This window comes from Eptesicus fuscus, chromosome 9, assembly GCF_027574615.1.
Source record: "Eptesicus fuscus isolate TK198812 chromosome 9, DD_ASM_mEF_20220401, whole genome shotgun sequence".
Taxonomy (NCBI): domain Eukaryota; kingdom Metazoa; phylum Chordata; class Mammalia; order Chiroptera; family Vespertilionidae; genus Eptesicus; species Eptesicus fuscus.
The window spans coordinates 30,142,926-30,214,087 of NC_072481.1; the positions used below are offsets into that span (position 1 = coordinate 30,142,926).

The following is a 71,162-nucleotide window of genomic DNA, read 5'->3' on the forward strand; positions in this document are numbered from 1 at the left end:
ATGGGAGCTGAGTGGCAGATCAGACAAAGGAGCAGTCGTCAATGGCTTTCTAAAGAGCCGAAGGCTTTCTAGCCACTCACAAGTTGTGCAGCGTTGGGGAAATTAGATTTCACGTCTCCCAGCCTCAGTTTGCTCAGATTTAAAACGGTGAATGTGTAAAAAAATGTACACATGAGAGTGCCTCTCTCACGCAAAGTCAAGTGAGGAGTAGATGAGATAATGCGTGTCAAATAGCTGCTACCGAGCCTGGCACAGAGTTAGGTCCTGTTCTCACAGCTCCCTTCCATCTCTCTGATCAGGAATTCAGCTGACACTCATACTGCACAAGAGGCATGGGGTGCATTATCTGCTCAGTAATGTTACCCACTATTTTCATTACTACTACAGAGATGAGTAGGTCAAAGGGAGTCCCTCTAACTTTTGAGTGCCTTTAAGAGTCTCGGGTTTTATTTGTGGTCACTGCCGCCATCCTAAGCAATAGCGATAGAAGCTCTACTTTCCGATCACCTCTATGTGTCTGCCAGGCACTCTGCTAGGTACTTTACTTGCATTATCTCATTTCCCCACAAAGCAATGATTTGAGATAGTGTATCAGTTAGCTTCTGCTGTGTAATAAATCACCCCCAACATTTATGACTTAAAACAACAACCACTCATTAAGCTCATGATTCTGTGGTTCGGGCTGTCCTTCTGGTCTTGGCTGAGCTCACTCATGCAGCTGCAGTCAGCTGCTAGTCAGTTAAGTGGCTCCACTTCTGGGAGTTGCCTGGCTGTCATCTAGGTGATGAGGGTGACTGAGCCATGTGTCTCTCTTCATCCAGCAGGATAGCCCAAGCTTTTTCACACAGCAGCTGGGCAGGGTTCCAAGAGAACAAAAGAAAGCATGTAAGGCCCCTGGAGGCTTAGAACTGGCACTGGCACTGCTACCACATTCTGTTGGCCAGCGTTAGTCACAAGGCCATCCCAGATTCAAGGGGATGGGAGAAGCTGCAAAGTGATATCCCCAAGGGGCATGCTCAGAGAGGATGGAGCAGTGTGGCCAGGTTTGCAACCTACCACAGACAGGTATGAGTATCACTGCCGCTTTACATACGATAAAACGGAGACTCAAAGAGGTAAAAATGCCTTGCCCAAATTATGCAGCTTGTAAGTGGAAGAGCCAGGATTTGAACTCAGGGGTCTCCATGCTTGACTGCATTATGACATTCAAACCCATGGTCTTGGGGTAACTGGCAGGGTCATTGTCAACAACAGTTCCAAACAGCCCAGTCTAAGGGGCATCAGAGAGCTTGGCTGAGATGAAGGCCAGGCAGGAGCAGATAAAAAGCTGAGGCTGAGGCAGGTCGGAACCAGGGGATTCAGACGGAGCCTGTGGCCGTGGCAAGGATGCCGGTTTTGTGCTGTGACTTCAGCCTGCCTCACAAAGTCACAGAACTCAGCTGGACAGGCCAGAGCTGACCCCTTCCAGACAGAAACCTTTCGGGGGCCCTCATATTGGCAGGGGCCCATTGTGAGCCAGCTCTCGCGCCCCCGCCCCCCCCCCTGCCGTGAGGGAGCTCCAGGCCATGGGTGGTGACAGTGCAGGCCAAGAGATCAAAGAGGCGTCACAGGGTGAAAGAGATCTGTCCTCTCAAAAGCACTCTGAGATATCTCTGCCTGAGATATCACCAAGGGTGAGCAGAGGGCACTGGGCTGGAGATGAGACTGCCCCACCTCCTCACCTCCGCTGTGACCAGCCCCTCCCCCACAGAGACACCAGAGCCAGGAGCACAGCTGTGCCCAGCCAAGCTGCCGGGTGCCAAGACGGGCCTGGCGGGCTCCCTCTCATCTGTCTCTCTTTAGCAGGAACAAATGGGAATGAGGGAATCAATTAACAAGGCTCCTTAGCCAAATGACTGCTGCTCCCTCCTTCCCCAGCCTGTTAACCCTTTGCTTCCGGGGCTGGGAAGGGCTGCCCTGGCTTGCCAACCATGCTCACCCCTGGAGCCCACAGCTGGATTCTGTGCTTCTGCCTTGTCTGTGCCAAATGCCAGTGGCAGCTGCCAAACTGAAGAACCAGAGCCAGAAACACAGACACCTCCATTCTACCAGGGCAGAATTTGGGGTCAGTCTCAAAGGATACTCAGGAACTCTGGCCCACAGAGAAGGGCCCGGCTCTGTCTTATCTCTCCAGAGACCTGGGCCCTCTCCTGGATCAAAAAGCCCAGAACAGAAGCAACAGGTCTAACAGCAGCCTTCACACTGGGAGGGTGGGTCCTGGCTGACCTCTCCCTGGGGCCCACACTGGGTCTGGGGAAGGTAGGGGCCCAGGGACTCAGTAAACCCTGACAACTCTGACTGAAGAAGCAAATGGGCAGTGCTAAGAATTCTCTCTGAGGAATTCCGAAGTCCAGAGTTGTTAAGAGTCCTGGGTTTGAGTCCCAGCTCAACAGCTGACATTTTGAATAATTAGTCAATAGGCCACTCTTTCTCCCACCCACTCTCACCAAATGCCTTTACTTGTTGCCAGGGGTCTTCCCCTCGAGATTAGGCTGCTGGGCTTCAGCCTTAAGCTGTTCAAACACAACTCAGGGGGTGACATCATAGCCTGTCCGGGCCTGAGACATATGTCAGCTCAACCATCCATTCATTCCTTTCATAGATGGATGTGAGTGCCTTCCACATATCAGACACTGTTCTGGGCACAGTGAGCAAGCAGACATGGGCCCTGGCCTTGGGCAGGGTGAGGGTGAGGACCACTCAGTGACAGCACTCAGCCATTCACTCGTGGATTGTCCAGCAGGAATGAGGCTGTCTGTGCCCCGAGTCCTGCCTCAGCACCTCCTGGGTTATCCAATGGGCACAGCCCCTCCTGCCTGGCTTCAGCCCCCTGACACTGGTTGTGAGCCTCCTGAGTGATGAAGGGGCGTAGACAAGCAGAAGGGTGATGAGCAGTGGAGGAGAGGCTTGGGCAAGGTGGGGCTGGGTGGAACCAGCTGGAGACTGCCCAGTAAGCCAAAGAAGCTCCGGGGCTGTGCCCTGACAGGCGGGTTACAGGCCTCCTCCCCTCCCTTCAGTGCATTGGCCAGTGTCTCTTCTCCCACTGCAGAAGGGGATCTGGGCTGCTGGAAATCCAGAGCCTTGCCTTAGTCCCCAGTTCAAAATGCTCAAGCCAGGACTCGGATTGGCCCATTTGAATCATTTGTCCATCACTGAGCAATCAACACTCTTTGGAGGGTGGGATCTGTAAAAGATGGCAGCTCCATCCCAAAAGTGGGGTTAGCATGGGTTGGGAGGAAAGGTTCCCTGAAGACAAGGCCACAGATGCCCACCACGCTGGCCTCGGGAATTGGAGATACACTGAGCTAATAAGAGCACCGATCTCTCTGGAGGGTTAAAGTCGATCACTCAGATGTGAGTGCTCAGCTCACAGCAGGTACTGAAGAAATGGGAATCAGGTTTGACCTGGGACCTCTCTGGCTTTAGTCATCTCCGCCCCCCCCCTCCCAATGTGGGCGTATCCTGACTAATTTCCCAGCCCTGATGTCCCAGGATCCCATGGCCCAGAGCCTCCATGACATGTGTGAGTGGTCAAAGACCCTCCCCTCAGAGGTCAAGAACGCTCTTCTTTCCTCAGTACTGAGGAACGCCACTTGCTGCTTTTCCCCTCCCCCACACCCGACCCCCTCACCCCTGTGACTGCCCCTTCCCTCTGCCTTTCTGCCTGGTGTCCTGGAGAAGAGCACATGCAGGGCGGCCCAGAGCTCAGATACCAGTAGTTCTGTCTGTCACTTATAGGCTGAGTGATCTTGACCAGGCTCCCAATCTGTCTGAGCCTCAGTTTCCTCACCTGTGACCATGGAGTTGATAGCAATAGAAACTCCCTCATGGGGTCGTTGTGTGTATGGCCATTAGCTGTTCGTGTTATTATGGCTGTTGTCTCCTGCTCCACCCTATTGCGGAAACAGCACGGATGGGTAGGAGCTGAGCACTGGGGACGGAGCGGGGCACCAGACTGACTGCCGCCTCCCCGGCCTCCTTGAGCTCCCCGCCTGGCGGAGGCAGACACATCAACAGGCAGCTTCAGTGCAGTGGGCCAGGGCCACCCTCTAGGGAAGCCTGGGGGGCCCTGTGGCCACAGAAGGGGCCCAACGCTACAGAGGGAGGCCAGGGCAAGCTGCCCGCACAGGGGGTGGCTGGAAGGCAGGACAAGTGGGCTGGGTGAAGGAGGTTCAGGGTGGGGGTTCCAAGCAGAGGTGCCAACAGTACAAGAAACTCACCGTCAGGGCTGGTGGGAGACACGGGCGGGTCCTGGGTAATTCTGGTAGAGGGGTCCCGACGGGACTCAGTGCCTGCCTCTCACTGGACTGTGTGCCTGGGTGCGACTTCGTGTGACTGCCTGGGGCTGTGTATGTACATGTGTGGCTGAGTGAGGGAGCGTTTTTGTGGGTTAATCTCTGAGCAGGACTGTGTAAAATATTGTGAATTTGAGGGGGGTGCTGGGTATGCCTTTTTGAGACAGTTTAGGGTGTGGTCACTGCGGGTAAAGTTGTGTGGCTGTGATTGTGGGTCCGTGGGTGTCCCTAAGCGGTAGCTATGTGGCTGGCGGGCTGTGACCAGGAGGGTCTGTTGGTCTGGTGTGCATATGTTTATGTGTGTGTGTATGTATGCATCTGTGTGTATGTGTATCATGTATGCGTGTCTTTGTGTAGGTGTGTGTGTGGATGTGCGTGAGACACATGTGTACTGCTGTCTGTGAAGTCCGCTATGAGAGCTGCTCCCCCTCTTCAGACCCTGCTGTAGACAATTCCCTCTCTCTCTCTCTCTCTCTCTCTCTCTCTCTCTCTCTCTCTCTCTCCCTCTCTCTCTCTCACTGGGCTGGGAGGGGTGGCTGCCACAGCCAGTCAGAACTTGCTAATTTGCATGTTAATGAAGCTTGGGGAGCTCTCCAGCTCGAGACTGACAGGAGCCCCGGTGCCCCCCCACATCCTCCCCTGACAAGCCTGGGAGGGGGAAGAGGGGAGGGCTGAGAACCAGCAGAGGGAAGAGGAGGCGGAGGCTCTGGGCTGAAGCTCCCCTTTCTCTCTCTTTCTCTCTCCCACCCTGTGCAGGCCCCAGGCCCCACCACGTGGCTGCCTGCCCCTCAGCCCCCTGCACCCACCCTCCTAGACTGAGCTGAGGGAGAGAGGGCGGGGGCAGAGCCCTGGGGTGAGGGAGGAGCCCTGGGGTGAGGGCAGAACAGGCTGCACAGGGTTCCCCGTGAGGTGAGGCTGGGCTGCCCATCCCCTGCCCTACATGGAGCACCCAGAAAGTCACCTGGGGCACCCACCGTGGGGCAGGTGCCCTGGAATGGACATCTGAGAGCAGGTTGGTGTCACACAGACAGTCAGCATCTCTCTCCTGCCCCCTGCACTGGACTTCAGCACAGGGCCCTTCACCCCGCCCCCAAGAAAGAGGGCTCAACCCATGTGTGACCAGGGCTCCTGCCCAGGAAGGGAGAGAGGGGGACAGGGTGGGGACAGGGATGGAAATGAAGACTGGAGACCAAGATGTGTGGGGAGACTGGGGTAGAAATGGAGAGTGCCTGCCCCCAGAGGGCTGTGCCTCCAAGAACAGGGGGGGGGGGGGCAGGTGGGAGCGTGGAGCCCCTCCCACTTCGATCAACAGGTCAGCCCTGGTTGTGTGCTGTCTCCTGCTCAGTCCCCTGTCCCCATCCACATTCATATCTGGTCCCAGATCCTTCACCTTTCCTGTCCCCCACACCCCTCCTGCCCCATCCTTCCTCCCCTCCTTCACTTCTTAATCAGCCACATCCCACTGGAGACTGGGCTCTCTGGGGAGCCCTCAGCAGCTGGCTCCTCAAAACACTGTCTGGTTTTGTCTCAGAGGTATGTCCCCTGCCTTTGCAGAGAGCGTCTGGGCTGGGGGCCCTGTCTCCTGCTGCTTCAGCTTGAACCCCAGTTGGCATTTTCCCCCCTCCTTTGCCTTTCCTTCTCCTTCATGTATGCCCTGGTCTGGCTGCTGCCTCCCTGACTCTTTCCGGGCCTGGGCCTCCCTCCCTCATTCCTTTCTCAAATGCTCAAATGCTCAAATATTCTCATTCATTTCTCTCTCTCTCTCTCTCTCTCTCTCTTCTCTCTCTCTCTCTCTTCCTTGCCCTGTAAATCTCTGGGCACCTGCCCCTGCCCCATTCACCCACCCCTTGTGGCCAGGCCTAGTCCCCAGATGTGCCCTGGCCAGAGCTGAGAGGCAGAAAGGTGAGGCCCCCCAGGCCCTGGGCCTCTGCAGGTGAGAGGAGAGGCAGGCAGTTGCTGGTGTTAATTGCAGGAGGATGTCTGGCAGAAATAAGGTGGTTTTTCTGCTTCAGTGACGACTGTTACAATCAAATTGTCCACAGACAATTAGCAGAGTGGGAGAAATAAGAATTAGATTTCTAATTATTTTCCCAGTAAAAGCCTCCCTGGACCCCGTGGGTGAGGGGGAAGGGCTTCTCGGTGGAGCCAACAGGCACTTTCTGGGATCTGGCTTCCATGGGCGGGGAGGACCCCGGAGGAGGAGTTCCCAAGGGGAATAGGAAGGGGCAAACCTGGCTGAGGCTCGGGTGCTGGAAAGAGCTGGAAATCTGGATCCCAGAACTAGCCTTGATGCTAACTTGCTGTCACCTCCCATTTTGAGCCTCAGTTTGCTCATTCTGAAATGGGGGAATACTCTATCCCAGGCAGTAGACGCATAGGGAGTTGAGGAGGTGAAGTGGCAAAGTGCCAGGGTCGGGTCCTGCTGGGCCCCAAGCTCACCCACACCTGCGTGGATGTGCAAGCTCACACACACACACTCTCCTTCCACACCCCTCTGCCTCCTGGACTTGCAGGTCTGTGTCAGAGGATGGGGACTCTTGGGGAAAAGGAGCTGAACCCACAAAGAGGCTAACTCTGAGCAAACGCCTCTCCCTGACCTGCATGAGCCTCTGTTTCCCCATTCTGTCAAATGTGGGTAAGGGTGGTGCCCCCTGCCTGGGGTTGTAGTGAGCGTGCAATGACACATATGTGAAGGGCATACCTCGTGCCTGGCACACGGCGTGGGCTCAGTAAACACTGTTAATGGTGAAAGTACTCTCCAAGGTGTCCAGCTCCGGTCTGTGAGGCTGAAGAGGGAAGATGGGGCCGTTCAGGAGGAAACCAGGATAGGAAGCCGAAGGAAGGAGGAAGAAATACTTATCAACCCGACTAAGCACAGGGCTCCGGGCAGAGTGCTCTGGGCTCACCAGACCCAGCCTTTGTCAGGGGCCACGGACACACCGGAGAGACACACAGAAGACCACGCACTGGAAGGCCCTTTCTAGCTGGTCCACTTCCCCTCTGTGAACCCCCGTGTTCTTCTCTGTGAAGTGGGGGGAATGTCAGCGGCTGCCTCCCTGAGTTGTCCTGAGGCTGTGACAAGGCCTCCAGCAGGGGCCGGAGGGCTGCTGGCACAATCACTCCGGCTTGAACACCGGCACCCACAGGTCCTGCACACAGACGCGGGGCCCATGGGTGGGAGTCCCTGGGCCCCCCGGGCCTTTAGGCCTGACTCCACATCGAGAGGAGGGAAAACCTGGCTCACTAATGTCCTCCCAGTGCCCACACCTGGCGACGGCAACACCTGCACACAGAAGATCCCATGCAGGTGTGGCGCCTGCTCCCACTCTGCCCTCACCGTCACGTTCACACACACACACACACACACACACACACACACACACACACACACCCTTGCTGGGGCAGTCAGAATGTCCCCGAGTGAACTGAGGGGGAGCTCAGGGCCGCACCCGCCAGGGCTATGCTGAAGGAGGCAGCTGCAGCCCAGCTGTGGGGTCTGGGCCGGGTGAGGGGCGCTGCTGGAGACTCAGCTGGGAGTCAGGCAGGAGGGGCGCTCCGCTGCATCTTGGGCTTTGGGCCACCCCCTTCCCTCTTTGCTCCGAAGGGCACAGTCACTTGCCTGGAGGTGGCAAGGGCCCCTAGTCCTCCCTGCCCTGCCCACCTTCCCCCACCCTCTACGCTGTTGCTTTCTTCCCCATCCCCCACCCCATCTCCCTGTCTCTGTCTCTCTGACTCCCTCTGTGTCTCGGAGTCCCTGGATCTGCCTCTCCAGGTCAGGTCTCCAGCCCGGGCGCTGGGCTATGTAAATGTGGTATTTCCTGCCTCCTCATCAGCCTGCCTGCTTGGCTCACATTTAATTTGATCCATGGCAGCACCTCTCTGGAGCCACTCATCAAAGCTGGAAGACAATTAGGTGAATGTCAGGGTGGCCTAGGCTCCAGGGGCGACAAGGCCTGGGGCTGGGGCCATGAGGAGCGGGGGGGCAGGGACTTGGCTGCAACTTTCATCTCCCTCGAGGCCTGTCCATACTCAGGGCCCATGCCCATTGGATGACCAGAAGCCTGGACTGTCCCAGGCACCCGTCTGCCCAGCACCAGCTGTTTTGAGGGGCTTGTCTGCCACTTCTGCAATGGAGGCAGAGCTTGGCAGGTCCACCTCCCAGCCCCCAGGCCCCATAAAGCAAGGGGCCAGGGCATCTGTGTGGCTGCAGTTAGGTGGATTCCTGCGCTGGATTTAGGAGAGGGTCCGAGCTCTGGGCTGGCTCAGGATCCCCTGAGAACAGCACACATTCTTTCCACAGGCGCTCCCAGCCCCGCCCACATCCGCCCAGGAGGGGGCCCTCCCCTGAGCCTAAGCCCAGCCTTTCATCCTCCCTCTCGGTCTCTCTTCTGCTCCGTGTCTTTATTTCTGATTGTCTTGATGTGTCTCTAACCTCTCTCTGCCTCTTTTTCTAACCTCATCGCTTTACTCCTCAATCTCTCCCTTTTGCTGTCTTACACTTGCGCGCCCACCCCCACAATGTCCCTGAGATCTTCTAGCTTCAACTACTGTAGGTCCCCATCTCCCCCTCCAGGGCTTCCCCACAGCCCTGCCCCAATGGCTCACCTAGGGGTGCCTTCTAGGTAAATCCCAACTGCCACTCCCAGTCCCCGATTCCTCCCACTGCCCCCCACTCCTCAGGGACCCCCTGACTCTCCTTCCCTAATGGTTCCTTCCTGTCAGCTATCAACATATTCAAGTTTGCTCCCTCTTTTAAGAAAAGAACAATAAAAATAATAATATTTAAAGACACATTCTCCTTTGACAGCCCGACCTCTCACCAGAGCCATCTCTCTCCTTCCATCCAGGAAAGCCTCTGGGAGAGCTGTCTACATTTGCTCCTTAACCCACTGCAAGCTGCCTTCTATACCCCTCATACCCTAGAAACAAGGTCTCCAGCAGGCTTCTTGCCACTAAATCCTATGGTCACACCTCCTCTGGATGCCGGGACAGGGTCGGGCACAACTGACCTGTCCTGTCTTGGCTCTCCTGTGCTCCCATGACACCTCCTGGATTTGCCCCACACCTCTGACTGATACCTTCTTGGACTTGGCCTCTGCCCTTGCTCACAAGGCTGCCCTCCAGAGCTCTGTCCCGGATCCCCTTCCCCATTCGCCTTTCACATGACCCCTGAGTCATGCAATCCATGCCTGAGGCCTCAGTCACCATCTGTATGCCTACATTTCTGATCTGCTCCAGCCCCAGTTCCTTCTGAGCTTAGGACCCCACTATCCACTGGCTCCTGGCCCCTCCCCGTGTGTTCCATGGTATCTCAAACCCAATGTGACCCAAACCAACCTTTCCCTTTGACCCCACATGGCTCCTCCTCTTGGGTTCTCCAACTTGATGTCTGGTACCTCCTCTCCCAGTTTCCCAAGCCAGAAACCTGGAAGTCAGACCAGGGCCCTCTTCTCCCACCACAACCACACAGGGGGTGCTGATGGACTGTGGATTTGTCAATTCTGCCCCCAAAACACAACCTCTCTAGGCCTTGAAAGTCCACCCTCACCTTCCCCATCCTCCCCAGACCGATCCATGTAAGCCAGGATGTTCTCATTGTTCCTTGGAGGCATTGTATGCGTTTCTACCTCCAGGTGTGTTTACTCATTCTTGTTCCCCCATGGAACACCATCCTTCTCTTCTTTGCCTGCCAAGTCCATCTTGCCCTCCTTCATAGCCTACATCCAGCCCCCTCCAACTGGCAGGACCTCCTCTCACCCTAAACTCCTGGACCTTTCTTGTCTGGTTCATGCCTGGACATACAGCATCACCTCCAACCTTTCTCCTTCATACATGGATTCCTACATTTCCCAGGCTCCTTGCTGGCAGGTGGGCCATGTGACTGCTCCTGACCAGCACGTTGTGGGCAGAGGCGAAAGGGTCACTGCCTGGCCAAAGCATACAAGAGTTGGTACATAATCTTCCAGCTGCTACAGCAACCAAAAAAGCCTCTTTTGAGATGGTGGGTCTTCAAGATCAAAGCAGCACGGAAAAGCTGAGTCAGCCCTGAGAGCTGCCTGGACCTGCAGCAGAATTTACATAAGTAAACAATGAACTTTTGTTGTGTTCATCCATTGAGATTTAGGGGTTGTTTGTTTGTAAGGCATAGCCTCTCTTATCCTAACACAGCCCTCTCTGAGTGCTATATCCCCATTTCTCGTCAGAGGATAACCATCTGCTCCTCACAGGGTGGTGGTGAGGATTAATTATTAAAAGGTCCACACAGAGTCCCTGAGTGCCTACTGCATACCAGGCTCGTGAGGAAGTGCCTGGCTATGCGATGTCCTGGTTGGGTGGGTGTTATAAACTGAATGTCTGTGTCAGGCCAAAATTCATGGTCAAGCCATAATCCCCAATGTGATGGTGCTTGGAGGTGGGGGCCCTTGGGAGGTAGTTAGGTTTGGATGAGATCACAAGGTGGAGCCTCCATGATTATATTAGTGTCCTTATGAAAAAAGGAAGAGACCAGAGCACTTTCTCTGACATAGGAAAGAAAATGGAACCAGAAAGTGTTCTCACGAGAAACCTTGATCTCAGACTTCCCAGCCTCCAGATAGGTGAGAAATAAGTGTTTGTTGTTTAAGCCACCCGGTCCATTTGTTATAGCAGCCCAAGCAGACAGACAGCGAGTTCCATGTATCAGAGAGAACAGGAGAGAGCTGTGTTCAGATGCTCAGGTTGGGCACTGAATAATTGGGGGTGAACACTGACAATGATTATAAAGTGGAAGTTGCCCCCTGGAATTATGAACTGTCGGACTCCCCCTTCTGTTTTGAACCCACTGGTAAGTATGGAGACTGGTTTTGCAGCTAGAAGAATTGAGAGGGGGGCTCTGAGAAAGGGCACAGGAAGAAATAGGAACAATGGCTATAATATCATAATAATCCTATATTATAAAAGGCCTGTGGGCGTAACGTCCTAATGGCGTCACGACCAAACAACCGGTCAGAGCTGCGAGGCGGAGGCGGGTCCCGCGCGATTTTGCATGCTGGGCCTCTAGTCCTATATAATAAAAGGCTAATATGCAAATAGACTGAAAGGCGGAACAACCGGTTGCTATGACATGCACTGACCACCAGGGGCAGATGCTCAATGCAGGAGCTGCCCCCTGGTGGTCAGTGTGCTCCCATAGGGGCAGTGCTGCTCAGCCAGAAGTCCTGAGCCAGGCTCATGGCTGGTGAGCGCAGCCGTGGTGGCGGGAGCCTCTCCCGCCTCCATGGCAGCACTAAGGATGTCCGACTGCCGGCTTAGGTCTGCGGGGAGTGGGCCTAAGCTGTCAGTCGGACATCCCCCGAGGGCTCCCAGACTGCGAGAGGGCGCAGGCCGGGCTAAGGGACCTCCTCCCTCCCTAGTGCATGAATTTAGTGCACGGGGCCTATAGTAATATCAGGAAATACTCACATCCTGTGGCTATGTGCCTGGTACTGCTCCAAGCACTTTACTTATATTTGTTCATTTATTTCTCACAACTTCAGCCCTATGAGGTAGATACCATCATCCCCATTTTACAGATTAGAAAATTGAGGCAAAGGTAAAGTAAGTAAGCTACCTAACATCATGTGGCTTATAAATAGCTAAGGCAGGAGACAGTCTGGCTTCAGAATCGCTCTTCAACCTTCCATTGTGTGGGTTCCTGAAAGGGGGGCAGTGGGGGCCCCTCCCCAGCACAGCACCTGGCCTGGATTTGAGCTTCCAGAGTGAGAGCAGGGGCAGGAGCTGAAGAAACTGATTTCATGAGAGTGTTTGAGAGACGATAATATGCACTAACACAGCTCTTTGAGGCCCAGATGACAAGACACAGAGTTGAGTAGGAACACAGTTTCCTCCACCCTTTACCCCTTCCATCCCTCTACCCCCATCCTGCCACCTTGACCTTGATGCATAGCCCAGAACTGCTCTGGTATCCAAAGGGCAGGGGACTTGGAGAGCATCCAGAGGCCACCCCTTTGGCCTGGACTGGTAGTTCATGAGGGGAGGGATGGTGAGGAGGATTTTCCAAACATGTTCAGGGGTGGCAGACGTTCATGAGCACGAGTTTGAGCAGAACCAGGATGGAAGAATGGATGGGCTCCTGTCGTGGAAGACAGTTTGTGGGCCCCTGTGAGACCCTACCCCTGCAGCCTGCCAGAAATGGCTGGCAGTGAGCATGTAGGGACTCAGACAGAGCCAGAGCCATTTAAATGCAAATGTCATCTCATTTGTGCTCAGAGGGTCCTTCAGCCCTGTGACACATCATGTCACAGGCAGTAACTCATCTAATTCTTACATCAACCCATTTTATAGATGAAAAAACCAAGGGTCAGAGAAGCTGACTGCCCAAAGTCATTCAGCCATTAGGCAACAGAGTCTGGCAAACCACAGAGCTCCTGCACTGTCCCCATCTCCAGCTGCCCCTCCAAATGCCAGCCCTCCTGAGAGAATGGCCCCCGTCTTCAGGGAAGCCTCCTCCTGGGGACCAGGTTCTTCAGGTCTCCAGCAGCCTGGCAGAGGTCTGTCTACCAGGGCAAGCCTCTGCCTCACCCGCCCACCCGTGTGCTAGGGACAGAAGGGGGACTTTATGTGCAATCTGCCCGACTCTCCAGAAAGCACTTAGGTTTATGATGTGCATGAAATTGATCACCAGTTGGCGCAGCCCCCGCTCACTCATTGCCAGCCCAACGCTGGCAGGAGACTGTCCCCCAATCCCCCCCCCTCCCCTTCAAGGAGCATCAAAGCCGCCTGCCAAGGCCCCTTGTGAGGGTCTTTCCTCACTAACAAGTGCAGAGTGGAGTGGGGAGCTCTGCCCAAAGGCCTTTCCGCAGCGTACATACCCCCGCCCCATGGTAGTTAAATAGCTCTGTGCTTTATGCCAATTCCAGCCTCTCCTGCTTCCCCTCTAACGAGCTGATGCTTTCAAAGGCCCCACTAATTGGTGTTTGTGCCTCGCACACCACGACACTTTGATAGTCACTTAGGACATGGGTCCACCCGTTACACCCGTACATGAGGTTGCTCACCTCGCTGCACCAGGATGCCCTGTCCTGCGTGCCTGTGTCTGTGTGCACATGCGCAAGTGCCTGTGTGCCTTATTTCATATGTGGAGGACATGTGTCTGTACAGACACACAATGTGCACGTGTGTGTATAGATGCTCTTTTGAGGTGATTGCTTACATACTATTTTGTCAGTGCCCAGGCATGGGTGAATGCTACCATACATACAAGGGTATGTATTTGTGTGTGTACTATGTTCCTGGGTGTGTGTGTTTGTGTGCATGTGATAGAGCCTGTGTATTTAAGCATGCACTCATGTGCTTTGCATGTTTGTACGTGGACATCTCCTAGCAGGCACATGCACGTGAATTTTTGCAAGTCTGCTTAAATAAGGTGCGTATTCACATCCAAGTGCATCTGTGGAGTGTGAGTGTGTATACCTAAGCACAGGGCAGGGCAGGAATGTGCATCTGTATGCATGTAGGCGAGATATGGAAGAAAAAGAATCTCTGGTTGGGGGATATATGTGTATGTGGCATGCATGTACTTGGGTATTTGTACACGATGTGTGAGCCAAAGGTGTAACGTAGCAGTCAAAGGCCCATGGGCTTTAGGTGTGATCCTGGCTCTGTCATTTTCTAGCTGTGTGACTTTGGGATAATCACTTAACCTCTCTAATCTTCAGTTTTCATCTGTGAAATGGAGGTGATAAAAGCATCTACCTCATGCTGTGGTTGCATGGGCCCAATGGATACACGCAGAGGGCTGGCAGGAATGTGCAAGACGCGGGGAGTGTGCCTACCTGCAGGTGGGGAGCTCCTTCCCACCCTCCCCCAACCCCTCCTCTCCCAGAACCTGGTGGTACTGACCCTTTGTCCTGGCCTCAACACGAAGCCAGCTGCCTGGCAGACCCTGCGGCACTTGGGGAAAGAACTGGCCAGGCCCAAGACACAGAGTAACCATCTGAGGTCTTTGTCTCATCCAATGTGAACTCACGTGTCTATTACCTACCTTTGACAGGTGGGAAACTGAGGCCAATAAGTGGAGGTGAGTTGGTGGCTGAGCTGGAACTTGCTGTCAGAGGGCACAGCCTACAAGCAGGCTTACTCCCGAGGGAGGGGGCGGGGCGCTTCAACAGGATGGAGGAATACACACATCCCTGCACCCCAGGCACAAAATATACAGACCTGGAGCAAGAGGGACTCCTTGTCTGTCCCTCAGCCTGGGTGTCTGCCTCCAGGCAGGGCCCCTGATGAGGATTCAGACCAAGTACAGACAACGCCCCCCCCCCCCCCCCCCCACACACACACACAGGAGCCCAGGTCTGTCCTGTAAGCACAGCTCTAGTCTAACCCCCTCCTTTACTCACTGAGAAACTGAGGCCCGGGAGGGAAAGGAGCCTGCTCAACGCCATGGGACGGGAAAAGCTACACTAGAGGCCCTGGCACCCAGACCGTGACTCTCACCGCCTTGCTCTCAGTCACCACACTGCCACGCAATTGGCCCTGACCGGGCTGGGGCATCACGGGGCAGTGGCAGGGTACTCCCCATGGGCAGGCCATAGGGCCTTCAAACCACCTGGTGGTCAGCCCGAAGGGTCCACTGTGTCCCTATTGGGGGAACGTGACCTCCTGCACTGCCCCCACCTAAGATTGCAACCAGTATGTGCTCCTTTTTTCATATTTATGTTATTTTTTAACTTGAAAAAAATCAAAACTTAAAAAAGCACACACAACCAGCAGCGCTGCAACCTCCCCAGTTGACACTGCCACTCTCATTAGCGCCGTCCTCCCCCAGAGTCATCACTGTCACCAGCATCAGAGTATGACTGCCGCCACCACCGATTCCCACCCTGTAAGCTGTCCTTACCCCCAGCCCTTAATAAACGTCTCTGACATGGCTCCAGGATGAACAAAAATGGGCTTTCCCCACCATTTGCATTTCATCTCTCCTCCCACCCCCATGCTCATTCCAGAACCTTGTAACCACAGCCCTCCCCAAATCTGCATCCCTCCCTGCTCCCCTGCTCCCAAGGGCCCCTGGCCGGCCTCTCCTGCAGAAACCTCAGGCTGGGCTTTGGCCCTGAAGCCTCGCTGGGGACGGGCAGCCATCGAGGGAGCCAGGAAGGCAGGAGGGCCAGCGTCCCCCTCCTCAGGCCTAGCGTCCCACCCACCCAGCCGGCTGCCTGTCCGCCTTCCTGAGCTCATTAACTGCAGGTCACTGTTCAGCAGGAAAGACAAGGCGTGGGTTCTGCGGGCGTTCATTAGCCGTGAGAGGAACAGTGTGTGTGAAATTAGCAGTCACCTGAGGACCTCGATAATTTCATAATTAGGAGGCCTAATGGCTCCAGCTCTGGATGCCAAATGACTTAACCTCTTGTCTGCTGGGCACCTAACCCCCAACCCAAGGCTGAGGGAAGGCCCTGCAGTGCCCCCTCTGCTCCAGTCCCCCACTTCCTGTGGTCCAATCAAGTTCATCTCTGCCTCCCAGTGCCCAGCACCACTGTTGGCACAAAAGGGGTGCAAAAGCCGTTAGTGGAATGAATGAATGAATGAATGAATGACAGAGCAGGTGTCTGAATGGCAAGCGTTTCAGCCCCCACTGCAGGTGCTCAGGGAGGAAGGCTTTGCATCTGTGTGAGTTGGTGTGGAGCTGTGTGCATGCCTGTGTGTGCGTGCACTTCTAAGAACCTTGTGTGTGTCCTTGTCCATGCTCACATCTGCTGCCTCCTGTGTGGAAACAGGGTGCTCACCATGTGATGGGGCTCCAAGTGCCTCCCCTGAAGCCAGCCTCTCCTGGCACCACCTGAATAATGGGGTCTCCAAAATTCCTATATAGAGGCACACTTGAGGGGAAGAGGGAGCCTAGGGACTTTGCCTTGGGAAGGAAACTGGTGTTCATAACGGAGGAAAGTCACACCCTTTAACATGGGGGAGCAGGTTGTGACAGCTTCCCAAGACCCCCTGCCTTTCTAAGCCTGCTCCCCCTCCTCCCAAACTTCCCCTGGTCCTGAAGAGGGGGAAGGCTGAGGTGGTGGGTGGGGTCCACCGGGCTCCTGGCTGGCGTAGGCCTTCCCCAACCTGGGGCAACTGGTTCCAAGCCTCCAGTGACCCAGCCTCACACCCCTAATAGCAGAGCGGAAGTGGGAGGAGGAAAGTGGGGTGGGAGGAGAGGAGAATGAAATGGGAGGAGAGGAGGTATGAGGAGAACAATAAAGGACTAGAGAGGGAGACCAGGAGGGGGAGGGGGAAGAGAGGGGGTGGAGAAAGGATGGGAAGTCCCAAGGAGGTGAGAGAGAAGATAAGAGAGAGAAGAGGGGAGGGAATGGGAGAGGAGAGGCAAGGAGGCTGAGAGCATTATCAGCACTTAAAAAGCGAGCAGCTCAGTTCTTCTTTGGCACAAATAATGGCTTTTTATGAATAAATCATGTGTCAGACGCCTCCCAGGGAGTAGGCATGGAGGGGGGCGCGTCTGCTGGGCTCCATGGCTGGCGAGGGAAGGGCCAGTCGCAGACCCCCAGAAGCAGGGGTGTTGCCCCCTTTCTCCTGATGGGGCCCAGCCCAGGAGCTGTCTCTGCAATTGCCACTGGCCTGAGCCAGGCCAAGCTCAGTCATTACTCTAAGGCGGTCTCACTGCTCTCTGCTCAAGAGCCTGGTGCATCCCAGGGTGGGAATGTCCCTCTGCTCCCCTCCCTTCCCCTCCCCTCCCACAGCAGAGCAGCCCATAAGGCGCTCCTGGCAGGGGAACAGCAGCTCAGGTGCACGTGGCGAGGTCTGCGCCAAGACAGTCAGACACATCCAGAGAGGAAGGCATGCAGCACACACCATTCACGCAGGCATGGACTCCTCAGCTCCGAGTGCACATGTGGGCACACCCAGAGATGGAGACACTGTCATTCTCCACACACACACACACACACACACACACACGCACGCACGCATATGGGGCTACATTGACACACACAGACCTACACACACCAGCAGCCCACCCTCCGTCAAACAGGGTGGGAGCAGCTTTGCAGCCCATATGGAGCCCAGATCCAGCTGGGCTGCCCCAGATTTTGATTGTGGGGTGGGGCCAGGGCATATGTCCCAGGGGAGGGTCCATCAGCCTCTCTGTGCTCTCCACCCAGCAAGAACACCTACCACACCCCAGTGAGGTCTTGGCCCCCAAACTGGGCCCAGAACCTGCACAGGTGCTGCTGGCTCAGAGCTCCTTTGCTCTTCTGCTCACCCCCCCGCCCTCCGCCCCCGCCTCCCCGGAGGCAGCAAGGGCCAGAGCCAGGGCATCAGAGGCACACAGTCTGGGCAAGAACCCTGGCTTTGTCCCTTGCCAGTTGTATAACCCCTGAGAGTAATTCCAATCTTATTTGCTCCTCAAAACAAATCTGAGGCAGATGCTATTGGCCCATCTTCCAGACCAAGAAAGTGAGGCTCCGAAAAGTAAGTGCCTTGGGCATTTCTTTCTAGGACCTGACTCTTCACAAATTCTGGGAACCCAGTGTTCTGGCTTTCTTCCTCCTCTCCATGGGGCTGCTCCTTCTCAGCCGGAGGCTCCCCTTCCTGTGCCAAGGTGTTCTAAGGTATTCACCAGAGCAGACCTCAGTCACCTGTTCTTCCCACTCCGCACCACCCTCCAAGCCACTTGCAACACCTCCACGGCCGCCTCTGTGTGGGTTTTCTGACCTCCCTCTCCAGCCCAGACACCTTCCTGGGCTTCGGACCCCTCTCTCCAGCTGAACTCTCCAGGCCGGCATGTTGCCCAACGCCAGGGAATGCCATTCACACCGTATCTATGCTCCTGAATATCCCTCCCCAATCCCACGGGACATAACTCAGGTTGAGCCTGGTTGAAGCTGAGTGCACCATCTTCCCCAGGGCTCCGCCAGCCTGGAAGTCCCCCATCTCAGGGGAGAGCTGTCTGCCCAACCAGAAATCAGGCACCACTTCACTCTCCTTTCTCCCTCATCCCCCCTGTCCAATCCACAACAGTCCCAGTGAGTCTATATGTGAACTCATCCTTCCCCCTCCAGCCCCACTGCCCTCCTCTCTCTCCTGACTTGAGCCAGACCAGCCCCTCTAGCCTGGCCACTGACCCCCTCCCATTGTTGTCCCCTCTGGCCCATTTGCCTCCCCCTCATCAGGTACCCTTTCCATCTCTGAATTTTGGCCACACTAAACTGCTTTTGGTTCTGGAGCCCACATGATCTCTTGACTCTGGGTCTCTGATCATGCCGTTCCCTCTCTCTGAAGCCCTTCCCTTCCCAATGCCAACTCACCCTTTAAGGCTCAACTGAGACAATACTCCCTCCAGGCATCTTCCCTGACTCCTCAAGCATGCGATCAATGTTATTTGTCCCCACCACAGACCCCTGGCTCCTCCATTCATTATAGCTCTGATCTATAATCACCTATTTAATCATCTGTGTACCCCTTGAGCCTCTTAAGTTTCTTGAGGGCAGAGATTATACCTATGTTGCTCTCTATGGCAGCCCCAATGCTTGGTACAAAACCTGTCACAGCCCGGCTGGCATTGCTCAGTGGTTGAGCGTTGACCTATGAACCAGGAGGTCACAGTTAAATTCCAATCAGGGCACATGCCTGGGTTATGGGTTCAGTCTCTAGGGGGTAGGAAGGGGGCATGCAGGAGGCAGCTGATCCATGATTCTCTATCATCATTGATGTTTTTATCTCTCTCTCTCCCTCTCTGGAATCAATAAAAATATACTTAAAAAACAAACCTGTCACATAGCAGGTGCTCAATAAATCTCCCATGGAGGAATGAGTGAGTGGGAGGATGCAGGACTGTGCTCATCGGTGTACATACCTTTCATTTACTCCTCACAAGAAATCCATGGGATGGGTGCTATTATCCTATGATCTAGACCAGGAAAGCAAGGCTATAGAGGTTTAAAACATGTCCAAGGTCATGGGCTGATTTAAAAAAAAACAACAAAAAACCCCAGCAGGGAATGACTGGAATCAAACAGAAATGTGCCTTCAAAAGCTTCCTGTCCACAACCCCACCCTGCTTTCCCAAGACATTTTCCCTTCCTGACCCTGTTTTCTCATCTGTACAATGGGAACCAAAGTCATACTAACACAGAACCTAACGCTGCAGGTTCTCAGTAGATATCTGTGCCTTCTCTCCCAACTCGGAGGCTTACTCAGGGCAGCGTTTCCCCAGGCCTGAAACGTCCCGCATGCACAAGAAACAGGTGCACAGCTCCACAGTCACATCCCCAGCGGCCAAGACTCAGTGGGCGTTTAACCAACGTGTGCTGAGCAGGGAGGCATCAGGGAATGCGGACACATTCTCAGACACAAAACCACACTAGGGACTCAGACACTGGAACCCCCGCCCCAGGATCCCTGCCAGTTATCCTCCTCCCCCACCCCTCCCCCTGCTAGCCCAAGGCGCGGGAAATATTTAAAACAATTTTATTCATGAAAATATGCTGTACAATGCACTCTACACGGCCTCGACACGGCACACACGCACACGCACACGCTGACTGACGGCACGGCCACGGTACACAGCCTACGATATGCGCCAGGGACGCCGCGCCCACAGCCCGCCCCGCCCCGACACTTATAAATATGGGAGAGAGGAGCAAGGACTGGCACGGAGAAAGGGGTGCTGGGGTTGGGGTGTGGATCTAGAGCTGAGGCCCGCTGGAGAGGCTGTGACCTGTTCTTGGGGGAGTTGTTGGGGTGGGGGGGAGTGATGGTAGGGACTGCAAAGGGCAACTGACTCGAGGGAGGAGGGGAGAAGCTAGGATTGATTGACAAGGGTGGGAGGGAGGGGTTGGACCATGAGGGTGCAGGGTCAGAGGGCGGTTTAGGGCTAAGGACAGTTCAGGGTGCACAGCCAATGGGTAGCTGTGAGTGTGTTTTCTGGAAGGGGTTGCTGGCTTTCGGTGGGTAGGCTAAGACCAGTGGAAAGTGTCAACTGGGGTAGGCGATTCACCATCTACCGCGAGGGCGCCTGCAAAGGAAACTTGAAGATTCAGAGACGCCCTCGCTCACCTCCCCCCACCTCCGGGTAGGCTTCTCCAACCAGCGCAGCCCATCTCACTCCTCCCCACTCCCACCCAGTCCGGAATTCAGCCTCCACCCCCAGGCTTCCTGCCCCGGGAGTAGGGGGAGCGGCTCTCAGGAGTCTGGGCAGGAATGTGGGGTGCCCCAGCCCCTCCCTACCACATCCCTCAGCCGCCAACTTCTGAGAGATGTCTCTAGCAGGGCTGGGGGCTGTCTCCTGGATCCTCCGTGGAGCTGGAATCAGGGGGATGGGGACCCGGGGATCAGGACGGGAAGACAGAGGCCCTCTGGGGGCGGGGCTGGCACCCGGGGCGCAGCGAGCGGATCCTCAGCCCGGCACCCAGCTCTGGTTGGGGGGAGGGGCCCCGGCCAGGCCGGGTGGCGGCGGAGGCAGTGCCGAGTCGAAGTTGAAGTCCATTTCGTCGCTGTCCATAAAGTCGTTGAGGATGATGGACTCGACGTCGCACTCCAGGCTGCCGCTGAACATGTCGAGGTCCAGGTCGGCCGGGAAGCGGTCCGGCGCGGCACCCAAAGGCCCGGCGGCCGCGGCGTACGGCCCGGGCAGTGCTTCCAGCAGGAGGCCGCCGGGCGGGCCCCCGAAGGCGGCCGCGTGGCCAGGAGGCGCCAGGCCCGCGGTGCCCGCCTCGCCGGGCTGCGTCATAAGGCTGATGGGGTGGGCTAAGGCACTGCGCGAGGGCACCGGCGGCGCGTATGGGGCCGCGCCCTTGCCGGGGTAGGCGGCGGCCGCGCCCGCCAGCGCGAGCTCCCCGGGCGCGCCCAGCACCGGGCCGGGGCGGGGTGCGGGCGGCGGCGGCGGCAGCAGCGGGGGCAGCGCCCCGGGGCGGAAGGGCGGGGCGGCCGGCGCGAAGCTGGCCTGCTTATTCTCTTGGATGGTCTGCATGGGCAGGCGTCGCAGCGCGCCCAGCACCGGCGGCCCGAAGCCCCCACCCCCGCCGTAAGCGCCGCCCTTGCAGCTGCCGAAGTAGGCGGGCGTCCCGGCGCGGGCCCGCGGCCCGTACGCGTCCTGCGCGCCGTCCAGCAGGGCCTCGGGCATCCCCGCGCTGCTGCCGTGCAGGCCCATACGGCCTCCCAGCTCCGCCAGGCGGGGCAGCTCCCCGGGGCAGCGCGCGCCTAGCGCGGGCGACAGCGCGCTCGCGGGACTCGGGTACATGAGCGGCGACGACGGCGTCAGGGCCTCCAGGGCCTCGTCGTCCTCCAGTTCGGCCGCCTCCCCGAGCAGGGGTCTCCCGCCACTGCGGAAGTCGGCCCACGCCTCGTAGTCGTCGCTGGCGTGCGAGGCTGGGCTGGTGGCCCACTTGGCCGCGGCAGGCACAGGCCCCGGTGCCGGTGCGCCCGGGGAGCTGTCGTCGGGGCTTCGCTCGGGTGCCTGCAGTTGCTTCTTCTTGCTCGCCTTTCCCTTGATGCGCAGGAACTTGGCCCCATTGTCCATGGACACGGCCCTGCGCCGCGGCGTCTTGCCGGTCTTGCCGCCCTCAGGGTTCAGCATCCACCAGGAGCTCTTGCCCGTGCCTTCGTTCTGCACGCGGATGAAACGGGTGTGCAGCGACAGGTTGTGCCGGATGGAGTTCTGTGACCAGAGACAAGGACATGGGTCGGGGAGTGGGAAGTGAGGAGGCCATGAGTAAAGATGGGGTAGTGATGGAAAGAGGAGGGGGAGGGAATAGAGAAAGAGGAGGATAAGAGAATGGAAAAGAGCCAGAAGCGGGGAAGGGGAGGAAATAGGGAAGATGAAAAGGTGAATGGGGGAAGGGATTAGGGGGGGGGGGAGGAAGGCAGGGGTAAGCATCCGGTCAGACAAACTCAGAATATCCATCCAAGACCCTAGAACCACCTCATCCCTCCCCGCCCCCGCCCCCGCCCCCGTCCCCGCAGGCACTGCCCAGAGGGTGGGGCCGAGCTTTGGGCGGGGCCTTTCCTGGGAGGCATCGCCAACCCTGAGGGCTACTCTCAAGGGGTCTGCAGCAGGAGAGCAAGATCCCCTCTCTGACTCAGCCAAGCCCCACCGCGGGGCTAGACAGGCTGCCAGCCGCCCCCCCCCCCCCCCCCCCCCAGCAGATTATGTAAGGGCTCATGCTGCTGTGGCTCATTTGTCCGCCCCCCTCCTTCCCCAGTCTGGCATGGCGCCAGGAGCCCGAAAACCCAGGGCTCCAGAAATCAATCTCGTGGTGACTGATTAAGCCCTGTTTAGAACTAATTGCTCTTTCGTGTGTGGGGAGAATAAATTACCTGCTTTAATTTCGTGTCTTTAAAATGCAACTGCAGGTAGAGAAGGCTGTTAACCCTTTGCTGGGAGGGCCTGGCCAGGGAGAGCCGAACAGGTTGGGCATCCCCAAGGTGGGCAGAGGCCTGACACTTTTCAGAGATTCCCCCCAACTCTGCTGAGCTTCTGGGAACTCCACAGAGGCCTTGGAGTCCAGCAAAATACATCCATGGGCTTGGAGGCCTCCGACCCCATTTCTGCTCAGTGCCCCACCTTCAAGCCAGCCCGGCTCTCTGGCCTGCCTTTTGGGTTGCAGCCCACCCTCCCTACAAAGCCCCTTCCTGGTGAAATCTTCACAAATCTCCACAGAGCACGTGGCATAATGTCCATTACAGATAAGAAGACCAGGCTCAGAGAGGTGGCTTACCCAGGGCTACACAGCCCTCTCTGCTGTCCCGGGCACGTCCCTGGGCTTCACCCTTTGTCGCCCCTGCACATATCCTATTCTAAATGTCTTTTGTGCCCGTCTGTGGTGCTCCCCATATGACTGCCTGCTTTTGCCAGGCCTGTCCTGGGGACAGAGGAAGGCAGAGGAGGCCACAGCTAGATTGACTTCACAGGAACTTATTGGGCCTGCCACCGCCCCACCTCTGGGGCCTCCCACCTGGTGACCTTGACCTCCTGGCTCAGGTATTGCTGTGGAAACAGCAGGCGCTTGGGAATCAGAAGGCTGGTCAGGATGCCTGGCTCTTTGCAGCCACCTAGCTATATGGCCACGGGCTGTTGACTTAACCTCTATGAGCCTCAGTGCTTTAGTGAGCTACCCTGAAAAAAAGGGGGTGACATTCAATAACCACCTCGGAACACACCAGGTGTTCATAAACAGTTAAATCCCTCACCCTGTCCAGAAGACCCTCACCTGTTAGATCACCCATAGACCTGCTCTCTCTCTCTCTCTCCTTGATATTATGCTGACTGTAACTGTGCTGGGCACCAATAACTCTGGAGAGCTGGCATTACCCATCTCAGGTACCAGAGAGTGGAGGCCCAGAGGCATGATGTAACTTGCATGGTCCCATAGGCAGCAATGCCAGGTACCACTCCAGATCTGCCCAGCTCATGGACCTGCTCTTAACTCTTTATCCACCCAGCCCTGTAATCACTGACCCATGAGGACTCTCCCTCCTGCCTCCTTCCCATCAGGGTCCAGAAGGAAGGGTCCTTTCTGCTGCCCAGGGTACCCTCCCTCAGCCTGAACTTCAGAGCACCTGGCTCTTCAGGGCCCCAGGTGCCCTATCTCTGGCACTTTCTGGTCTTGGGAGGTGACAGCTGGGTCTCCAAGGCCCCTCCCAGTGTTGCCCTGCCTGGCTTCTCCTGGGACCCTGAGAGGAGGGGAGCTGGACCCTCCAGAGAGTGGTACTCATCCCCTTTCCTGCTCCCGCCCCTGCACCTGCCTCCCCAGCCCCTCCCCACACCTGTGTTCAGGGGCCACAGGGGCCTCAGTTCTCCCAAATGGGACATCTGGCTTACAGAGGCTCCACCTCCCAGCCTCTCCAGCTGAAGGCCAGTCAGGCAACACCTCTTGATTAATGTCACTAGGTACCAGCCTGGTTCTGAGTGCTCAGAGGTGGGGGAGGGGATGGAGGAGGGGGGAGGAGGAAGGACATCACCAAGTACCAGCACCTACTCAGTACTACCTGTTCAGCTCTGCGCCTTGTAAGTACTTTATCTCATGTAATCACTCTATCAAACTCCACACGAGTCAGGGATTGTGATCCCTATTTCAAGATGAGGAGCGTGAGGCTCGGAGAGGTTGAGGAAGTTGCCAAGTTCACACAGTTTAAGTGGCAGAGCCAGGTATTGATTTCAGGTTAGTCTCACTGAGTCTAAAGGACATCGCATTCCACCCGGGGAGAGAGAGAGGAGTTGCAGGCTTTCCAAAGCATCTTATGAAGCCAGCACTCCAGTGCTTCTCAAACTTTCCATGTAACCATTCCCAGAAGCTGGCAGCCTGGGAAGACTGGGGGCATATTCAAAGATCAAAATTCCTTACAAGCCTTGTGCTTCCTTTTTAGAATTCAAGGGAATTTTGCATTGTACGTCACAATACATCCACATTTTCTGAATACAAATAAAAGTGTTTCAGACTACCACCAAGAGCATGTGCTCCGGGCCTATGACAGTTTGTATCCTTCCCCTCTCTGTCCCCTGCCCAGCCAGTCCCCCTGGGTGCCCGAGCTCCAGCCTGAAACCATGACCAAACCCAGAGAGGAGAAAGGTCTCGCCCAAAGCCGCCCAGGACCTGGTGGCAGAGCTGGAATTGAGTCCAAGCCTCAGGATCCCTAGCTTGGTGCTCTTCCCCCTCCACCAAGCTTGATCTGGGGCAAGTGCCTCCTCCACTCTGGGCCTCAGTTTCCCTACCCGTAAACTGATGAGATGGGCCAATGGTATTCCGAGGACCTTTTTAATTTGATAATGAAAGTCCTTGGAATCATCCAGTCCAGAGATCTTGAAACTTTTTTTTTTTTTTTTAAAGTTGTGACGCTCTTTTTGTAAAGAGAATCTAATGCAATACTTGAGTGTTACACACTTAAGTCGTCAGGGGATGGGGCAGAAGTGCCTGGAGCCCTCTCGCTCGGCACCTGCCTTGCACTCTCCCTTTGGGAGGGATTCTGCAAGTCAGATAGATGGGGCAGATGGATGCCATGCCTTTCCCAGGGTCACCCAGGGAGGAGGCCCAGAGCAAGGTGAGGACCTTGGCCTCTGACTGCTGAGCTGGGCTCTACATCAGGTGTGCACCAGGGCTGTGCCCCATGAGGGAAGCCCAGGCTCCGCAGTCTAGTCTGGCTCCTCAGGGACCAGCCACCTGGTACCAATCAGAGCTCTGGGCCAAGATCCAGTGGCAAGCGCCAATCACATCTTGCCCACAAGGCCTCCTGGGAAGCCAGAGGCCACAGAGGTGGTGAGGGAGGCAGAGGAGGGAGACGCCTCTGCCAGGCAGCAGTAACCAGGGCTCCCTCTTGGAGTCACCTAGCAACCCACCACCACAGCCACGCCCTGGCATGCCCAGGCTTCCCTGATGCCCAGAGCTGGGCGGGCTTCTGGGGCCTCATACCTCCTACACCTCCAGACAGACTTGGGGCGGGTTCCCAGGAGAAACAGGACCTTTCTGATTCAGGCTCAAGGAGACCAATAGGGGCAGAGGGAAGGGACAGTGGCCATCCTATGTCCATCCTACTCTCCCTCAGGACTTGGCCCAGGGAGGCCAGTCTCCAGAGGCCTCACCCACCAGAAAGAGGCTGGTGCGGGGCAAAGTGCACGGGCTCTGGTCTCGGTCTGAGCAGTAGTGCATTCATCTGACAGCACAACCCCAGTTTTGGCTTCATGCGGATCTGGAGCAAGATGCTTTGAACCTCAGTGTCCTCCAACGGTAGCTGCTTCTACCCTTGCTTCCCCACAGCTGTCCACTGTGCAGCAGCCAGTGATCCTTCCGATGACCTCAGAACCCTCCAATGCACCCATCTTGCTCAGAATAAAGAACGGGAGCCTGGCTAGAATCCATAAGCCCCTCTGTGACCTCTCAGACTCCTCCCCTGACATTGTCTGGCTTGACCCTCCCTCTGTCCCTTGAGCCTAACAGGCATGGTTCCACCTTGGGGCCTGTCTCAGAGAAACACTGTTCCCCCAGATACCCACACCAATCCCTCATCTCCTTTGAGTCTGTGTCCAGATGCCACCTTTCAGGAGGCCCAGCCTGGCCACTCTCTTAACAATTGCTCTTCTTCTCTGCCATTTCTTGGCCCCCTTACCTTACTTACTCTAAAGTTTTCCAAAGTCATTATCACTTTCTAAATTAATATATAATTGATATATATCTATATCTATATCTATATATATGTTTAAATTAATAAATTATATGTTGTATGCATAAATATATAACTTATCTTCTGTATTTATTACTTATTGTCTGACTTTCCTTATATTAGAATATAAGGAAATTAGAACATTAGAATATAAGGGAGCCTGATGGGCCCCCTCACTTAATTCATGAGGGATTTTTGTCCATTTTTTTACTGTACCTCATGAGTTTGATATAAACAAGGAGTTTAATAAATGTTTGTAGAATGAATGAGAGCGAGAAAGGAGGTAATACTGTGTCGCAGGAAGAATTAATGAGACTGGGCAGAGTAGCTGGCACATGACAGGAGCTTCTCCAAACTGCGCTGAGAGAGGGCAACCTAGAATCAGAGACAAGCGTGGAGTGGAGAAAGTCAGGAAGAGTATGATGCACAAGGAGAATGGCAGGGAGGAATACGCCCTCCAGGAGAGGTGCCGGCTGTCTCACGGGGTGAACAGAGCAGCTGCCCGCTCCAGCCCCCTACCCTGCACCCTCCTGCTTCTCTGATAGACCTGGTTAACCCAGGGCCTGCTGCAGCCAACGGTCCTCACAGCCTGTACCATCTGAGCCAGAAGACACCCCAGGAGCCCCAGTGGGAACAGAATACCCTCGTCCTCGGTGATGGTGTCTCCGTTGTGGTCAGGGTCTGATCCATTTGGTGGCGGCAGCTCATCTATCCAGCAGGACACCCTCATCTGTTCCCAGGACACCCTTCGCCCACGAGCAATAATGCATTCATCTGACAGCACAACCCCATTTATCCAGCACACCAGTCCCATTTATCCCGCAAGTACAACCTCATTTGCTAACAGCACTCTATTCACCTGATGGGCCCCCTCATTTATCCAGCAGGACACCCTCATTTATCCTCCCAGTCAGAGGCTCCCCTTCCTCCTGTGGTGTGGCTGTGTTCTCTGACGGTGCAACCCGACTGATCCAGCAGGACGTCATCTCTCCTACAAGTACACTTCATTCCCTGACAGCACAACCTCATTTATCTAATAATGCAGCCTCACCTTGCCTCCAAGTACCACCTCATTCCCTGACAGTACAACCTTATTTATCTTCCAGTACAACCTCATTTCTCCTTCCAGCACAGCTTCATTCTCTGATAGCTCAACCTCATCCAATCTTACTTCTCCAGCCAGAGCCTGTCAGATCTCTTGAGGAAGGGGGGTGAAGAAGGAGAGAAAAGGGGTCCCACCATTCCCTGTCCCATGTCTACAGAGAGCTGTCTGGCACTATGACTAGGTCCGATATCCCCAGGTCCAAAAGGGCCCACAGACTTAGAATTCTAGGTTGCTTGGCCCTGCCAGCACTCCATCATTACCCCGCCTCCCTTTTGTCCCCTCTGGGGACAAAATGGATTTCCTCCAGCTCTCCAGGAGGGAAAAGTTCCCAACTGACTTGATTTATAGCTTTTGCTGATTTATGTGGCATGGATACTCCCATCGTAGCCAGTTTTAAGCTGCCAGTATGACGTGATCACTGAGTGCAACATTGGAAGTGTGCAAGATGGCTCTCATGAGCCAGTGCAAGCCAGCTCTAGCACACCATTGGCACATCCTTCAAATACCCAGGCAAGAGAAGAGCAGCGCCTACTACATGCCAGACTCAGACTAGGTTCATTACATACTATTTACAAAGGGAGGAAACTGAGGCTCAGGTGGGTTAAGAAGTGGGGAAGTGATGGAGCCAGGTCTAGGTCTCTGAGCTGTTGGATTCCAAAACCAGGGCTCATACCCCCAACGTGGTGGGTGGCAATGCCCTGCTGCTCACATCAGTGGCCATCCCTGCCTTGGTTCTCAAGCCAAGTCTCCTGGCTTCTATCACAGACAGGAGACCCAGGGCTTGTGCCCCACCCACGGTAAGCCCTGTGCTACCTCCTGGCCTCCCTGGCACCTGCGGAATTCCAGGACCCTCCCAGTTCAGTCCAGGGTCTTGCCCATCCATCTAAGCCCCAAACCAGGTATGGATGTCTCTCTAGGTTCCATCACTGTCCACGGTTCATCCCAGCCCCTCCCTCCGGAAACTGAGCCCGTCTACAAGATGGGGATGATGATCCAGCTCCCCCCTCGGTACCTCCCTGAGCAGAGATCACCTGTGTGTGTGTGTGTGGGGGGGGGGGGGAGTACAAAGGTTCTAATCCCCCGACAGCTCCTATTTCCTCTCTTCCTCCCTCCCTTCCTCTCTTCCTGCAGGGAGAAAGGTCAAGGGCAGGGGCTGGAATCCCAACTTCATCCAGGTGACCCTGGGCCTCCCCTGTAAAACAGGGTGACAATCCCAACATCCACGAGAGAGGCCTGAGACCTGAATGGGATCCTACATGTCACGAATCTCATCCCTCCCTGTTCAGAGGCCCCAGAGCAGCCCCTTTCCCATCCCATATCCCCACCCGACTCTGGCCTAAAAATACACACCTGTCTCAGACAGAGCCTTAGACTCTCCAGGGGTCACTTGCTCTGCTGCCTGGGGTGAAACTTGGATGCTCAATCCAGGCAGGCTTCCTGGCAGAAGTGGTAACCTGGATGACCACAGGGACCTGAGACCAAGTATAAATCCTTGGTACTAGGGCCTGTAGTAGAGGAGAGGCAGAAGGGCAGGCGGATCATCAGAGCCACAGGTGTTGACCGGTCAGTAGGCTTGGAGTCAGCAGTGGGACAGAAGTGGGCAGCCAGAGGCCAAGAGGAATGTCCAAAGCAAGGCATTAGGTCACGATAGGACCTGGCACCCCCGCTCCCACTCCAGAGACAGCAGAACCCACACACCCAGCTTGGGCAGCAAATAAATCAGCAGCAGAAGTCCAAGTTCACCCCTACATGGCTTCTCATCACCTGTGGCCTTCAGTCCAACTCCAGACTGCTATTAAAGAGCCCTTGATGCTCTTCAGCTTCATCACCTCCATTCCCTTAAGCCCACCTGAGACTCCAGCCACCCCAGGTGTCTCACACCTCCATGCCTTTGCACACTGTTCCCTTCGTCCTTCCATCTCTCTGCTCGACCCGTTTTTGCTGCTCCATCAAAGCTAGCTCTGTAGCTTCTTCCTAGTCCCCTCTGTGAGCCCCGAAGATAATTGCTCCCACCTTAGTGCCATGGCAGAAATCTAACTGCAAACCGGAGTACAACTGTGCATGAGCCTGCCTCCCCACTTGAACTTTGTGGGCAGTCCTCAGCTCACAGTAAGCCACATAGAGGATGGAGCTCTCAGCAGCCACAAACCACTCAGGGCCTGGCCATTCTGTGAAGTTTCTGTTCAGCAAAACCTCAGGCCAGAGCTCCAGGCCTCTCCTCCTCCCTCTGGCTTCACCTCCCGTTCATTCTGCCTCTGCCATTTCCCTCCTCTTCCTCCTCAGCACCTCCTGGCTCCTCAGGAGAATTCAGCAAAGTGAGGAGGGAAAGAACCAATCATTTACTGAACATTCACCACCAGCCATGCACGCAACAATTACATCTTACTGAGTCGTTGTGACAACCCCCTCTGAGTGTATCTATTATCCCCATTTTACAGGTAAGAAACTGAGGCTCCAAGGGACAAACCCACCTGCCCGAGGTCACAGGGTGTAAGTGGTGCTGAGAATTCACACCACGGCTCTTCCACTCTGAGATGCCCAGGGTGGGCCTGGGATGGGGGTAGGAGGTGCTGTCCACACTGGCTCAGCAACCCCTCCACAGGCTTCCTTCCCTCATCCAGGATTAAAGGGATCCCTAAGTGAAAAGCCATTCAAGCCTCTCCCTGTCTCTCCTCAGTCTGAGCCCCCTCCTCCCTCTGCACCAGCACCTCCCTGCACCCCTGCTCAGGCCCTGGGAGCAGCTGCGGTGACCTCACCGAGCCCTGCCCTGGGTCTGGCTCTGGGGAGGGCCCAGCAGCTGTGCCCTAGCCCTGCTGGCTGGCTCCTAGGGGAAAAAAAGGGAGAGTGGGCATGGTGCCAAGAGAACCATCTGCTCTCCCAGGGGCATGGCCACCCGCACAGACACTGGCCTCACCCCCAGAGGCTGCCCTTGGCCCACTGTCCCCATGCCAAGGGGCTCTAGGAGCCCAGGCCAGCCCACCCAGACCGGGGCATCAGCCCTCATCTGCCATCTGTCTTCTCCTGGATACTGAGAAGTCCTTACAGGACATGTTGGAGCATGCATGTCCACTAAAAAATGAACAAGTGCTCAGGGTAAGCTCTGACAGCAGAGGCCAGAGGGCAAGGCTGGGTGTGCTGAGCCCTGCCTGCCCCAGCCTTGCTGGGCTAAGAGCCTGTGATCTCCTGGGGAGGGGCCTGCATCCCCTCACATCTGCTCAGCTGGCAGGTGCCTCTGGCAAAGGGTAAGCCCCTTCCCCCACAGCCCCAGCTCAGGTTACAGAGGAGGCAAGGCCAGCTGAGGACAGGGGGAGGGGACAGGAGGGGTGGAGGAGGCATCACAGCTTCCCAGAGTGTTGGGGGAGGGGGAATTCAGATCTCTAGATAGGACTCCAAGCCAGAGAGGGAAGAACCATGCCCAAGGTCAAAGCCTCCCAGTGGTTCAAGAGGAGCTGGTGTCTAGGGGCAGGTAGCCCTGGGTTCAAGAGTGACCTTGAGCAAATCATTGTCCTCATCTGTGAAAATACAGAGCCTGCACCCTGCCTGCTTGCCTCCCAAGGCCATGGGGGAAGGCTCTGTGGGCTAGAAAGCAGTGGGTCAACCTTAGGGCAGGACAGAGCTTGGACATCCTGAATATCTGATACCTCAAGGACAGAACGGGAGGCATTAGAGCAAGAGCCTCCCTCCCCCTGCAACACACACACACACACACACACACACACACACACACACACACACACACGTCTCTCAGGGATCAGGGCTAAAGGACCCCAACTCAACATAGTAGTAGGGAGGTGGTTCTTTTCCTTGCCCAGAGCAATGATTAACAGTAATGATATTTACTAAGATTTATTGAGCACTTTACAAGTATTTCTCCTATAATTCTCACAACAAAGCTTGGGCGTAAGTCCTGTTATTATCCCATTTTGTAGAGGAGGAAACTGAGGTCCAGTTGCCCAAGGCCACACAGGGGATGAGTGGTAGAGCTAGTATCTGCCCTTCCCTTCTTGCCTCCAAGACTCCCAACTATACTACTGTCTCACCTCCGAAATCCTCAAAGCCACAGGCCTGGAATCTTGGACTCTATGAGCCTCCACCCTCTCTCAGGCTCATATTCTCTATCCCAGCATCAGACCCACACTGGGCGCTGTTGCCAGGCCCCCAACTCCACCCTCCACACTACTCTCAAGTGATCTTTCTCCATCCCCCACAGCTTGGAGTACCAGCTCCCCATTTTGGCATCCAAGGCCACTCGCCCTCAGGCCCTTGCTTGCTTCTCCAGCCTCAAGTCCTGGCCAACACAGCCAAAACTCCCAGAGTCCTGCAGGGTCTGACCTCCTTTGTCTGGTTCCCTTCCCCTTCCTCCAAACACCCTTAGCTTATTATCTGGCCTTCCATCATGACCCTGAGCAGTCTTCATCCTGAATCAAAATCAGGAGTCCTCATCTTATCTTCCCAGATTGACCCGGAGGAATCTCAAGGTCAAGGAGATGTTCAGTTCCTCTGAGCAGCACTGAGCAATGGGCCTGGATTAAAGTGAATGGAGGAAGCTGCCATCAGTCTTGGGGCCTGCAGAGGGAGGGAGGAGACATCATGGGGTGGAGGACATCTCTCAAGGAGCTCTCTGTCTGAGAAAATTAGGGACCTTGGATTCATGCATGCCCCAGGCGGCAAGCCTCAGGGCCAGACTCCAAGGGAAGCAGAAATGATAGGGGCGGGACAAGGTGGTGGTGGTGGGGGGGGAGCGGGGGTGGGGGGGTGGGGGGGGGTCAGTTTGGAATGGCCTGGCCAGAGCACTGGGTTAGGAAAGAATTAGCCCTGGGGAGTTTCATTTCTGTCACTTACAGTGGGATACTGTGAAAGCCACTTTATTTCTCTCAGCATTAGTTTCCTCATCTGCAAAACAGGGACAGTAACAGTATCAGCTTCACAGGATGGCTGTGAGAATGAAACAAAAGCATGTAGTGAGGGTTGAATCCTGAGCTGGAATAGTTCAGTGTGGATAAGCAAGGGTCAGAAGATGAGAGCGGTCAGTGATGTGGCTGGAGAGGTTGACTGGGGCCAAGTGGCCAAGGCCTTGGGCTTCAGTTAAAGCCCCAGGATTGGATCCTGTGGGAGCCACACTGTGCTGTACCCATGCCCCTGTCTCTCCCACCAGATGGGGAGCGATCAGAGAGCAGGGGCTGCGACTTTGGGGTTCTTCACCATTCTGAGTATTCACACTGACATTTCCCCTCCATCCTGCAGCCAAAGGCTCAGTGGCAGGGTGCATCAGCCCATTCTCTTCCTCCAGTTGTGTACAGCATAACTGCTACAGTGTGGGGGCTGGGGGAATGTGTTGGAGATGGGCGGGGGGGCGCGGTCAGCCCCTTGGAGCTCACTATAGGGGGTTCAATTCTCTGGAAAACCTAACAAAGAGTGAGGAAGAGGAGGAGTGGCTCAACCTGGGCGGCCTGCTTAGAGAAGAGGCTGGTCCACACAGGAAAGACAGAAGAAGGGAAGAGCAAGCAGGATCCGGGGAAGTTACCATCTAAGGCATCAGTTCAGAATCTGACCATCACCAAACAAACCTGTTAAAATATAGATCCCAAAGCCCACCTGACGAGACTCTGACAGAGAGGGTTTGAGATGGGCCTCAACACCTTGATTCACTCAAAGCTTCCAGGTAACTCTGATCATCAGCCAGGTTTGCCAACAACTAAGGATTTAAGGCGGAAATTCTCAGGCAGACGCAGTGGGCTCCAGAATCACCTGGGAGGCAGGTCTTTGTTCAAACCACCCAAGCACCCCGCCTAGTTTCTGAGGGGTGTCCCAAGGGATCAGTTCTACAGCTGCCTCGGTGAGCATGTGACAATGCAAGTGGGTGTGGGCTGAGAACTCCAGTGTCAGATGCAAGGTGGCAGTGGGAAGGCAGCCTGAGAGTAGAGGCAGCAAGGAAAGTTGGAGGGAGGGCGGGGCCTGGACCAGGCCAGCAGAGGGCCCAGGGGTCCAAACAGAGCAGTTTGGGCTTGGTGGGCTCTCCAGGGAACTGAGGAGTCCCAGAGGGCTCTGGAGCATGCGTAAGCCTTGGGGCAGGAGGGCTGGCTGGTGTGTGGGCTGGCACTGCACGGGCATTGGGAGATGGTAGAAACAGGTCTAAATCCAGGCTCAGCCTCATCCCAGCTATACTGCCTTAGCCAAGTGACTTCATCTTTCTGGGCCTCCATTACCTCAACTGCAAAATGGGGCTGAAAACATGTACCTGTTAGATCCCAGAGAATATGAAATGAGAGAATTTCATACTGAAGCGCCCACTGACGGCCTAGCACCCAGACATTATTGCTCTTAATTCTTGCTCCCCTTCCCACAAGAGGCATCCCCCTTAGAGACCAGAAAGGTTCTCTGCAAAGATGGAGGCCCTGGGGGGGAGGGTGTGGGAGGCCCCTCCCCTACACGCCACCTGGCCCCCCTCCCACCTCCACATATGGGTTGGGGGGTGGGGAGAGGCAGCAAACAGCCAAACCATCCCAAACAGGAGTTGGTTTCTATGGTAACCAGGGTGCCAGGAGGAAGGGGGTGCTCTAGATCCAGCTGTCCCCCTGAGCACCCTACCCAGGCCCCAGAGCCTCAGCTAATGCCCACCCAACACCCTCCACTCCCCATCTGCCTGCTTTGGGGGCCAGCTTGGACTGCCATGAGGGCCCGGAAGGAGGTGCCCACTAACCAAGCACCTGGCCACCACTCTTCCAGGTGGTTATTAAGACCCCTGTTTCCCAGATGGAGAACTGACTTGCCCCCGTCATTGTGCCCAGAGTATGTTTGCCACCTGGGCACTGCCAGGGGCAGGGTAGGAAGTTCCAAGCAGGAGTTCCAAGTTCGAGTCCATCCAAACCTGAACTCACATGCTTCCACCCTGAGAAGTTCTATCAGTACTTGGTCCTCAGTCCCAACCAACCCCTCATAACTCCTAGAACCAGAGGGATTGTCAGTCACACCCCGGAAAGAACCAGAGGCCGAGTTAAGGCCCCTTGGACACCGATGGGGATACTGAGGACCGGGAATGGGAGAGAGCTTCGCTCCAGCTCACACACACTGGGTCAGGTTCCCCTATAGGTACTCTGTCCACCCCACACCCACTCCCAGCTCCGCAGCTCCAACTGACCCCAAAGGACAGAACTAGGACACCCTGAGTGATGCTCCAGGGAAATGAGGCACAGCTGGGCGAAAGAAAGAAGCCCTGACATTAAGACCTGACTAGCAAGAGAATGGCAGGGCCAGAGGTCATGAGCTCTCAGTCACTTGGAGTGTGTGAAGGGATTGAGCTGGGGAAGGAGGCATGGGAGGGTGTACCTGTTAGATCCCAGAGAATATGAAATGAGGATGTGACCCCAGGGCAAATCGCATCCAATGTGAGTCCCCCTTTCCCTAGACACCTGAAGTCTGATTCGGATGTGGAAGAACTGGACACCAATGTGTACCAGTGTCCCAGGTACCCACCCCCACAGGCTGCAGTAGGGAGGGTGTACTGGTGAGTCAGCCACAGGTGAGGGAGGCAGGGAGGTGAGGAACGGCTCTGTTATAGCCGGTACAACCATATCCCAGAGGCTCACAGTCCAGAATCACCCCCTCACAAGACACAGATAGCAGGGCTTCCACAGCCCCCAGGACCACACGTGGTGGCCACCACCAGCTGCCACTCAAAGAAAAGAGAAGGTGGGCTTCCAGGAACAAGCTTGCTTCTAGCCTCGATGGCATAGGAAAAGCTTAAATTGGGGGTCAGAAGGGGGTTCAACTCCCAGGCCTGCCACTTCCTAGGATGTGACCCCAGGGCAAGTCAGTTCTCCACCTGGGAAACAGGGATCCTAAGAAGCACCTGGAAGGACGGTGGCCAGGCTCTTGGTTGGTGGGCACCTCCTCCCGGGCCCTCTCAGCCAACCCCACCCTCTCTGGCAAAGCCCCAACTCCAGGCAGTCCTGAGGCTGGAGTCCCTCTCTCTCAGGCCCCCAAAGCGCAGAAAGTGGGGGTTGGTGGGCACTGAACTTTCGAACCGCAAACCCCACCCCACCCCACCCCCACCCCCTCGCGCCGTTCATTACCTTAACACGAGTTAAAAATAACCGTCTCATCTCTTTAAATTAGTCTGTCTGCAATTACCGCCTGGCACGGCGCTGCCCGCCATCGTCCCGCTGGAGCGGCGCCAGGTGGCAGGCGGGGCCCTCACCCTGTCTGTCGGTCTGTCTGCTTCCTAGTGCCCCCTCTTCCCCTCCCCGCAGCGAAGCTACCCCCAGGGGCCTGGGACCCAGCTCCCCAAGTTGTGCGGGTATGGGGCCAGCACCCTGGGCTCCGGACAGGCAAGAGCGAGGGGGCGGGCGGGGAGCCGAGGGCTGGGGTGGGGGCTCCAGAGCGCGGGGGAGGGGCCCCGGGAGGCCCGGAAAGCCGGAAGGGCCCGCAGCGCCAGCGCTAGCTCGTGGGTGGGTGTGAGCAGGTGGCCGTGGGAGTCTGCCGGGCGTGCCAGCAACTGTGCCAGGAGCGGCTGGCACGGGCTTGTGCCCAGGAGGCGGGCAGCTGCCAGCCCCCCGCTCGTGCAGTGTGTTTGTGGGGGGGGGGTTGTGAGGACACCCCCCAACCCTGGCTCACACAGCCTCTTCCCACACCCCACTAGCCCTGGGGGCTGGGGATCCCCGGAGGACAAAGGAGGAGGAGGGAGCCCTGCTCCAGCAGGCTAGGGGAGGAAAAAAGGGGGTGCCCCTGTACTCACAACCAATGCTCAGCCCAGCTGTAGCAGGACCCTCCTGCTGGCGTCTCAGATCAGTCCCTCCTTCTAGCCCCCATCCCACTTGGACCTATTGGCCAGCCTGGGCCGATGGGGGTAGCACACCATCCCTCCAGATCCCACCCCCCCAACAGCCAGGCTGCTCCAGGCCCTGAGGGTAAAGAGAAGTCCTCATCCCCGTGCTCCTCCCCCACCAGGCCTGGGGACAAGAATGGGAGGCGCCGGGGCTTGGCCTGGGAGCTCCCAGGGGAGCTGGCAGCCAGGAAACAGGCAGAACAACTCCAGGGGCGATCAGAGACAGGAGTGCTGAGTGCTTCACCAGGACCCAGAGCAGCCTGGAAGGCTCCCTGGAGGAGTCATCACCGGGGAAGGTGGAGCCGGAGCATCTGAGAGAAAGTGGGAGGCTCGACCTGGATGTCCGACATCCACACTTCTGGGACACTGTGGAGGGATGGGGACCGCCTGTCCAGTCCCTCTTCCCAGGCCTGGAGACCCTCTACTCTGAGGAAAACACGATCAGCCTCTATTTTAATAGAGTTCCCAGCACCAAGGCTTCAGCCTGGTGGGTGTACTGCGCCTGCTGCTGATCTTGCCTCCTTCGATTTGCTCGACTACCTCCCCACATCACAGGTGGGACCACCAGGCAAAGGCCAAGCACATGAGCCCTTCCTGATCTGTCCCAGTCTGCCTTTCCCAGGCCGCCTCCCTGCCCTCCTGAGGAGCCTTGGGTTTTAGCCTAGCATGCCCACTGGTCTCCCAGACCCAGCACGCTCAATTCCACCCCCCCCCCCCCCCCCGGAAGAATTTCTCCCAAGTTCTACCCCAATGAAAGCAGTTCAGATCAGGTGCCACCTTCTCAGTGAGGGCTTGCTGGGCTCCCCCAAGGGATCTAAGCTGCCTTCCCCATACCTCTGCTCCCACCCCTGGCCCCTCCTTCCTGTAAAACACAGGCCTGGGTGTGGGACTGGCTGAGCCCTGATGCGTCCTAAAGGCAGGTCCAGTGTCTTTCCTTTTGGTTGACCTCCTCCATCTAACCCAGGGTTTAGTACAACCCAGGGGTCCCAGTGCAACATTGATGTGGGGGAGGAGGGGAAGGAAGGAATAATGGGCCCTGGCCCCAGTCTAGGCACCTGCGGTGTACCACAGCCCCTGCGAACCAGAGGTTGGCTGGGAGTTAGGGATGGCCCCCCTACCAGGCCCCTGGAGGGACTGACTGGGAATGGGGGAAGAGGCAGCAGGGGGAGTAGGATGAGAGGGAAAAGAGGCTCCCTGCGGAGCTGAATGGGAGGAGTAGAAGGAGGATAACCACCAGGGAATGAGATGGGAAAGGCCCGAGTCCCCTCTGAACAGGCCTCCCCCAGTGGTTGGGCGGTCTCTGCCAGGGCCTAGGTCAGGAGCCCAAGCCTGAGGCTCCCTCTCCAATGCTCCAGCCCAGGACGAGCCTTCCAGAACTCCCTCCTTCCTGCGCCCAGACCCAGGGAGAACCACTGTGTCCTGAGCAGCTTGGTGCAGCGGAAATCGCATCCAATGGGCAGGCTGGAGACCTGGCCGTCATCCAGGGCCCGCTGCTCACCGATGGCCTGAGGAAGGTCCCATCTCCTTCCTGGGCCTCAGTCTCACGGTCTGAGAAATGAACTCGTGGGACGAAGTTGTCTCCAAGCACATTCCCAATCACATCTCAGGATTTAGACCTGCCCCTGTTCAAAAGCCGTCAGTGTCCCACGCCCACACCCAGTGCCAGGAGGACACTATTTCAGAGGCTCGGTGGGGCACTGGAGGGAGAGACCCCAGGATTGGAGCCCAGCTTTCCCATCTACTGATGGTGTGGCCTGGGGCAGTTCACTCCTCCACGCCGTGCCTCAGTGTCCAGCTCTGTAAATGGTGACAATAAAGCCCACCTCAGGGACTGATGAGAGCCTTTAAGGAGACACCTGGCACAGATGCCTGCAAGTGTCTGGCACCGGGCTTGGCCCGGAGAGCCTCAGTGAACTGCAGTTCTCTCCTAGCGTCCAGCTTCATGTCCCCTCTTGTCATCTTCCCCCATCATCCCTAATCCACCAAGCCCCGTGGGAGCACCGCCTCCTGCAGCGAGCCCTCCTGGCTTACTCTGGCCCGCAGCCTCAGCATCCTTTGCACCAGCCACCCATTTCTTCCCTTTTTCGCCAGAGAGCACTGGCGGCTCCTCAGTGCCAGGCTCCACCGCTGGGTGCTGTGGGCACAGAGGAACTCCTCTGACACCGCCACTGCCTCCCAAAGGCAGGGTGGGGAAGGGAAAGGAGATAGGACACAAAAGACGAAGACCTATGACAGGCAGGGAGAGGACCAGGGAAGAGGGGTTCCGGAGCTAGCTAAAAAGGGCGAAGGAAGGCTCCCAGGAAGAGGCATCTGAACTTCGCCCTTCAGAACAAGGAGTGTATCTACAGGGAGAAGTAAAAGGTGGGACCGTGCATGGGGAGCGGGGAAGGAGGTGGGAGCAGAGCCCAAGGGCAGGACACACTTGGGAGGAATAAGTGTTCCAATGGGAGCTGATCCCAAGGGGACGGGAGGTTGCTAGGGAAGGAGGCTCGTGTCTGCTCCTCCAGCCTGTGACCCCACCCCATAGTGGCCTGAGAGCCAAAGGCGCCAGGTCAGAGCACCCACGACCCCTATAATGCAGCCACTGGGCATCTAGTGTTGTCCATGCCGACAAGCTTGGCCGCCCCCCACCCCCACCCCCGGGCACACCTCCTCTGACCCTGTCTGCAGCCACCACCAGGCACAGCCCCCTCCCTCCATTTAGGCATGCCTCCCTGGCAGAGATCCCCCTCTGCCAGAGGGAGTCTGACAGCTCACAGACCTTAGGCACTGTCCCTCCATCCGCAACTTCCTATCCCCTCCCCCCAAAAACATTGACTCTTCCCATTCCCCACGAGAGGGTCTGGAATCCACAATCCAGTCAAGCCCCTGTCCTCTCCCAAGATGGCTCTCCCCTTTCCCCTGGCGGGCGGTGAGGCTTCCCTTGGGGTGCCCCTGCCCCTCCCCCACTCCCAAATGCATCTGAGCTCAGAAAGCCTGGGAAGTGGAAGACAGCCTGGGGTGGGCAGGGACAGATCCCCAGCCCTCAATGCCATGCCCTAACACCAGCAGGAGTCATCACCAGCCCATCATCCTGATCAAAGCAAGGGGACAGCAGCTGCCCCATGGAAAACTCAGATCCCAGGTCACCTGACAAGTCACCCCACCCCAGACTAGCTGGTGCCCTAAGGTGAACTCCTGGCTCCACAGGAAGAGCTGTGAGCTGAGGGTTGCACTCCTCACCCGGGGGTCAGCGCCAGGCAGGGAAGTGGGAAAGATTTGGGGGGAAAGCGGCCACTGACCAAGTCATCATGCCGGCTCTTTCAGGAGGGTGCCCTGGTGGAGAGGTAAAACAAGAGTAACTCAAAGCACACTCGTGGGGGTAAGAGGAGGCTCCCCGCTGTCCGAAGCCTGGGAATGGGTTCCTCTGCGATGCCTCCAAGGATGGGCTGGGGGTGTCCTTCAGGGGTGCTTCAAAGTGGCAGTCAGTCCCTCGTTACCCCATGAGACCTCCCATCCCGCATCCAGAATATGCACACAGCTGCTCCCAGCACGCCCCCTCCTGTCTGCTGGCCGGCCCCACGCCCTGGGCACACACTCCTTGACCCCTGGGGGTGCCCCGGGGGGGGCCTCCCTCCCGCCGGCTCGCCCGGAACCCAGACACACAGAGCTCCCCCTGGAAGCCCTAGCCAAGGAGCCCAGCCCCTCTCCCCAGCCGGACTCCCCCACCTTCCAGCCGGCCGAGCTGTTGCTGTCGCCTTTATCCTTGAAGTAGGGCACGTAACGGACCATCCAGTCGTAGATCTGAGAGAGTGTGAGCCGCTTGTCCGGGGCGCTCTCGATGGCTTTGGTGATGAGGTCGGCATAAGACAGGTTCCCCCACGCGTTCCGCCGAGAGCTCTTGGCTTTCCGCAGCGGTCCGACCTCCGCTCCCAGCGGCGGCGCTGGGGCCATCGCCGGGGCCGTCGCCCGGCGCTCCAGCCCGCAGTCCTCGGCGCCCTCGGCTACCCCCGAACCCAGCGCTCCGTCTTCGTCGCCAACCAGGTCGGGCTGCGGCAGGGGCCAGGTACAGGAGCGCGGCCGGCTTTGCGGCGCGAAGTCCGGGTCCACGTCCACCTGATGCGCTCGCAGCTTCGCAGCCATGGTCCCGCCCGGCTCGGGCGAGGAGGGAAGCTCCGTGGAGGGTGGGCGGGTGGCTCCGGGATCTGCACGCCCCGGGGAGGCCCGCGGGAGGGGTCCCTGGCGGCGCCGGCTCAACCGCGGGGCGCCATGGGCCGGGGCACGGAGACAGAGGGCTGGTGTCGCTGGAAAGCCCAAAGGGAGGGAAAGACCAGAGCAGTGAGGGGGCGGCGGCCCCGGAGCCCAGCGGGCACACACCTCGCCCAGCTCCGCTTCTAGCACCTGCCGCCTGCCGGAACCTGCAGCCACCACCGCCACCGTCGCTGCCGCCGCTCCCCGGGCGCCGGCCCCGCGCGCGGGCCCCGGTCTCCTGGGACGAGGCCGGATTGCACCATGCCGGAGCCCGAGCCCGTGCGGGAGCCCGCACCGCCGCCGCCCCGTGAATGCCGCCGCCGCCGCCGCCTCTCCGGCTCCAGCGCCAGCTCCCGCGCCTGCCGCGCTCAGCGCCGGCTGCACCTCGGGAGGGGCGGGGGACCGAGAAGGGGCGGGTCCGGCGGGGGCGGGGGCGGGGCGTACCCACTAGCAGCCACGGAATCCTGGGCCTGCCGGGTGCCCCGCCCGCGGGCCGGGGGAGTGGTGGGGACGCGGGGCGCGCGACTCGGGGCGACCCCACCGCATCCCCTGCAAGCAACAGCGCCGCCTATGGAGCAATGGAGGAGTGGCGGGCGCGACCCCGCCCCCTGCTCGGCTCGGGGGGAGGGGGCGCGGGGGCGGGGCCCTAGCGCCCTCATTGGTTCGCAGCAGGGCTGTCCCACCCACGGACTCGGCAGGATCCCTCCCAGAAGCGCGTCAGCGGGTTATTGTTACAACCCTGGGTTTCCCGGGGCAACGAGGATGGGGCGGGACTCAGAGCACTTGACCCCGCCTTCTACTCTCGCCGGGAATGCCCAGCCCCTGACTCTGGATCCCTGGCGTTTCCAAGTCTTAGAATCCTGAGGGGGCGGATGGTGGAGCTCTCCTTTGTGCCCTAGACTGGGCTGGGGAAAGAGGACCTGGGTTCTGGGCCAGGCTTTGCCACATTTCTAGCTTCTCCACCTGCAACGAGGTCTTCATCGGCTCTTAGGGTACCTGTGGACATAGTTTTAGAGCCTGGATTCTCAAAGTTTAAAGTGTAGCAGAATCCACCTGAAGAGCTTGTGAAAACATGTTGCTGGACCTCACAGGGTAAGCCTGGGTTGGGGCTGGAGACTTAGCATTTCTAACAAGTTCCCACGTGGTGCACTGAGGACTACACTCTGCAAACCACTGGTTTAAACTCTGTGGGGTGCTCTTGCAGGAGCTGTTGGAAGAAACACTTGCCCCAAAATTCATCCTGTATGGGGAGAAGCCCTCATTCACTTAACAGATATTTATTGAACACCTTTGATGCTCCAGGCTCTGTTCAGGCCACTATGGCAAGAGCAGCAGCAGAGACAGATGGGGTTCCTAGCATAGGCTAGGGGAAGAGTCTATGTTTATCAGATCATCATATGGCCTCAGAAGGGGAGGCTGGCTGAGAAGCTGGGCAGCCCATGACCTCATCCCACAGGGTTCTAGGCTGGGTCTCCAGTCACCATACCACCTGCCTGCCTTTGCTCAAAGTATGCCCTCTGCCTAGAACACCCTTCCTTTCCTCTCCTACAGGACATGATCAGAGATTCTCCCATTCTTCAGAGCTCAGCTCAAATGTCAACTCGTCCCTGACACCTTCTCTAACCCCAGCTCCCAACACTTGTCTCTGTTCCTTGCTTGCCCACACTACGTCCTGTTCTTCCAGCCATGCCTTATGTCCCTTTAGGACAATATTTCCTTTGCCAATCAGGAAACTGAGGCCCAGAGTGGGGAGGTGACTTGCCCAGATGGAATGGGCAGGACTAGAATCCCAAGCCATCAGTCATTACCAGACTCCTAGCGAGGCTGGAGACGGCAACTGGCAATAGTTCTCTGGGATGTGAGAGGGCTGGGCCCAGGCCATGGGAGACAGCCTCTCTCAAAAATTCCTTCCCTCCCCAACTGAAGTCCCAAGGAGTAGGGCTAAGGGTATGGGTGGGGGGTGGGGCTAAGGGGGCCCCTCCTCACCCCCTGGGGTGAAAGCAGGCCCAGTTTGCAAATGCCTGGCATGGCATCTTCCTGAGTCACATCCCCGTAGGCAAGGGTGGGCATGGGAACATTCAGCTATCCCCCATACCCCTCTGCACAATGTGCACACTCTCCAGGTGGTTTTGGTTAGAGTCACGAGGGCTCTGAAATCACTGCTGTACCCCCTTCCACAGTACTCACATGCCCTCCCTGCCTGGGGAGCCCACACTGGGAGCTGCCCTCTCAGGTACTCTGGAGGCCAGGCAGGCCTCTTGCCAGTCTTCAGCCCTGGCCCAGCCTGCTCTGTGAGATGGAGGCCTGCTGGGGGCCATACCAGAGCTGGGAGGATCCTTAGCTGGGGGCCTGGCACAGGCTGCCATTGCGGGGCTGGAAAGCCAGGTTGGCAGAGACACCCTGACTCAGGCTGACTCAGACTCTGCTTAGGCCCTTGCCCCACCCAGTGTCCACAGCTGCTGCCTGACTCTCCTCTGGGACCCACATCTGGCACACTCAGCCCCCCTCCGCACACACACCCACCATGCCACACACTGACACTCATTCTTCTTTACTCACAACTTGGCCCCTGCGCACACATTCATTATGAGGCAGTATAACAGTGATTAAGAGTGTGGGCAAGTTGCTTAACTGCTCAAAGCCACTATTTCCTAATCTATAAATGAGTGTCGTCATAGACTGACTTCATAGGATATTTGAAGAATTCAATAAGATCATGAATATCAGCACCAGGCTCAAAGTAAGCGCTCAATAAAAGCTTGCCGTTTTTATTACTGTTGGGGTTGCTCCTGCATCTATATCTTCCCTTTGTACCTGTCCCAACTCACACTGCCCCATCTGCTCTCACCACGCACACACTTGTGCCCACTCACACACACTGGCTCACTTACATGCACACTTGCATATGTCCCTTCCACTTGCATCCCAATTGCACAGGCCGGAATCTTCCTATGGTTCTTGGCCCCAGGTCTCTCTCTCAAATTGCCTTCTCCTTCCTCCCTCCACTCCCCCTCCCCTCCCCCATGCTTGCTCTCAATCTGCCATTTACCCTCCCCAACACTCCCACATTCATTCCTGCTCACAAACAAGCCCCCACTTGCTTACCCTTGCATTCCTCCCCTTTCACACACAGACACATTTGCTTCTGCTCACACTTTTCCCAGGCTTAAACATGCTCGAATTCCAATGCACGCACACTCTCTCGCTCACACACAGACATGTGCTTTACCCACTCAGCTCCTGCTTGGATCACAAAACTGGTACGCGTACACCCAAACAACCCCAGTGCATGCCTCGGTACCTCAACTGGTCCAGCCCCTCCCAGTAAGGAGCACACAACACACAGCTCTCCCAACAGCACTGCTGTTGGCAGACACCCCTCCCTGGGCCGCAGCGACACTCCCCTCACCCTCCGAGGACTGTCTCCTCCCCTGCTGCTTCCCCTCCTCCAGTCTCAGCTCCCCAGCCTCTCCCAGCTCTCAGAATAGCCCCTGCCATTGCGGCCACTGCCACCTCCGCTGCTGCCACTGCTGAGCTGTCAGGGCCCGCCAGAGCCCGCTTCCCCAGCGCTCGGTGCCAGCTGTCCCGGCTCACTCAGGGCAAGTGAGGACAGGAGGACGGGCTCTGCTGAGGTCTGATGCCCATAGCTGCTCAGCACCCCTCTCCAGAGCCCACCTGGAAGACAGTCAGCTCTCAGAGGAGGCCACTGCCACTTGCCCAGCATTTTTCCTGTCCCCAAAAGGGCTTCGCCTCTGTCCCCAGATCCTCATACCACCCAGTGAAAGGCAGAGACAGCGGATGGCTCAGAGCACCCAAGGTCTGGGGAGGGAGAAGTTTGCTCAAGAAGCACTGTGGGGTGGGAGCAAAGGCTGACCACGGCCAGCCTTTCCTAGCCCCTTGTGGGGGGCTCCAGAGGACCCTCCTCTAAGCCACACCGTTATCAGGACCCACCCCCAGCCCCCACCTGTCTGTGCGCAGCAGAGCCGAGCCTGGTTGACATCTGATATCACAGTTGTCAGGAAAAAAGAACAGCGCAGGAGTGATGTCTGGGGATGCCTCTGCATGGGGAGGGGCCGGTGTCCAGACAGGCCTCCAGGGTGGAGGGGGGGGGGAGCGTCTGCAGGAGCCAGAGGGGACATCAGGACAGCTGGGAGAGCCTCCAGGGCAGGCTCAGGCCTGGCCCAGGGACAGAGGCAGGGAGTGGGTGGGGCCGAGCTGACGCTGTGCAGCTGAGGGGACAGTCCAGCAGGAGAGAACTCCTGACAAGACCCAGGGCTCCTTCGCTGACTCGGCAGTCCATGCCTGGGGCAGAGTTTTCTGCTGGCTCTGGGAGGCAGCTTGGCCTGGCAACTGCTGGGTGCCCAAGAACACATGGCACAGGCCAAAAGGACCTTGTGTCCTCCTGGGCGATGGGGGTGGAGGGGGGACTTTACCACCACAGACAGTGGTAAAGAATTAGCCAAAACCGGTTTGGCTCAGTGGATAGAGCGTCGGCCTGCAGACTGAAGGGTCCCAGGTTCGATTCCGGTCAAGGGCATGTACCTTGGTTGCGGGCACATCCCCAGTGGGGGGTGTGCAGGAGGCAGCTGATTGATGTTTCTCTCTCATCGATGTTTCTAACTCTCTATCCCTCTCCCTTCCTCTCTGTAAAAAATCAATAAAATATGTTTTAAAAAAAAAGAATTAGTGCCCAAGTGAGCTGTTGGTAAAGGCCAAGCCCGTTCCACATGCCATCCGATTCAATCCAAATTCTTCTCCCCGTTAGTTTTATTGAGTATTTACTGTGTCAGCCCCTGCAGAGCACCTGGCAAGCATTAGCCAGAAGAATCTGGCCCCTTGCCAGCACGGACTTTGCCCATCGTGTTCACTGCCGTGTCCCCGGGACCTAGAGCAGGAGCTGGCACAGAGACCTTCGATAAATATTTGTTAAACGACGGAATGAAGTCATTTCAGTCTCACAACCACAGGAAAGGCAGATACTATTATTCCCATTTTCTGGGTGAGGAAAGTGAGGCTCAGAGGAGGAAAGTATAGCCTCCTACCTCCGTGGGACTCAAACTGGCCTCTGGGTTTGCTTCTTACCCAGCACCTAGTGGCTGAGGGAAATGAGCTTAGGGACAAATCACTTCCCTTCTCTGAGCCTCACTTTTCTCATCTGTGAAATGGGAATGGCTATACTTCCCTGTGGAGAACGATGAAGATCACAAGCACAGAGCAAATGTCATACAAATGGATGTTCCCTTCATCCTTCTCCATCTCGGGTTAGCCCTGATCTTCTAAATTTCAGCACAGCCAGCCCTGGGGGCCACAAGTCACCCTCTTTCAGTACTATAGGAAGTCGGTATATTGGTTTGCTAGGGCTGCTGTAACAAAGTACCAAAGTGGCTTCAACCCGCAAGTATTTATTTTCTCACAGTTCTGGAGGCTAGCAGTCTGACATCAAGGTGTTGGCAGGGGTCATGCTCTCCCTACTAGTAAAAGCTCTAGGGGAAAACCCTCTTCCTGGCTTCTGGTGGTTGGTTGCAGGCAATCCTTGCTGTTCCTTGTTTTGTAAACAGATCACTCCAGTCTCTGCCTCCATCTTCACATGCTGCTCTTCCCTGTCTCTTCTCCATGTCTCCATAGGCCATTCTCCTCTCTGTCTCTCTGTTCTCCTCCTCCTCCTCCTCCTCCTCCTCCTCCTCCTCCTCCTCCTCCTCCTCTTCCTCTTCCTCCTCCTCCTTCCTCTTCTTCCTCTTCTTCTTCTTCAATATGTTTTTTTTTTTAATTGATCTCAATAACAGAAAGGAAGAGGGAGAGAGAGATAAAAACCTCAATGATGAGAGAGTCTTCAATTGGCTGCCTCCTCCACGCCCTCTACTGGGGATCAAGCCTGAAATCCCAGCATGTACCCTGACCAGGAAATGAACCGTGACCTCCTGGTTCCTGGGCTGATTGATGCTCAATCACTGAGCCACACAAGCCGGGCTCTCCTCGTCTTGTAATGGCACCAGCCATATAGGATTGGGGGCCCACCCTACTCCACTGTGACCTAGTCTTAAATAATTACATCTGCAGTCTTTATTTCTAAATAAGGTCACATTCGGAGATTTTAGGAAGACCATGACTTGGGGGAGGGGGCCACTGTTCAACCCAATACAAGAGGTGCCATGGGAAAGGTACAGGACTTGGAGGCAGGCAGGACCAGGCTTGAATTCTGCCTCCTTCACTAAAAAGCTGTTTGACTTCAGACTTCTGTGAGTCCTGTTTGTTACTGTGCAAAGTGAGGACAACAACCCTACCCCCCAGGGGTGTTGAAGGGAGAAGAAGTGCGTCTTGACAGCAGCACCTGGCAGAAGAAGACCTAGCACCTTGCCATGGCCTCGCTGCCCTGCCCTCCCCTGCCCTGCCCATGTGACCGCTCCTCTGGACTGTCCTGACCCCAGCCTGTCATCTTCCTGGTCCAGGGATGCCATCAGAACACGGGGCTACAATGTTCTGCTACTGGCCCTGCTCTTGGCTACGTTCCTCAGGGGCTCTGTTTTCTGATCAGTCAAATGGGAGGGAGGCCTGGAGCACATGATCTTGAAGGTTCTATCTGAGGCTGACATCCACAGAGCCCTGGGACCTCCGTGCAAAATACCAAAGTCGTTTGGAGTTCTAAAAGCCGTGACCATTAGAGAAGGACCCCAAAAAAGGGATGAGGTTTCTAGCAGAGGGTTTCCTCTTCGGCAGCCAGGTCTCCCCAGGGCCCCCCAGGCCATGGAGGCAGCAGACTTTCCCAGCAGTGAGCCTGAGTCTATGAGGAGCCCTCAGACACCAGCCCATAGCACCTGGGTTCACTGTTCTCTCCCCACCACCTACGGCCCCAGCCCTGGGCATCAGGTGGCTATGGATGGACGCAGTGAGTGCCAGCCCCGTCGAGGACTCGCTGATTACCCTGGCCTGGTCACTTACCTCAATCTCCCCATCCGCAAAATGGAGATCACGACATCTATCTCCAAAGTGGCCACAAGGATGAAAGGAGGTAGCATGGGGGAGAAGGACTGAGTAACTGCTGGGAATTGTAAATATTTCTCTCTCTGTCCTACATCTTGGTCTTGCCCTGTGTCCCTGGGTGCATGGCAAATGTCACCACCTCCTCGACCCTGCAGCCTGAGGAGTCCTGGTAGGAGAGGCCGTGGACTCCTGGTTAGGATAATCAGGGCAACCAGCCCAACAGAAGTGCTGATTGGAGGCTAACAGTTACAGAAGGCCAAGCGCCATGCTGTGTGTGCCCCCTCCTTCACCTTGAAAGCCCACTCTGCAGTCGCCAGCACTGTTCCCATTTAGCAGATGGGGAAACTGAGGGCATCTGCTGAGGAAATGTCACAGGGCTATTGTGAGGATGATAATAATAACAAATAATATTCATCAAGTGCTTACTAAGTGCAGCCTCTATGCTAGGTGACTCCATAGTTCTCCCTTGATCCTGAGTTAGCCCTGAGAGGTTGGGATTGTTTCAGAGGGGGCAGCAGGGCTCAGAGAAGCAGGATCTAAGCCAGTTTTCCAACCCTAAAGCTGCAACTGCTTTTTCTCACCTGGTTGCTGCCTGCACAGGTGGGCAATGCCAAATATGGGTGGCACAGATTACCCAGGCCAAGGACAGCAGCGATGGGAGATGCCACTTCTCCCCTCTCGTATATATATATATATATATATATATATATATATATATATATATATTATTTTTTACAGAGAGGAAGGGAGAGGGATAGAGAGTTAGAAACATCGATGAGAGAGAAACATTGATCAGCTGCCTCCTGCACACCCCCTACTGAGAATGTGCCTGCAACCAAGGTACATGCCCTTGACCAGAATCGAACCTGGGACCCTTCAGTCTGCAGGCCCATGCTCTATCAACAGAGCCAAACTGGTCAGGGCTCTCCCCTCTCCTTTTTAACCCTATCAATTTGATACTTGAGTTAGACTAAGTAAGGACAGGCCAAAAATGTGGTCCATGGAAATGATGTCATCCACCCTTCCTAAACTCTCATCTCCCAGGTGCCAAGAGATAGCCCTCTTGGGAGGCCTGGCCCTGCCCAGTGCCCTGGGGCCTGGGTCCAGCCCCAGCTTGCTTTGTCGCCTGGGAGCTTCTCCATTGCTCCCCTAAGTGCTGTGCATGGCCCAAGCCTGGTCCCACTACAATGACTGCAACTCTAGCTGCAGGGCGCAGGGCGCAGGGCAGTTGTGTATACCCAGGCTCTCTCGCAGCTGCCCTCCAGAGGCCCCCTCGCTGGACAGAGGGACCTAGTGCTGTACACACTCCCCAAGCCTAGCTGCTTCTGCACACTTGTCTTGAGCCTTTATTTCCTGTCCTCTGCCCCTCAACATGGAGGGAGCACAGGAATTGAGCCCAGCAGGCTTGGGTTCACTTTCTGGCTCTAACTCCGTGACCTTGGACCCTTCTTGTCCCTGCGCCTCAGTTCCTCAGTCTAAGCTGCATGGGTCCTCCTTCACAGGCCCCTGGTGAGGACGATGATGATAGTAATGACATAGATAATAACAAGATTATTTTTCAAGGGACTATCAAGTGCAAGCTCTATGCTAAGTGATTCCATGGCTCACACTGATCTTGTATCAACCCGGAGAGGTTGCTATTATTTTGTTGTCATCCCCATTTCACAGATGACGATGTGATAACTGAATTTCCTGGAACATCATAGGCACTTGACAAGTGCTGGTTCTTTCTTATGGCTTTTGTTTTTTAACAGTCTAAATTCACAATTAAGTCAGCCATGCTCAAGCCAAGCACGGGTGTACAACCATCCTTTCCACCCAGACACCTGCAGGTGTCCAGCTTGCTCTGTGACTCCAGCGCAGCAAACTGGACACCCAGGCTGGTTCCTTGTTCTGAGATACTAGAGGCCCAGGGCACGAATTCATGCACCAGTGGGGTCCCTCAGCCTGGCCTGTGGGATTGGGCTGAAATAGGCTCTTTGACATCCCCGAGGGGTCCTGGATTGTGAGAGGGCTTAGGCCAGGCCAAGAGACCCCACCGGTGTACAATCGGGCCAGGGAGGGATGTGGGAGGTTGGCCAGCCAGGGAGGAACCATGGGAGGGCTCCAGGGCATGTCCAGCTTGTCTCACTCAGTCCTGATTGGCCAGACCCCAGCAGCAAGTTAACCTACCAGTCGGAGCATCTGCCCCCCTGGTGGTCAGTGCATGTCATAGCAAGTGGTTGAGTGGCCTTAGCATATCATTAGCATATTATGCTTTGATTGGTTGAATGGATGACCAGAAACTTAGCATATTAGGCTTTTATTACATAGGATTATATAGGATTTCATCCTCAGAACCCTACCAGTTGAACTCGTGAAGAGGCTGTGCCCAGGTCAGGAGGCATGGCTCCAAGCCAGCCCTGCCAGTCTTAACTCTCTGACCCTCAGTTTCTTCTCTGTTTATATCTGATTTGTGGTTGTAAAAAAAAAAAAAAGTAGGTAATCCAAGACTGTTGGCTGCACAGCTTCTCCATCCAATATAGCCATGTACATGAGTCAGAATTAAAGACCAATTACCAACACTGACCAGCCCAGTACACAAGGGAGCCATAGACACAGGGAACAAACCAAGGGTCAAGTGTGGAGTGGAGGGGGCATGGCTCTCCGGGGGCGCCGCACGGGCCCTTTGTCCCACAGGGCAGCCCTTTCCCCACTGGAAAGCGTAGAGGTCAATCTTGTATTTGATTACAGGAACTATCTTCAGTTTGGTTTATGGCTCATTCTCTTCTTCCGTTTTATCACAAAACTCTTACTTCGTTTCCTTGCTTAATTGTATGTGTCATTTTGTAAAAATTAGGATCTACCTGAAATCCCTTTTTTGGAAGTAGAGTTGGCATAAATGATGGATGAGGGCAAGAAGCCCAGATGCAGGACGTAAGTGACATGCAGGGTGAAGACAGAACCAAGGCATCAACCTCACATACCTGACAAATTCCTAGCACCTTTCAAAACTCAGCTGTCACCTCCTCTGAGAAGCTTCCTGGACGCCTGGATATATCAGTCCTTCTTCCTCTATTCTCCATGCACTTCTTCTGTTCTCACTCTGGGCTGTAATGATCTGTTTCCGTATCTGCTTACTCTAGTAGTGTGTGACGGCCCCTAGCGCTGGGTCTCTACCCCACTCATTTCTCAGGCCCTGCACAGGAATGGGGTGGGAGGGGGTGGAATATGAGAGGCTTCACAAAGGTGAACATTTGAGCTGATCTTCCAATAATTTCCTGAGCACCTAATATATTCTAAGAAATAAAAGCTCTCCTGATTGATTAAGGATCAAGTAAGAGCCGTGGAATTACTTAGCATGGACTCGTTGTAAGTCCTTGCAGGCACGGAGTGAAGGGGAGGTGGCTAGCTGAGCCAGGGATCACAAGAGGGGGCAGGAATACCAGAGGAAGATGATGGATTCAGTTGAGTTGGAGGTGCCTGTGGGACAGACAGGGAAGACATCTGTCTGGCAGGCACTGATATACAGCCCAGAGCTCTGGGAAGAGGTGTGGGCAGGAGATGTGAATTTGGGAGTCCTTGGCACAGAGATGGTGAAACCATGGGAGGCGCTAAGCCCTTGGGGGTGATGTGGAACAAGATATGGAGAGAGCAGAGGGCTAAAGGGGGATGTTGGAGGACAGCAGCACATTGGGGAGTGGGGGTAGGGGGGAACAGAGCAAGAGTAGACACAAAGGATTCTGGGAGGAGCTGCCAGAGAGCCAACAAAGGGTGGACTCATGAAATTCATGAGAAGTGAGTGGTGAAAACAAAAGGAACTAGGAAATAGAGCAGATGTTACAGACAGGTCAAGAAAGCAAAGGTCAGATGCATGTGCTACAGTATTTGCCTTCTCAGACCAGTACAGGCCAAAGAGTGAGGCAGCAGCTGCCCACAGTAAATACCACCAGCCCCAACACGGGTGAGCCAACCTCTGAAGCTCCTGTAAGAAATCTTAGTCAGTCCCAGGTCCCCGAGAGGCAACATGCATGAGGTCCTGCCCATTCTCTGAACAGCTCTGAGCCCCAGTTCCTCATCTGTGAAAAGGGGATGATACCCAAAGTTTAACCAGGACTGTGTAAGAATTGAATGACATCATTGTAAAATACTTGGTACATAGCGGGCACTGAACAAAAGTCACTGCTCTCACTCTTTATTTTAATATTAAAATGTCTACCCCTGATGCTGATCTTGAACCATGAAAATGTAAAATTCAGGTCCGTTATTCTTTTTTAGGGAACACAGGGAAGAGGGTACATACTTTAGAAAGATTCCCAAAGAAGTCACATCTGTCTTATTTTTGAAGATGGTTGGTTTGGGTGCTCAGGTACCCTAGGCGTGGCTGCCAACCTCCCCTCCTGCCCCATCGTCCGTGCTCTCCCCAGAGAGAAGCGGTCATCTGTGTGGGATCTCTCCACTCAGAGGGTGGGGAAGCCTGCCCGGCCAGGCTGATTCCCTGCCCGGGTGGCTAGGGAAAGGGGAGAAAGCTATGCCGAGTGTCATGGAGGAGCTGGGTAAGGGCCAGCCTAGGAGAGTGAAGCCAAGTCACAAATAACACTCGCATAACGTGCTGAGCGAGGCACACTCACATAGATGGTCTCAGTTGTTACTCCCAGCAACCTGTGAGAAGGGAGCATTCTCCCCACCCCGGACAGAAACGGAGATTTTGTCATGTAAAGTGATTGGCTCAAGGTCATCCAGGTGATAGGTGGTGGCTCTGGGATGGAAAGCCACACCTGTGGTCAGGAGGAAGCCAGCTGGACTTGAGAAGCCAGGAAGGAAGCAGGTGAAGGAGGGAACCTTGGCGATGTGATGTCCGGGTTTTACTCTAATACGTCCTGGTGTCACAGGCACAGGCACAGGGAGGGGCCGGGTCCTGGCCTCACAACCATCCATGGAGGTGAGACCGCTCTGGAGAGACCCACCAGACACCTGAGCAGATGAAGGTGTTTCCATCTGGCAAAACTTTACCTGCCAACTCACCTCAAAATCCTCACCTGTTACTCAGAGAAAGAGTCACGACAAGGAAGAGGACAGGAGTGGGAGCTGCCTGCCTGAAATGGAGCCCCACCGGTATCCACAGTGGCCAGAGGAAGGAGCGAGCAGCCCCCCTGCGAGGTGAATCCACAAGCGCCTGGAGTGGGGAGGGGCGGGGGGGGGTGGTCAGACCCCTCTGAGCTTCAGTTTCCTCACCTGGGAAACTGATAAGGAAACCTACGTGGCAGGACACATAAAGAGCACCCTGGAGAGTTCCTGGCTTCAAGCCCAGGCTTCTTTCCCCTCTCACTTCCCCTCTCACTTCGAATTTGCCAGATGAGGAGGCCCAGGGAGAGGCAGTGACTGTCCACATCACATACGCAGTGCACCACGATGAAACCCAGACTGGCACCTCGATCCCTAGCCCTCAGGCACTAGATTGTGCTTTCCTCCCGAGTCAGGGAGACGTGTTAGCCACAGACCCCAGCCAGTTCAGACCCCGTTAATAGAGGTGGAGCCCAGAGCTGCCTTACACTACCCAACACTGTGGCCACTAGTCACCCATGGTTACTACCAGTGAGTGCTTAAAACATGGCTAGTTCCAAATAGGACGTGCTGTTCATTGTAAAAAGGAGCCAGATTTTGTAGGAAGAAAATGTTGAAGATAGCTCATGATTTTTATATTGATCCTATGTTGACATGATATCGTTCAGATATATTGGGTTAAGTAAAATACAGCTTTAAGTTAATGTTACCTATCTCCTTTTACTTTAAGGTGGCTACTAGAAAACTTAAAATTACACACGTGGCTCATATTATGTCGCTATTGGAACAGTATAGGTCTCAGATGCAGGAGGAGCTAGGGCTACCTCCTCTGTGCAGAGTGAAACTGAGCTGAATTCCAGACCACACATCTCAAGAGGCACTAGGCAGGGGGCAGCGTGTCCAGAGAGAGGGAGGGGGTGGGGAAGGGCCTCAGAAGGAGGCCACAGCATTGCACAACTCAGGGCCACCTGGGATCGACATCACAGTCCAGTGAACTGTATCACTGAAGGGACAGGGGGAGGACCTGGACTGAGACTATTTGGAGAGGAGACGTGATCACTGTCTCCAAATAGCAAAGGGCAGTCATCGGGCTACGGGAGCAGATGTGTTCTGTGTGGCCTCAAAGAGGAGAGCTGGGCGCGGAGGGAGAGCTATAGGGGAAGCGGTCTTCACTCAAGGGCAAGCCAGGACTGTCCCCAACGGGGCTGCGCTGCCTCTTCTGGGGATGTGGAGGGTGAACGGGGCCTGGTGGACTTGCCTTGGAAGGGGCTAGCATGGAAGGAAGACGCGTCCTGAGTAGAATATGTCCTCACACCAGGAGCCTCTGGAGCACTCTGGGCTGGGTGGCTGCTCCAGGTCAGGACAGAGGGGCTCCCTGAGGTCCCAGCCTAATCATAGTGCCAACACAATAACTGCTTTCAGTGGCCTCTCCTTATCCATGGAGGATAGATTCCAAGAGCCCCAGTGGATGCCTAAAACCGCGGATAGTACCAAACCCTATATAACCTGTTTTTTCCTATACGTGTATACCTATGATAAAGTTTTATTTATAAATTAGGCACAGTAAGAGATTAGTAACAGTAATTAATAATCAAAGAGAACAATTATAATGATATCTATAATAATAAAAGCGTAATATGCTAATTAGACCAGACGTCCTTCTGGACGACCTTCCGGATGAAACTGGGGCTGTGAGGGAAGCCCCGGTCCTGGGTGCCAGAGGGAAGCCAGTGCTGACAGCCAGGGGAAGGAAGGCCTACTCTTTTTTTTAAATTTTTATTTTATTGTTTAAAGTATTATAAATAGTAGTACATATGTCTTCTTTTTTTCCCCATTGACCTTCCTCCGGCCTCCCCTACCCCCTGGAACATGCCCTCACCCCCCGCCCCCCATTGTCATGCATCCATTGGTTATGCTTATATGCATGCATACAAGTCCTTCGGTTGAGCTCTTACAGGAAGGCCTACTCTTGCATGAATTTCGTGCATCAGGCCTCTAGTACTGTAATAAAAGTTATGTGAATGGCTTTGGACCATTATTAAGCAAAATAAGGGTTACTTGAATACAAGCGCTGTGATAGGGCAACACCCAATCTGATAACTGATAAGTGACTAACCGGTGGGTAGCATATACAGTGTGGATATGCTGGATAAAGGATGATTCACGTTCAGGGCTGGATGGAGCAGGACAGCACGAGATTTCATCAGGGTACTCAGAACAGCACACCGTTGACATAAGAAACGTCCAAACCTGTAGAGAATTTTTATAAGAGTTTATTTGAGCCAAATTGCTGACATATGCTGGGGAGCAAGATCTCAAATGCTCCTGAGAGCAACGGTTTTGCAGCATGTTTTATGCATTTGAAATTAAGGAGGGCATGTAAGGAAGATTGGAGAAAGCAAGGTGGGAATTGGATTACAGGATAGTTAACGTTATGTGCCCTCTTGAGGGTTAATACCCCTTCCAGGGGTATTCTGGCATTTCAAAGGTGTGTTAACCCAGATGCACATGAACAATGGGTAGGGCTGGCTTAAAACCTTTCACTAAAGAGGTGATGAGCTTGGGGCATGACTACCTTCCCACCATGACCTGCCCACTTAGGAATTTATGGATTTATGGTCAGCTCACCCTGTGAGGTTATGTTCCAAGAACCTCTTTCCCTTTCTTTCTTTCTTTCTTTCTTTCTTTCTTTCTTTCTTTCTTTCTTTCTTTCTTTCTTTCTTTCTTCCTTCCTTCCTTCCTTCCTTCCTTCCTTCCTTCCTTCCTTCCTTCCTTTCTTTCTTTCTTCACAACATAATTTAAAATTTACAAATTGTTTCTTTCTGGTATTTTCCATTTAATATTTTTGGACCATGGTTAACTGTGCTTAACTGAATCATCGGAAAGTGAATGGCAGATAAGAGGGGGACTACTGTATTCAGCATCTACTATGTGCCAGGGAACTTGACACATATTATTAGCAGTCCTCTCATCTACCCTGATGAGGTGGCTACCGCTTCCCCATTAGGTGGGCAGGGAAACTGAGGCTCAGAGAAGAGGACTGGACAAGGAGCCTTGTCCAAGGTTGCCCAGCCAAAACGAGGTGGATTTGGAACCGGTTTGGCTGAAACTGGTGCCCACAGGCATGGGGCAGCTTCCTCAGGGAGTCAGAGGGGCAAAGGCCAGCTGAGCCCTGGGGACTGGCTCGTTCTTCACGGGGAAGCCAGGGCCCCACTGGGCTCTCCAATTAGCAAGAGCAGAGAAATCAGAGGCAGCAACAAGCTCTGCTAATGAGCTGCCACATTAAACAATGAGTCACACTTCCATACGGTGCCGCTCCAGCCCTAACCCGGAACAAACAAGCTGTGAGAAACAGTTTACAAAACAGCGAGGTGTGACTGTCTCCCTGCTGCCGCCCGCCCGCTGCTGCCACCACCACGGGCACTGCAGCCACCACTGCAGCCACCGCAGAGCCCACGGCCCACGCCCACGGGCAGACAGAGGCACAGAGGCTGGCTCGGAAGAGGGGCTCCAGAGCCAGTCCTGGCTTCTGAGCTCAGGAGAGTCCTCATCTCCAGAATGACCTCAGGACAGACCCCACGTTCCAGCTTCCACTGCCATTCTAGCCATCTCCTAGGACTTATGGGCTCTGTCACTTGGGCATTCTGTGGCCTAGGTCTCAGTTCTCCTGTCTGATCATATCAAGCTCACTTTCCAGTTGTGATGATTCAGTGTGATCATCACATAAACTGCCTACCACTGTGCTGGCACACAGTAGGTATGCAGTAAACCATGGATCCATTCCTCCCCGTGGAGGGAATGCAGCTCAGAGCCAGTCTCGTGGAACGCTCCCAATAACAGCAACTGCTTTCCTTTTTCTGCCCTATATTACAGTTATTTGTGCCCCTGGCTTACCCTCCTTCTGATGTGTGGGATCCTGTGGATTGGGACTGTTTTATTCATTTCCGCACTCCCAGGGCCAGCACAGGGAGGCAGCAGGGTAAAGTGGCAAGAGCAACAGACTTTGGGGACAAATCATGCCCCTGGCAGTTAGTTATTAGCTGTGGGATTCTGGGTGACTATGGTAAAAATCATTTCTTGAACCCTACCCTGTGCCAGACAAGTGCTTCATGTACATTATCTCATTTCATTCAGCGGTGGGTATTCTTATCCCATCTCACAGATGAAGAGCTGGATTCTCAGAGCAGTTAAATATCGTGGCGTGGTGGCTTTGCAATGTGTCAGATTGGCTCAGCTGAGCTACTTTTCCCAGAACTTTCTTTCCTCTGTGGTTCTGGTTAGAATCTCCAAATGGTCTTGCTTCTTTAATTGAACCTGATTGATACTCGAGGCACAGGCTCCATAGTATAAAGTTAATAATGGAGCTGTAATTAAAAAATGTGCCTGATACTCAATTCTAGATTTTTCAGCTATTCTACCCTGGTAATAATAGCTAATACTTTATAGTAAACATATGCCAATTATGTTAACTCATTTAATACATAACAATTCCATAAGGTAGTTTTTATTATTATTTCATTTTTACAGGTGAGGAAACTGAGGCTCAGAGAGGTTAAATAATTTTCCAAGGTCAAACAACTAATAAATGTTTGACTAGACAATCAATTTTTTAAATCTGTTACATTATTCTGCCTCTCACCTCTAATATACTATAACTCATTCTCTAAGCCTCATTTTTCCTAATCTGTAGTTATAGGGCTTCCAGGAAGATGAAATAACAGGAGTGGATTTACCTTCTGTCTGGAGCAACTGAAAACCTAGATAAAAATATATTAAACAACAAATTTTAAATATTGAACATCAAGCAGCACAAAATAGCAATTCCTGAGAGAGGAAAAACTAATGAGGTGAGCCTTACAATTGCCAACTTCTGCTTGGAGAGAGTTTCCAGGCTACAGCACAGGGAACAGGGTCCCAGCTGTTTCCCTGTGTTAAGGAGACAGAGCAGGGAGGCTGGGGAGGGCAAAGCAACTAAAGTTCAAAGGCAAAGGAACTTCACAGAAGAGCCCTTTGCAGAGAGACAGAGAGCTTCAAAGATCTGCTGAGAGTTCCCCTCAAACCTTCAACAGAATATTAAACAGCACTTGTATGTGAGGAAACTACCCAAGTTTGAAGAAAGAATACCACAATAGAGCAGAGGAAACAATTTCCAAAGTACATACAAGATCTGGAATGGTTTGTATTTCTATCAACCAGAGTGAAAAACCTCATAAATTACAGGGCATCAAGGTGATTCCTTAGAAAAGCATTGCTTCAGTAGTGGGGGATAAAAAAGGTAATGGTCCCACCTAATAAAGTTTAAAAGTAAGTCTCAACAGAATCATACTATTTTACAGGAACTTGACAGCATTCTGAAACAAAGCTCAAGAATATTTATAGGAATATTGAAATGACTAGCACACAACAAGGTAAACTTCACAATGTCTAGCATCCAACCAGAAACTACCATGCATGAAAACAAAAAAGGGAACAGGAAAATACAACCCATAAGGAAGAGAAAAGTTAGTCAATAATAACAAACCTAAAAATAACCCAGAAGATAGAATTAGTATATAAGGACACTAAAACATAACAAACATAACTATTTTCATATGCTTAAGAAGCCATAGTAAAGATTGACCATCTTCAGTAGAGACTGGGGGGCTGGGGGGGACAGAGGGAGGGGGGCAAGGCTCAAATAAAACTTCTAGAAGATGAAAAAAAATACCATGTCTGAGATGAAAAATACACCGGATTGGATTAATAGCAGATTTGATAACACAGAAGAAAAGATTAGTAAATTTGAATTCATGGCAATAGAAAGTTTCCAAAAGGAAGTATATATATAGAAAAAAAATTTTCATGAACAAATCATCAATGGGCTATGGCCTAAGAAGCCTAATATATGTATAATTGGACTCCCCAAAAGAGGACAACAGTAGAAAAATATTTGGAGAAATAATGGTCAAAATATTTCCAACTTTGATAAAAAACTATAAATCATGGATTCAAAAATTTCAAGAAACATGAATACAAATTCACAAAGGCACATTTATTATTACAGTATTAACAATAAATTTGCTTAAAAGCACTGATAAGAAGAAAAGCTGAAACACAGCCAGAGAAAGAGAGACATATCACATACAAATAATAAAGAATGACAGCAGACTTTTCATCAGAAACAGTTCAAGTCAGAAGACAATGATACATCTTTAGATTACAGAATGTAAAAAATAAACAAGAAAACACATCAATCTAGAACTCTATACCCAGTGAAAATATATTTTCAAAACAAAGCTGAAATACATTTTCCAAAATAAAAAAAGCTGAAATAACTCATCACTAGCAGACCTGCACTACAAGAAATGTTATAGGAAGTCCTTGAGACAGAAGGAAATCAGTCTCAATTTCCATACCACATGGAAATCTGGATCTATACAAAAGAATGAAGACCTCTGGAAATGGTAACTATATGGGAAAATATAAAATACTTTTTTTATTTAAAAGTCTTTAAATGATAATTTAATGGTTAAAGCAAAAAATAATAAGTATTCTACATTTACAACATATATAGAAGTAAAATGTATGACAATAATAGCATAAAGGCTGGTGTGGGGGAAATTGAAGCATATTGTTGTAAAGTTCTTTTTCTGTAGATGACATGATATAATATTACTTAAAAGTAAATTGGGATAAGTTAAAGATGTATACTATAAACTCAAAGTAACCACTGAAAAAAAAAGTTATAGCTAATTAAGCCAATAAAGGAGATAAAGTAAAATCATACAAATAACCAATCCAAAAAAGGTAGGAAAAAGGGAAATAAGTATATGTGAGACAAATAACAAAAAAGTAGCTTTAAACCAAATCACATCAATACTCACATCAAATGTAAGTGATCTAAAAGCCACAATTAAAAGGTCAAGATTGTCAGATCATTTATCTAAAGGAAGATTCAACTATATGTTGCCTGCAAGAAACCCACTGTAAATATAAATATTTAAATATAAATTTAAATTCTACAAAAAACTGATAGAATTATAAAGTCAATTAGAGAATCTACAATTACAGTCAGAGATATTTCAATATCCATTTCTCAATAATTGATAGAACAAGCAAGCAGAAAATCAGGAAGGATATAGTAGACTTGAACAACACAATCAACCAACTTGACCTAATTGACATTTATAAAACACTTCACCCAATAACAGTAGAGTATTTAAAAAAATTGATTTAGAGAGACAGAGAGAGAAACATCAATATGATATGAGAGTGAAACATTGATCAACTGCCTCCTACACACATCTCAACCAGGGATCAAACCCATAACCTGGGTATGTGCTGCTGTGAATATTCATGTGCAAGTTTTTGTGTGGACAAGTTTTTTTTATTGTATTCCTAGGAGTGAAATTTCCTAATCAAACAATAACTCCATGTTTAAGATTTGGAAGAACTTTCAAATTGTTTTCCAAAGTGGCTGCACCATTTTGCATTCCCACTAGCAATGTATGAGAGTTCCAATTCCTCCCATTCTCACAAACTGTTATGGATTGAATGTTTGTGTCTTCCCCAGATTCATATCCTAACCCCCAAGTGACCATATTTGGAGACAGGACTGTGAGGCGATAAGACGTAAAATGAGGTCATAAGGGTGTGGCCCTAATCTGAATGGGTTGGTGCCATTATAAAAAAAGAAGAGATACCAGAACTCTTTCTCTCTCTGCACACACCCCAAGAAGATGCCATATAAGCACACAGCAAGACAGCAGCCATCTACAAGCCAGGTAGAACGGTCTCATCAGAAACCAAATTGGCCAACACCTTAATCTTGGACTTGCCATCCTCCAGAACTGTGAAAATTTTCTTTTGTTTAAGCCAACCAGTCTGTGGTATTTTATTATAGTAGCCTGATCAGATTAACATACCAATACTTGTTATTGTCCATCTTTTTTTATTATAGCTATCCCAGTGAGTTTGCAGTGACATCTTATTGTGGTTTTGATTTGCATCTCCCTATGATTGAAGATGGTGAACATATTTTCATGTGCTTATCAGCCATTTGTGTATCTTCTTTAGAAAAATGTCTATTCAAATACTTTGCCCATTTTTAAAAATTGAATTATTATTTTATTGTTAAGCCTATAGATACTCTTATACACATATAAAATGTTGCATACAAAGTCTGTTTGTTACAACACATTGGAAATAACCCTGGTGTTCACCATTAGAAACTGTATAGTTCATCCACACAATGAGATATTACACAGCTGTAAAAAAAGAAAGAGAAAGTTCACAGAGTACTTTATGGAAAGACCCCAGAATATACATGTCAAATAAAAATAAACAAGGTGTATAGATATAATTCTTTCCCTTTTAAGAAAGAGGGAGAAATATTAATATATACATATGTATGTGTGTGTGTGTTTTCTTATATTTCCATAAAGAACATTGAAAGGAGCCATAAGAAATTTTTAAAGTGATTACCCATGTAGTGAGAGATGGGTAATGGGATTGACAGAAACAGAAATAAAACTGAGCCTTCTTATTTATACCTTTATATATTGTTTTAATGTCTGAACCATTAAAATGTTACTTATATAAAACATAAATAATTGAAATATGAAAAGTTTAAAATTTCAGTAGAGTATCTGACCCTTAGCAGATGTTTCCTCTGGGTGTAGGCCCCAGGCTGCCCCTTGTGGATGGATGTCCTCCATAGTGGGGGGAGAGTAAGACATGGCCACACAAAGTTCCAGGTTTGCACCATTCTGGACCCCAGAGGAAAGAGAAGCATTTTCTCATCCAGCATTCACAGATAAAAAAATCTCAAGGAAGGACTCTTATTTGCTCTGCTTGAGTCACATGCTCATCCCTCTAACAAGAAGCTGGAACTGGACTGGTGCAGCCACTGTGGAGAACAGTATGGAGTTTCCTCAAAAAACTGAAAATGGAACTCCCATTTGACCCAGTAATCCCACTCCTGGGAATATATCCGAAGAAACTAGAAACACCAATCAGAAAGGATATATGCACCCCTATGTTCATAGCAGCACAATTCACAATAGCTAAGATTTGGAAACAGCCTAGGTGCCCGTCAGCAGATGACTGGATCAGAAAACTGTGGTACATCTACACATTGGAATACTATGCTGCCATAAAAAAAGAAGGAATTCTCATCATTTGCAGCAACCTGGATGGAATTGGAGAACATTATGCTAAGTGAAATAAGCCAGTCAATGAAAGAAAAATACCACATGATCTCACTCATTTATGGATAATAAAGAACATTATAAACTGATGAACAAAAAGATGGATACAGAGACAGTAAAGCATCAAACAGACTGTCAAATTACAGGCGGAAGGTTAGGGAGAGGTGGGGGAGATAAGAAAAAAAAGAAGCTGGAATTGCAAGGTGTGAGGCAGGAGTGACAGGTTCTTGTGATGGACGGTTATAAGCACAGCCCTGTTCTGGAGAAGCATATGGTTTAGTGGAAATAAAAACAGCTCATGTTTCCTGAGTGACTATTCTGCCAAACATTATATGCACTCACTTGTTGAATTCTCACCACAATCCTCTAAGGCTATCACCACCCCCTCGGTACAGTAGAGAAAACGGAGGCACCTGCCCAAGTTCACACAGCTGACAAGTGATGGAGGTGGTCTGATTTCAGCCCTAAGGTAGAGGGATTCTCAGGATCTGCTGACTGCCTGGGAATGGTGATGGGGAGCGGGGAGAGGACATGGACAATGACTGAGGTTTTGAGCCCAAATGCCTGGCATATATAGTAATGCCACAGGCTTCCAAGACCTGGGGTGGGCTTGAGGCTTGGGAGGCAAGGTAACCTAAGTACATGAGACTTGAAGCTAAAAGCCTAGTTTTAAATCCCAGTACTACTTCTACATATGGCCTTGGGCAAGTGCCTTTGCCTTTTTGAACCTCAAGCTCCTCATGTGGGAATAATGTATTTCTCTCCAAATAATAAATGATAGCTAATAATAGTATTTTTGGAAATTTCCCAGTAATTATAGCTACTGCTGCCATTGCAATCATGAGGAGGGGTGGGAGGGGATGTGCTCTTTTGAACGTCTATTTGCTGTTCCAGAAGCTCTTCCCCCCAGGCCACTTCCTCCTGAAGCCCTCCCCGCTGTTGTTGCTCAGGGTTCTTGAGTGAGTACAGTAGTCCCCCTTTCCCATGGGGGTATCCATTCCTGAAACCACAGATAGCACTGAACCCTGTAAATACTATATTTTTCCTATACATACATACTTACTAGTATGATAAAGTTTAATTTATAAATTAGGGACAGTAAGAGATTAGCAATAACAATAATAAAATAGAACAATTATAATAATATGCTGCAATAAACGTTATGTAAATGTGGTCTCTTTCAAAAGATCTTACTGTACTGTACTCACCTTTTCATTTAAAGAAAGCGCTATACAGCTGCTCTTTGGTGTATCCGAATTGTCAGCATCATCACGAGTCTTGTACTTTGGGACCCTTATTAAGTAAAATGAGGGTTACTTGAACACAAGCACGGTGATGCATCGGCAGGTGATCTGATAGCCCAGACAGCTACTCAATGACTAACGGGCAGGGAGGGTGTGCAGTGTGGACACCCTGGAGAAAGAGATGGTTCATGTCTCGGGTGGGACAGAGTGGGACGGCATGAGATTTCATCATGCTACTCAGAATGGCACATAATTTAAAACTTACGTATTGCTTATTTCTGGAATTTTCCATTTACTATTTTTGGACAGTGGTTGGCCATAGGTAACTGAAGCTGGGGAAAGCAAAACTGTGATAAGGGAGGATGACTGGAACTCTGTTCTGCCCCCACAGGGTTGGTTGCTACAAGGGGACAGGAGTGTCTCCATTCAAGTCCATGGTCTCCCTCCCTCCTTTCCTTCCTCGTCACTCTTCTTCTAGAATCTATGGCATCCTTGCCATCAGGCCCCTGCAACGCGATCACCTGGGTGACAAGAGACCCTAGTCTTCACTTCTAAGCACCTTCATTACCTAGAGCCCAAAAAGCAATTGGAGTGAGGTAAAGCAATGGGTGTCAGAGGTGGGCCTCCAAGACCCTGGTGGGGCTCAGCAGCCACCCTCCCTCAAGTCTGATGGCCTGATGAGCCCCCCCCCGCAGCCATTGCTTCTTTCATTTCTGGGGCCTGGCTGCTGGCCCTGGGTGGAGGGGAGTCAGAGGGGGTCTCATTTCCTCCATGTGAGATTTACAGAGGGCTGAACCAATGTAGGGTCTGCCTCGCCCTCTGCTGAGGAATTGGGACTGATTAATCACCTACTGGGTGCTGGGCCCTGTAATAAGCACAGCCAGGACACAAGAACGAGGCTGCCCTTGGCCCGGAAAGGGAAACAGCTCATCCTGGGGCTGAGGGCAGGGCAGGAAGGTGGCCTGGGAACCCAGGGAATAGCCTGCTCCCTCCTCCTGCCAGTCGCCATATGGTGAGGGGCTAAGAGGTCGCTCCCCAACCTGAGACCTGCCTTGGGGTGGCACTGTTGGGGTGGGGGTGAGGGAATACTTGCCAGGGCTTCCAGGCAGCAGCCCCCTAACCACCTGCCCTTCTCTGCCCTGTCTCTCTCGCCCTTTCGTGTGCTGTCACACGTATTAAATGAGATAACCAGAGTAAAGCACTTAGCATCCTGCCTGGCTAACAGTGAGCACTTGATAAATGTGAGCTTGTAGTCATGCCCCGCTCCCACACACGCTGTCACACACGGTCTGCCTTGCACAGGCCTCGCACATCAGCACTTGCAGCGGCTCTCTGACACCGGCATACCATTTGCACACAGATGCACCTCTCCTCCTCCAACTCACACAAACACACACTCACAGGGGCACCCTCATCACACACAAACACACCTCCTACCCGCCCCCATGTTTCTTCTGTGCTGAACTCCCCTGGCAGGCTCCTGGGCAGGGGCTGAGAGGCCCAGTGGCAAGGGCAGGGCAGTAGGGAGAGGCTTGCTTCCCATGGCCCAGCCCATCACAGAGGCCTGGAGGGGACCTGAGGCTGGAGGGCGGCATGGGAGAGGAGGTGGGCCATGAGGGGGGATGACAGTGTGGTTCATGGGTGGGTAAGAAGACTGGAGCCCAAGACCAGCCTCTGAAAGAGACACTGGGGTGGAAGGCAGAGGGAGGGGTGCGGAGAGGCACAACAAATCCCTACAAGACCAAACTGGGAACAGGGGCCTGGAAGGGCCATCCCTGACCCACAAGGCCTCTCCCACCTCAGGTCAGAACCGGGACCTGAGCCTGAGGGCCTCGAGGCTGACAAGAGCCTGGGACGACATGAGCAGAGGGCCAAGGACTTTGCCCTCTCCCCATCTCCACCCCAGTGTCATGTGCCAGAGCCGTGATCCCTGGACAGCCAGGGGCCGCCAGGTCTGGGACAGACAGGCAACATGAAAAGAAACAGGAAGCCCGGCCAGCGTAGCTCAATGATTGAGCTTCAACTTATGAACCAGGCGGTCATGGTTCGATTCCTGGTCAGGGCACGTGACCAGGTTGTGGGTTGCAGGCTCAATCCCGAGTGGAGGGCATGCAGGAGGCAGCCGATTCCATGATTCTCTCTTATCATTGATGTTCCTCTCTCTCTCTCTCTCTCTCTCTCTCTCTCTCTCTCTCTCTCCCCTTCTCTCTGAAATCAATAAAAATATGTATTTAAAAGAAAATAAACAGGAATTGTGGCCTGGGCATCAGAAGAGCAGGGAGATGAGGGGCTGAGCTCCAACAACTGCTCAATGCCATCAAGGCACACTCAACACAGACTCCTCCACAGACACACAGACACACCACACAGGGACATAACCCATGCTCCACAGACGCAACCCAGGGACATGCAGACACACACCCAGCTGCACAGTAGATACCTCTCCCCTAGCTCACATACCCGCATACACACAATACACTCTCACACGGCAGGAAGACAGCACCCTGAGCCCCCCAAGATACACTGAAACGCCCCCATCTGAAGGCCAACACCGCCAGCAGAGATATCCCTCCCTCCCCTGCCGACACTGATGATCTGGAAACCGGCACACCGTCTGTAGGATGCAAATGTACAGGCACACAGACACACATGATCTCAAGGACACACACACACACACACACACACACACACACACACACACACACGGACACATGTGCCCAGACCTGCGGACACTGCTCCTCACACTCAATTCATCCTGAGATTCTCCTTCCTTTTCTCCCCAGTGCCCTTCCTAGTCTCTATTTCCATCCTGTATGTCTCTTCAGAATTGATTAGTCCCTTTAATCCTTAGCTTCCCCCTTCTTGGCCCCCTTTGCTCACTGAGAATTCATGCATGTGCACACATATCACATGGTGATCCTGGGATGCCCTGGGGAGCAGTCTCAGGTCAGAGGGCGTTCCCCTGTCACGTTGAGCCTCTGGAAGCCTGAGGATAGGGATTTCAGCAGGGCGTGGCCTCCTGGCTCCTGGTTCAGACCCACTAGGAGTTCCTCCCTCAGCTGCTCCTGTTACTTTTGCTACTGAGTTGCAGTTCCAGAACACACGGTGTTTCCCTGCACCTTTGTCCTCTGTGCATGCAGGTCCCTCGGCCTAGAATGCCCGCCCTGCTCCAGCTCTCAGTGGGTCTCATATTTCTGGATTTCATGAACCAGTTAAAAACTCAGAAGAAAGTTTGGGGAATGACAAGTTTCCATGTTGTTAGTAAGGCTATTTAAAATATGAGTGCCATCCTCTATCCACCCTAATTTCATTAAAAAATGCTTTAACACCAACAAAGTAGGAAGAACGTAATCTCAGGATGAAGGGTAATCCTTTATGTAAAACCCATTGCATGGTCCTTCTTTTCCTCACTTCTCCCATGAGCTCCCGAAAACTTTCTCACAGCTCAGTGCTTGAAACCACTGAGCCCTCAGCTCACACCGTGCCTCCTTCTGGAAGCCTGCCCCAGCCCCAGCCCCAACACCCTCCCCCCCCCCACTTCCCATCAGACTACTCTGTACTCTGTATACATAGTCACGTGGGGATTGTTTACTGAGAGCCTACTCAGTTAAGCACAACCAAGCACTTAACATGGATTATCTCATTTTATCCTCATAACCCCGAAAGGTGAACATTTTACAGATGAAAGACTGTTTAGGGTCTCCTCTTCCACCCCCACCCCCCACCTATTCCTATACTTCCTGCTGGAGGCACTGATAGAAAGTAGCAGCATGGGATGGCGGGAATAACTCCAAAGACAGGTCTGGCTGCAGATCCAGGCTCTCTGCTTGCTGGTTATAGGACTGGGGCAATCACTTCATCCATCTGAGTCTCAGTTTTATCATCTCTGTAATCTATATACAGTAGGTCCTCGGGTTACATCAGAGACCCGTTCCTACAGCGTGACGTAACGTGATTTTCACCTTTGTCACTCACATGGAGCACATACACAGCAGTAATGAAGTGAAACAGTAAAAATAATTTAAAAGAAAGATAACAATTCCTGACCTTTACTTGTGGTAAATAAATAATAAAAAACATAAAGCACATATGTACAGACGTCGAAATGACGGAACTTTTTTTTTATATAAATAAATGGGAGATGGAGACGTAACCACGAAATGATGTATGTCGAGTCCGATGTAACCTGAGGACTGCCTGTATATAAAATTCTAATATGCAAATAGACCAAACTGCAGAACAACCAAACAACCGGTCACTATGATGTGCACTGACCACCAGAGGGCACGTGCAGAACGTGGCAGGTGTCGGCAGCAGGCAGCAGAGCACGGAACATGGTGGGTGTCAGCCGCAGTGGGATGGTGGAGCAGGGGTGCCAGACCAAGGCGGGGTGCTGGTCACTGTCATTGGGCGAGCCTCTGATGACTACTGAAAATTCTTTGCTCCCGGTTCCCCTCCCCCCCCCCCCCCGCCCCACACTCATACCTGCTACTGGCGCCAGCCCTGCTCCCACCCGCAGCTGATGCCCGGCGTCAGCCCCAATCACTTGGCGCTGTCAGCGGGTGCGAGCAGCGGCTGCTGGCCCCTGAGGGGCAATTGGGGTCGGCAGCTGCCTCTCACACCCACGGCCAGCACCGGAGCCACCACTCGCACCTTCTGCCGGTGCCAACAGTGGGTGGGAGTGGCGGCTGCTGGCCCCAATCATCCCTGGGGGCTTCACCTCCCCCTGCTCCTGAGGGGCAATCGGGGCAGCAGCCGCCACTCACACCCGCTGACAGTGCTGTTCCCAATCACTCCACGCAGTCAGCAGGTGCGAGTGGGGCCGCTCTGTCAGCGCATGAGAGTGGTGGCAGCGGGAGCAGGGCTACCGGCAGACAGGGGACCAGGGGCTGCGGCAGGAGGGGCTGGGCAGGGGCACGGAGGATGGGCCGAGACCTGCCGCTGTGCCCACCGCAGCTTCGCAGCCCACAGTTCCTTTCAAGGTGCACAAATTCGTGCACTGGGCCCCTCGTAGAATAATAATACCTGCTTCACAATGTTGCCCTAAGGGAGTACAAGTAAAGCTCCTACTGTAGTGCCTGGCACCTGGAAGACACTGGGCAGTGGGGGTTACTCCTCTCCCATGTCTCCAGTCTCCCCTCCTTGATCCCCCGTGACTTTCCCTATACCCCATTCTCTTGACTGTCCTCCCACCTGTCTTTCCAGGCTCCTGTATTAGACCCAACCACTTTCCTTCACTCTAAAGTGGGAGTGCTCCAGGAGACAATCCCTGGCCCTCTTCTTTTCTATCTACGCTCCCTGGCTAAGTGATCTCACCCGTCCCATGACTGGCACATCACCTGCACCCTAGCTCCAGAATTCAGATCACCAAGCCCAATCTCTTCAGAACTCCAAGCCTATATAGTCAACAGCCTGCCTGACACCTCCCATGTATCAGACTTGATACATATAAAACAGAGACTTGATTCTTCTCAGCCTAATCCATTCTCCACAAGTTTTCCCATTTTGGTAAGTCACACTGTTACAACCCAGTTGCTCAAGCCAAAATCACATTTGATGCTTCTCTTTCTCTCACCCCTCACCTACGCTCAGTGGCAAATCTCACTGCTTCTATCTTCAAAATACAGCCCAAACACTTCATTTCACTTTATCTTTATTGCTGTCACCACAGTCTGAGTTCCCATCCTCCCTCATCTGGTTCACACCAAATACATCCTAACTGGTTTTTCTCTGCACCCACTTTTACTCCTTTAAGAGACTGATCTGAAAGTATGTCTTTAGATTAGCTAAGGTGAGTCCTTCAACTTGGTTCTTTTTCCAAATTGTCTTGGCTATTCTAATTCCTTTGCATGTTTCCCATACATCTTAGAATGAACTTGTCACACATACACACACATTTGCTGGTATTTTGATTGAGATTGCTTTGAACCTATATATCAATTTAGGCATAACATACATCTTAGCAGTATTGAGTTTTCCAATCCATGAATATAGTCTACCAGTCCATTTATTTAGGTCTTCGTTATTGCAACATTGGTTCATAGTGTTCAGTACAGTGGTCTTGCGTGTCTTTTTCTAAATCTATTTCTAAATATTTTATGCTTTTTATGCTAGTATAAATTCACTTTAAATTTCTCCTTTCTAATGGCTTACTGCCAATATACAGAAATACAACTGATCTTTGTATATTGACTTTGTATCCTGAAAATATGTGAAATTCTCTTCTTAGTTTTGAGGGTTCCTTAAGGTCTACAAATAAAAGCAAGTTTACTTTTCCCTTTCCAGTCTTTATACTTTTATTTCCTTTTCTTGCCTATTGCCCTGCCTAGGATTTCCAGTACAATATTGAATAGAAGTGATGAGAACAAGCATCTTTGCCTTGTTCCTGATGAGAAGAGCATTCATTCTTTTCACTATTAAGTGTGGTATTAACTGTAATTTTTCCATAGATGTCTTTTATCAGGCTGAGAATGTTTCCTTCTATTCCTAGTTTCCTGAGAGGTTTTTTGTTTTTAAAATATGAGTAGGTGTTGAATTTTGTCAAATGCTCTTTTCCCCCATCTATTGAAATGATCTTATGGCTTTCCTCCTTTATTCTATTGATGTGGTGAATTAAATTGACTGGTTTTTAAAATGTTAAACATTGCATCCTTCAAATAAACCACACTTGGCAACAATGTATTCTCTTACTTATGTATTTCTAAAACTTGATTTGATAATATTTTGTTAAGGATTTTTGCATCTTTGTTCATGAGTGATATTGAGCTATAATTTTCTTCTCTCATAAATGTCTTTGTCAGGTTTTTGGCATCAGAGGTGTGTTAAAGATTGCTGCAAATTCTTGGCTATTTTCCCATTGAGAGGTAGAGTCTAATTCTCTTCTCTTTGAATCTGAGCTGCCTTAATGACTTGCCTGACCAACAGACATGCCCTTCCAAAGCTAGATTATAAGACCCTTTGCAGCTTCTTCTCGGGCCACTTGGAATGCTTGCCCTTAGAGCCCTGAGCTGCCATGTGGGAAATCCAACCAGCCTGAGGCCGCCATGCTCTGAAGGAACCTAAGCTAACCAAGAGGTCCTGTGGGGACGGAGAGGAGGATTCCCAGCCAGCTCCCAATTGTTATGGCCGCCAGACCTTTGAGTCACCAGCTGAGGCCCCAGACACTGTGGGGCATCGATAAGCAAGCCATTCCCAGTGTGGTCTGTCCAAAATCCTACCCCTAGAATCATAAAATATGATAGTGAGAAATTACTGTTTTAAGCTACTACCTTTTGGAATAGTTGTACAGAAATAAATACCAGCAGGAAGATTATGCTGGGCTCATAAAATGAGTTGGGGTATGTTCCCTTGTCTTCTATTTTCTGAAAAAGTTTGTGTAAGATTGGTATTATTTATTCCTTAAATATTTGATAAAATTTACCAGGAGAGCCATCTGGATGGAAAATTTTTACATTTTAAATTCAATTTCTTTAATAGATATAGAGCTATGCAGATTTCCCATTTTTTTCTTATAGAATGATCTTTTTAAGTGTCGATAAAGTATATCACTCCCCTCATGAAAATCCCCAGTGGCTTTCTCTTACACGAACAATAAAATCCAAAGTCCCTTCCATAATCTATAGGGCCCTTTAGGATCTGGCTCCTGCCTGCCTTTCAGATATCCACTCTGAGCCCCATTCCTGATATTTACAGGGATGATTCCTTAATGTCGTTTAGATTTTCAGCCGAGTGTCACCTTCAGAGGAGGGTATTTTTTTAAACCAATAAATCAAAATAATATTCTCAATGGGTCTATAATATAGACACTCTCTACATCATATTATCCATTTTAAAAGGTTATAGCATTTATCACTAGTTGACATTAGCTTTATCTTTGGTTTACTCATTATTTTTACATGATTGCCACACCTCCCTAGAATTTCAGGTCCATGTGGCAGTGACCTTGTTGGTTTTATTTACAGATGTGTCCATGGAGACTAGAACACCTTGTCACATAAGGTGGTAAATAGATGTTTACTAAATTGTTTACAAGTTGCCCTGGAACCCCCAGCACTGACCTGGGTGTAGGTGTTGAGAAAATGC

General features: G+C 53.1%; 1 protein-coding gene across 1 annotated transcript; it reads right to left on the reverse strand.

Annotated features, from left to right (window-relative positions):
- Positions 1-20,069: 20,069 nt before the first annotated feature.
- Positions 20,070-40,977, reverse strand: FOXO6 (forkhead box O6). Its single transcript, XM_054720765.1, has 2 exons — positions 40,106-40,977; positions 20,070-21,972 (listed from the first exon to the last, which is right to left on the reverse strand). Exons 1-2 carry the CDS (start codon positions 40,517-40,519, stop codon positions 20,713-20,715), a joined length of 1,674 nt encoding a protein of 557 aa, XP_054576740.1. The 5' UTR covers positions 40,520-40,977; the 3' UTR covers positions 20,070-20,712.
- Between the last annotated feature and the right edge of the window lie 30,185 nt (positions 40,978-71,162).

What these genes read in the sequence shown, in the direction of transcription:
- FOXO6 (XM_054720765.1), bottom strand. Translation starts at nt 40,519, where the DNA reads ATGGCTGCGAAGCTGCGAGCGCATCAGGTGGACGTGGACCCGGACTTC. An exon ending in ACAGCTCGGCCGGCTGGAAG is followed by an intron (nt 21,973 to 40,105) that starts GTGGGGGAGTCC and finishes CTCTGGTCACAG; the next exon opens with AACTCCATCCGGCACAACCT.